The sequence below is a fragment of the Eptatretus burgeri genome, unplaced genomic scaffold, assembly GCF_056783735.1.
Source record: "Eptatretus burgeri isolate ZD-2024b unplaced genomic scaffold, Ebu_testis_v1 Ebu_testis_scaffold_317, whole genome shotgun sequence".
NCBI lineage: Eukaryota > Metazoa > Chordata > Myxini > Myxiniformes > Myxinidae > Eptatretus > Eptatretus burgeri.
In genome coordinates this window covers 1-51,159 of record NW_028222266.1, presented here as the reverse complement: position 1 = coordinate 51,159, position 51,159 = coordinate 1, and the positions used below count along the sequence as shown (strand labels likewise).

Sequence of the window (51,159 nt, the reverse complement as noted above, 5' to 3'; positions counted from 1 at the left end):
AGTATCCGTCGGAGGTAACCTCACATGGAACAATAACCACAGCGATGGGATATCACCCAAAGGACTTAGGCTTCATGGTTTATCGCCTGCAGGGGGCAGTGGTGGATTGCTCCGCAACTCTGTTAGGGCCCTGTCACACCTTGACGTTTTAGCCAGGAATGGCGTAAAACGTAAAACGTTGGCGTACGCTGAAGTTTTGAGGTTTTTTTTTTTAAGTTTTGGTCGTATTCATAACGTGTTGGTCGTATGCATAACGCATTAGTAATGGACACAGAACGTTTCGTTGTGTTAAAGATAACTTCTACCAACGAATGCTTAGCATGTTGTCGGCGTTCACAACCTATGCCCAAAGATAGTTTAACTTAGTCATAGCGCGCTGCACGTATCGCCGACTAACTCGTGGCGTTCTCTGTTAAAAACCTGCCGCACGCCGATTTAAATCATAACCGCCTGAAAATTGGAAGTGTCAACATCGCAGTCACACCTTGATGATTTAGCCAGCGTATGCTGACCTATGAAAAATGTGTCTAAAACACTGGGACACGTCGAATACGGTATGGGTAAGTTGTGTATACGTTAGGAGCACGCTGAAAAACAATGAAGTACGCTGGCATATTACGTGGTACGTCTAGTACGTCGTGAAATTTCAAGCAGGCTGAAAATTTTACGACATACTCGACGTATGGCTCACAAGTTCTGCATACGCTGGCATAAGTTCTCAGCACGCTCCGCGATCGTTTACACACGTCGGCCACACGTTACTTGTGAGTTACTCATAAGTCGAAACACGTCGAGGAAATGCTTAGCATACCCGAAACTTAATTTTTAACCTGCGATTAACATGCTTTGAACCTATTAGTAGCGTGCTTTGAACCTATGTGTAACGTATCTCAAACGCACATTGGCGTATGTAGACAAATTAGATTGACGTCTTCCGGACGACCACAGAACTTACTGAACGTGTTTCTAACTTACAGCTACCGTATAATGGCGTATTGGCATATACAAATGGGCTTCACAAGAGGAACCCGTCAGTGTTCCAGACTCCATGTTGAGTAGATGTCAATGTCAGTAGCAGTAGCAGTAGCAGTAGCAGTTCGAGAGAATTTAGTGATGTCGATGTTAGTAGTAGTAGTAGTAGTTTGAGAGAATTTAGTGATGTCGATGTTGGTAGTAGTAGTAGTAGTAGTAGTAGTTCGAGAGAATTTAGTGATGTCGATGTTAGTAGTAGTAGTAGTAGTAGCAGCAGTAGTTCGAGAGAATTTAGTGACGTCGATGTTAGTAGTAGTATTAGTTGTAGTAGTAGCAGTAGTAGTAGTTCGAGAGAATTTAGTGATGTCGATGTTGGTAGTAGTAGTACGAGAGAATTTAGTGATGTTGATGTTCGTAGTAGTAGTAGTAGTAGTAGTAGTTCGAGAGAATTTAGTGATGTCGATGTTGGTAGTAGTAGTAGTAGTGGTGGTAGTAGTAGTAGTTGTAGTAGTAGTAGTACTTTCAAGTAACGTGTTGCAAAGTGTGAATAACGTTCGTGTAGCGTGCTTACAAAACGTTACTCATCGGTTAGAAATAAGTTTCGGGTACGCTAAACATTACCTCGACGTGTTTCGACTTATGAGTAACTTACAAGTAACGTGTTTCGACGTGTGTCAACGATCGCATAACGTGCCCACAACTTATTGCCAGCGTAGCGGAACGTGTGAGTCATACGCCGGCATACGTCGTAAAATTTCAAGCATGAAAAAATTTGAGGAAAACCTAAAAGTACAACGTTTAAAGCCAGCGTACTACGACGTATGGCAGTGTTTTTCAGTGTGCTCTTAACGTATACAAAACGTACCCATAACGTATTCGACGTGTACCAGCGTTTTAGACAAATTTTTCATAAATCGGCATACGCTGGCTAAATCGTCAAGGTGTGACAGGGCCTTTACATTGGCAAGTGCACAAATATACATGGACAGTCCTGACAGTCCTCCAATATACATGGACGGTCCTGCCACAGGGTTTTGCAGACAGCACTACCTTGTTTTCATCCTACCTAAAGCGGTAGCTGTCATAAAGTGCCGCGCACACCAGAAACTAACAATGGGCGTGGATAAGGGAAATGATAGAGCAGCCAAAGCCGCAAAAGCGGCTGCGGAACACTCCATTCCCTTGGTAATGTTGGCACGTGTAGCAAATGAGCATGTTAAGCTACATCAATATAGCTTGCCAGACATCATTGCCATCCAAGCCGCAGCACCAATTAATGACCACGACAAATGGCAGGCAAAAGGAGGAATAATGGATGGAGATGGACTGTGGACAAACAATGGGAAAATTCTAGCGCCAGTAGAGATCCTACCGTGGCTTGCACGCTTGGACCATTTGAATGGACATGTGTGCAAAAGGGGGACTGTTAGACAGGTGCAAGAATCATGGTATGCACCAGAAATTGGGAAAGCAGCCGAAGAAGTCAACAAGAGTTGCCTGGTCTGTCAACAGCACAATCAACAGATTACAGGTAAAACACGCGAGTTAGGGGCTCATCTCCGTCCTTGGGGTCCTTTTGTACACCTGCAAATAGATTTCATCAATATGCCTCTGTCATGTGGCTTCAAAAATGTTTGGTCATGGGAGACATGTTTACCAAATGGGTAGAAGCATACTCATGTGCAAAGGCAGACACCGTCACTGTGGTGAAGCACTTGATGAAAATCTTTTTCTGCCGATTTGGCATCCCCCATAAGTTATCACATGATCTAGGGGGGACACATTACAGGGGAAGTGATGCAAGCAGCATGTAAGGTGTTGGGAATTAAGAAAGCATTTCACTGTGTTTCTCACCCGCAATCAGTCGGCGCTGCAGAAAGGCAGAACAGAATTGTAATATTTGCCAACTTATTCTTCACAACAGAAACAGGATTAAAATGGCCGGACACATTACCTTTGGCATTAATGAGCATGCGGTTGACCACAAACCAAAAATCAGAGTAATCCCCTCACAAAGTATTGATGGGAAGGCCGATGGGGTTGCCTGTAACCGCCCCAACCGATACGAATAAGCTGGACATTGAAATGATGGACGAAAATGTGCTGACATTTTGCAAACAGCTTTCCAGGATTGCTCGAGTGAGACATACGCGGGTGAAAGATGCGCTGCCAGAACCAGTGGAGGGGCCGTACCACACCTTCCAGCCGGGAGACTACATGCTGGTGAAACGCGTCACAAGGAAAACAGCCTTGGAACCTCGGTGGAAAGAACCATTCCAGGTATTGCTGACCACCCCAACTGCCCGTGAAGTGTGAAGGTAAGTCAGCTTGGATACACTCCTCATACTGCAAACTTTCCTTCCTGACAGAATAGAAGGGTGCGCTGGGATGAACATGCCACAGCAAATTTTAGTTGCTATCGTCACCCTTTGGATAGAAAGTTGGGAAGTGGAAGGGAGAATCGACTGTTGGCCAATCGAACAGAGAGAAAAAAAAGAGCAACTGAGAACCCTGCAGAACATTTGCACGAGTTGGGAATACAAGGAATTCATATGTTCTTTCTCCTGTTACATAGAAATGCAACGCTGAACAATAAGACGAAGTGTTGGGTATGTGCCTACCTCCCGCACTCCTCAAAAACAGGTTTGTGATTATCTGTGATCCAATTTGAGGAAATAGATTATTGCGGAGCTGCTTGGTACCACAACTGTAATTTGAAAAAAAACAGTACTGAGTGATGCACGGACTTTACAGGTGCGTGGTACCCCTTGTCAGGTCAGGCCAGATTGGATCTGTGACTTGCTACAGGTATCATGTAAACCTATAGTAACCTGTTCCATGGTCGGGTTGTCGGCGACTAAACCGTCTCCCCCACCACGTTTTTTTGGTGAGGAGGGTGTTTGGATATGGACACCCAGAGGATGAAAAACAAAACCTGTCAAAGGGCAGAGGAGCTCCTTGTGAGCCAACGGCCATCCATATCTAGTGCCCAACTGTGTCTGCGGACGTCCTCCTGCAGTTGGGTTACTTTTTATTTGGAGGTTGGTGGCAGGATTTGCACTCCAGCCACCATAAAACCCTTCATTCTGCAAAACACAAAAACGCAAAGAAATCTGAAAACCCAAGCTGTAGGAGTACCTCCTGTGCAGCTTCCCTTCGCAGGGCAGCTCACCAGATGACGGGATTGGGGCAAAGCCTTCGGGACCCCCAATCGTTAACGATATGAGGGAAACCAGAAGGGAACATTCCCGGGTCAGATTGCGGGAGAGCGAGTCAGAGTGATGCTGAGGTGTCGTCCACCAGATGGCGGTCTCCTTGGGTTAACCTGAGGCGGTCCCTTCGGGTGGGTGCCTGGAATGTCCTATCCCGAAGAGAGGATGATCACCTGTCTCTGTTATCATCTGAGCTCAAGCGTTTGGACATCAGTATTGCAGCACTCTCTGAGGTTCGGACACCGGATTGTGGAGAGATCATGGTGGGTGGTTACACCTACTATTGGTCTGGTCGCTCTGATGGTTACCATGCCCAAGGAGACACTGTAGCTGGGTCCAATAAGCTGACTCCAATGATAATTGAGGTAACACTGGTCAACGAGCGTATTATGAGATTAAGGATTCGTCACTCTTGAGGTGTCATTTCCCTGGTCTCTGTCTATGCTCTGACTGAGGCGAGTGATCTCACTGTGAAGGATGCATTCTACGCCACACTCGAGTCTGTGGTCGATCAATGCCCCAGACGAGATACACTTCTAGTCTTGGAGGATTTCAATGCATCGACTGGAACTGATAGGGATGGTTATGAGATGTGTGTTGGTCCCCATGGGTCAGGAGCTATGAACCAGAATAGCACTAAGTTTCTTGACTTTGCAAGAAGTCATTGACTTAGGGTGGCCGGTTCATGGTTTCAGCGCCCGCAAGCTCATCGCTGGACTTGGTATTCCAATGCTGGCAGTGTGGCAAAGGAGATTGACCATGTCCTCGTTGATGGTCGCTGGAGGATGATCCAGAACTGCAGGGTCTACCGGAGTGCTCAGTTCCTCAATACTGACCACTGGCTTGTTGTAGCAACTCTGAAGCTGCACCTTAAATCCACGAGAATTGTACCATCCCAGCCTAGGCTGGATGTTGGCAAGCTCAAGTATGAGAGGGTAGCTGATGAGTTTGTGAACAAGGTGAGTGGAGATTGAGGAGTCTGGGTGCTTTGGGAGGTCCTGAAGAGTTGTGGAGTGCCTTCAAGACCACCGTCCTTGATGTTGCTAGTGGATGTCTTGAAACTCACCGTAGGGCAAAGAAGAATTTTATCTCTCAAGGGACACTGGATACCATTGACCAGAGTCGCAGGGCCAGGCTGCATGGCAGAGCTGAGCTGTTCAGGGAGCTGAGGCGTAAAACTGTATGTGCTAAGGGTGGACAAGGAGGCCTATGTGTGAGGAATCTGATGGGGTCGAGCATCACCTGTGGTCAAATGATTCTCGTCTTGCTTACAGGGGAACTTGCGTGTTGTGTTCATCCAAGCCCATCCCTCGGTGCACTGCAGTTAGAGCAGAGGGTGGTAGGCTCTTGACAGAGGAGTCCGAAGTGAAGGTCCGCTTACTTTGAGCGGTTGTACCAGGCTGATCCACCAGCTGTCAAGTTGGATGTCAGGGGTGTTACAATCCCTGTTGCTAACCATCCAATCAACTGTGGTCCACCTTCGCTTGTGGAAACACAGGCTGCGGTGAACCGGTTAAAATGGGGTAAGCTCCAGGGATATGTGGCATCCATGCTGAACTTCTCAAGGCTGGTGGAAATGCTGCACTTGTGTAATTGCATGCAGTTCTGTGCTCTGCCTGGAACACAGGCATCATCCCAACTGACTGGAAGAGGGGCCTTGTTGTCCCTCTCTGGAAAGGGAAGGGTGATCGCCAACACTGAAACAACTCCCGAGGGGTGACGCTGCTCTCAGTGCCGGGCAAGGTCTTTGCTCAGATAATTCTTGATCAGGTTCGCCACCATCTGCTTGAACACCAGCGCCCAGAGCACTCAGGCTTTGCACCAAAGAGGTCAACGATTGACCGTATCCTTGCTCTTCGGGTCCTCACCGAACGAAGATGAGAATTTCGGCAGGGGCTGCTTGTTGATCTCTGTAAAGCGTTCGATTCAGTGAATCGGGATGCCCTCTGGAGGATTATTGGTCTTTGTGGTGTGCCACCAAAACTGATCGATCTGATGTCTGAATTATACTCTGGTATTGAGAGTGCTGTGAGATGTGGTGGTACCATCTCTGACTTATTTCCAGTTGTTACTAGAGTTCGTCAGGGGTGTGCACTGGCCCCCATACTTTTCAGCACTTGTATTGACTGGATTCTAGGGAGGATGTCCGAGAGATCAGGCTGCGGTGCATCATTTGGGAATGTCAAGATCTCTGACCTTGATTTCGCAGATGATGCAGTCATCTTTGCGGAGACTTCAAATATTCTTTTGGGGGCCCTCGAGGTAAGGAAAGCATGAGGTTAGTTGAGGGGAAAGGAGATTTGCGGTGGAGCATAAACTACGATTCACACTGTCCCATCAAAATGATTCTGCATGGAATAACAGTGAAGATGGAAACAAAATAATGTCTGAAATACATTTTCTACCGGTGATACTGTAAACACCTCCCAGAGATAAACACCGCCCGGACACGTCTGGAGACAAACACCGCCCGGACACATCTGGAGATAACCATCGTCCGGACACAACTCTGGACGTTTATATGTATTACAGCTGAAATGCAATAAGTTCTAGAATCTGTGAACATGAAACAAATTTCAAAATTTAAGATGCGAAATTCACCTCAGTCACAGTTCCGACAGTGAAAAAAAGTGTTCATTTGTCCAATTCGCACATTGTTTGACACTCCGATCGTCTCTGGAAACTAAATAAAGCCACAGGCACTCAGATAAGGAAGCGTGAGGTCGAAAATGCTGCAAAGGTCAATTCCACAATTCAAATTTTGAAATTCCGCTCAGGTTAACAGATTCCAGAGCATATTGCATACACAGAAATGAAATAAAGCCATGAACACTGATGTCCCCAGGAGTTTATAAGCATTGCAATGCATCCAGCGATTCATAGGTAAGAGGATGAGGCATTCGATGATATGAGTGAGGAAAGTAAAAAATATAATTTTGAGTGCTTTATCGTGAAGAAACCATTGCAGTCTGTTCCAACTCAAGGTGTTGGTGAGCTGGCTGAACAAAATGGCGAAGTAAGAACCCAGCAAGCTGACAGAGGGCTGAAACAGTGGCTGATTAAGGATGATGCCTTGATAAAGGATAATTAAATAAGGTTGTTAAATATCTTCAAAAGGGGTGTTTAAATTAACCCAAACACCCATTTTTCATTCATGCACAACCTTGGGGTTCCCCTATTATGCATGTAAAGTTTGGGGCTGCACTAATTTTGATGGTTTTTCAGTTATGGAAGAGATACACATTGGCATCTCAAGGAGATGGCCTGGGGGACAGAGGTGCCTGGAGTTTCAAAGAAATATGGCAAAGGCAGTTGGATGAAATGCTCAGAATGTGCCCGAGCAATGATCATCGAGAATCAACAATTTGCAGGGGCTTGCCCGGTCATCATTATTGGCTCCGCAATTTGCACCAGTCCCTCGACCACCACCCCATCGTCCGGACACAACTCTGGACGTTCATATGTATTACAGCTGAAATGCAATTAGTTCTAGAATCTGTGAACATGAAACAAATTTCAAAATTTAAGATGCGAAATTCACCTCAGTCACAGTTCCGACAGTGAAAAAAAGTGTTCATTTGTCCAATTCGCACATTGTTTAACACTCCGATCGTCTCTGGAAACTAAATAAAGCCACAGGCACTCAGATAAGGAAGCGTGAGGTCGAAAATGCTGCAAAGGTCAATTCCACAATTCAAATTTTGAAATTCCGCTCAGGTTAACAGATTCCAGAGCATATTGCATACACAGAAATGAAATAAAGCCATGAACACTGATGTCCCCAGGAGTTTATAAGCATTGCAATGCATCCAGCGATTCATAGGTATGAGGATGAGGCATTCGATGATATGAGTGAGGAAAGTAAAAAATATAATTTTGAGTGCTTTATCGTGAAGAAACCATTGCAGTCTGTTCCAACTCAAGGTGTTGGTGAGCTGGCTGAACAAAATGGCGAAGTAAGAACCCAGCAAGCTGACAGAGGGCTGAAACAGTGGCTGATTAAGGATGATGCCTTGATAAAAGGATAATTAAATAAGGTTGTTAAATATCTTCAAAAGGGGTGTTTAAATTAACCCAAACACCCATTTTTCATTCATGCACAACCTTGGGGTTCCCCTATTATGCATGTAAAGTTTGGGGCTGCACTAATTTTCATGGTTTTTCAGTTATGGAAGAGATACACATTGGCATCTCAAGGAGATGGTCTGGGGGACGGAGGTGCCTGGAGTACCGGCAGAAAGTGGACGTCGCAACGTGCTGCCTCAGGCATGCTCCCATACCTGACCTGACATACACATACACATGCTGGCATTTATAATAATCGACTAGCCGAAACCCCGTCACAGACGGATTCCGTTCTTTCAACCACCCTCACCAGCTCACCCACACTCGAGGGACATGGACTGGACAGGGCATGCTTGCCCCCGCCTACTCATCCGCCGCCCCTGCCCCATTCCCCCTGCCTTCCACCCCCCGCCTTCAATTTGCTTACCCCAACCAAAAAATTTAATTACCCTGGCCCCGCCCCTGCGTCTCTCGATTCTCCACCCCACTTGCCCCCGGGCCCCCGCCCCTTGATTCCCCGCCCCACTTGCCCCCGCCCCCCTCACACTCAACCCCGCCTAATTCACCCCAGCCCTCGCCCAATTTCCCCCCGTCTCCCACTTTCAATTTGCTTACCCCCGCCCAAAAATTTGCTTATCTTGCCCCCCGCCACTTCACTCCTCGCCCCGTCTCAACGAAAAGTATTTATTCTGCTTCAGACTTGAAAGTTGACTGTTGCCACTATGTGTGATGCACTCTTACAGGTACGAAGTTTCTTTCAGTCCAGGTCACAGTACCGAGATAAATGTGACGTGACTGCTAGGAGGAGCACAAATTGGTCCTTCAGTATTAATATATAGATTATTTCAAAGAAATATGGCAAAGGCGGTTGGATGAAATGCTCAGAATGTGCCCGAGCAATGATCATCGAGAATCAACAATTTGCAGGGGCTTGCCCGGTCATCATTATTGGCTCCGCAATTTGCACCAGTCCCTCGACCACCCCCCCCCCCCTGGCTTCATTGGCCAATTTTTAAGTTGCGATCGACAGCAATGGTACGGTGACTGGTAAGGGTGAAATTAAACGTAAGAAACGAAGGAAAGCTATTTTGTTAAAGGTGAAATATCACTGCTCACATCATCTTTCCATCTCAACCACGATGTACCGCTTTATAAACAAAAAAAAGTAGTAAATAAAAAAAATAAAAAATAGTCAGACAATAATAGAACTTCGACTTCAACCAAACTGGAAGATCTCCCGAAACGAGGGATCATCAATCTTTCCAATCATTCCCTCGGTGAGGCTGAAAGAAGCTCGCTATCAAAGGGTCTAAAATTCTGCCCAATCGCTCCACAAATGGACCAATTACAACTGAAAGAATATGTAAAAGATTTCTGTCGGCGAATGAAATTGAAAGCACACTTTGTGAGAGTACTAACAGACAGTACGTACCATCAGCCCCACAACAGATACTCAAACAATCAACGACACCGATACACCACAACTCACTTTACCTCAACCAAAAAACACCTGGACACGTGTCGACAATCCTCATCTACACGTCAAAATGGAGCAAGTGAGGAATGAAATTTAAAATACGGTCCAAAAATAATTATTGAAGACACAAGGACAATGCTACAAACGCAGAGCGACGAGCACTCCACAATCTCCAACGTAATAAAGACAGCAGTTAAAGGTTCTGCCGTTGGCATTATGTCGACCATCGATAGCACTGCAGAAGGTAATTGCAAGCGACATGATGATACCTACAAAGGTCTTCCATCGAACCCGACCCTTCGACATCTCGAAGAGGTGAAAAAGGGAAGTACATTCTATTCAGGCAGATGAAGCCATTAAATCACGCTTGGTTCCTGACGTCCTAATCTTTATTTTCTTCCAAAGATACACAATCCAGGAAGGCCAATTGTATCTGGCTGCACATGTCCAACTGTTCTGACATCAAAAAAGTTTCCAATGTTATGGACGGCATTTCATTCAAACTCAAAGTCATTCCCATGAAGATGTTAGTGTCCCATGACACTTTGAGCCCATGGCAGTGCATCTTCAAAGCACTGCATTGGGCTCAAAGTGCCATCGGACACTAACAACTTCATGGGAATGACAGAGGCTAAAATCTATGCATAACCCCATCACGGCAACTTAGGAAAATCCTGGGTACGTAATATTGATGATATCCTGTTTATCTGGTCAAAATCCTCCCGCAGTCTCACACAGTTCAAAATGAATTAAATTTGATGCATCCAACCATCAAATTTACATTCACCAGTTCACAGTCCGAAGTTCACTTTCTCGACACAAAACTCACTTCAAAACAACAGACTTGAAAGAGAACTGCACACCAAACCAACAGACACACACACTTATCTTCGCCCATCTTCATCTCACCCCAAGCATGCCATGCAGTCAAGCAATCACAGCAAGACACCTCTGCTCAACAAAAGCGACAGAAGAAACTTCTCTCCCCCAAAAAGAAACACTTCATTGCGAGACACGATAACACTCACACTGTGAAAGTTGCCATAAACCGAGCAAAACCCATACCTCACCCAGACCTTCTGACTTACAAACCCAAATCTGTCATTAACCGTGTCCCACTGGTCCTGACGGCATCTCAATTATCAACTATTTTGAAATAGGCCCTCCTATCCTCCATCGATCAGAAACACTCTCCACCAAATTTCATGAACTTCCACCAACATCATTTTGACGTGGTCGAACACTCAAGGACCTTTTAGTAAAAGCAAAACACCCACAACCCCACAGCAAAGAAACTACGGTTTCTGGCTTCCACAAATGCATCACACACAAACATATATGAGAAGGAAACAAATTCCACACTTCTACCACCAGACACAAGTGCCAAATCACATCCAGTATGGACTGTAAGTCCACAAAGGTCATATACCTGAATCACTTGTCAAAGATGTTTAAACAATACGCTGGAAAAACTGAGAACATTCTCGATACATCATAATATAATGGGCGAAAGCCTCGAACTTCGAACACACTTTCTCCGAACATGTTGTGTTCATATTTCCAAAATCTTCACATTATGTGTTCCATGTGTTTACGCAGGTGATAGCGGATTCAAAACATTGAATATGGATAGAATAGCCATAAATAAGGAATTTGTGGAGTTAGTTTCACGTCCGCTAAGATTTCTGGCGACCGTCGCGACATCTATACACCACTGGCGCGTCCGCTGGGATTTTCTGGTGACCGTCGCGACATCTATACCCCATTGGCGCGTCCGCTGGGATTTTCTGGTGACCGTCGCGACATCTATACACCACTGGCGCGTCCGCTGGGATTTTCTGGTGACCGTCGCGACATCTATACACCACTGACGCATCCGCTGAGATTTTCTGGTGACCGTAGCGACATCTATACCCCATTGGCGAAACGACAGTTTTTGCACCCAAAATTCATCTTCACCCTGATACCTCTTGTAAATATATAACAGCAAACATATAAAAAAATAAAATATGACTCGATAGACACAACTTTTCTTTTGTCTCCATAGTGACAGAGATGTCTGAAAAATGCCGCCACCCAAACAAAGCAGAGCATCGATGGTAGCGGTGTCCAATCATGCATGGCGAGATAGGAAACGGAGGCGTCTTGCATCGCGAAGTGCCACGCAGTTTCTCGCTCTTGATACAGCAAGTATTCCTCATAAGGAACACCCCGCTGTGCGAACTGTTTTCGAAGAGGGCAAGATTCCACCCCATAATTGTGGTTCGCTGTATGACGTCTCATGTCCCCATTGTTTGGCGTATCGATGGTCTGATGAACTTGAAGGGCAATGCTGCCAGCAAGGAAAACTGAGGTTTCAATCCACAGGGAACCACACAGTGAAATTTGTTCACTTTGGACTTCGCAGCACTTCATGCACAATTTGCGGGCATACAACAATGTACGAGCACTGGCAAAGTCCAGGGTAAATTGTATCATACCCTTGGGTCACTCTTCCCTGATAATGGAGAACCACCACCTAAATTTGCACAGTTGTTCTTTCATGATACCGCGAATGAAGTTCAGAACCGCTTATCACATGTTCATGATATTAATCATGATGTAGTTCCTGGCAGGAGGATCGTTTTGCCAACGACGATCACAGGGTCACCCGGATTCTACAATGAGGCATTCCACAATGCAAAGACCATTGTGCGAGTTCGAGCTAAGCCGGACCACTTCATTACATTCACAACGAATCCAAAATGGCCCGAGATACAGACGTCAATATTTCCTCGTGAGTGACCTCATGACAGACCGGACATCACATGTCGTGTTTTCAAATTGAAACTGGATGCATTGATGACAGATCTGCTCAAGAAAGATGTGCTTGGAAAAGTGATAGCACACACCTTGACGATCGAATGGCAGAAGCATGGGTTGACCCACACCCACATTTAACAAATCATGGCCAAAGAAGCCAAACCATCGTGTCCAGAATATATCGATCAGGTGGTACGAGCCGAGATTCCTGACAAGGTCACAAACCCAAGCCTTTATAATGTGATAACGTCTCATAACATCCATGGACCATGTGGAAACATCAACCGAAACAGCCCGTGTATGGAAGGAGACTGTGTACAACGGCACTGCACAAAGGACTTCCCTAAACCATATCGCTTGACAACAACAATGCTCGATGATGGTTATTCACAATACAAGATACGTCATGCTGGGGGTGGGGGAGCTACACACTGTATCAAAGTGAACTCAAAAGATTTTGTGGTTGATAACTCATTCGTCGTTCCTTGCAATCTATACCTGTCAGTGTGTTACAACGCCCACATCAATGTAGAGGTCATTCATTCGGTTTAGGCTGTCAACTACCAGTACAAGTACGCCACGAAGAGTCAGGATCGAATAATTTTCAGGGTGAATCAGTCCGGACAGGAGATTGTAACTTTGAACGAGGTCGAGAATTTTGTCAATGCCTGGTGCATTTCAGCAAGTGAAGCATTGTGGAAACTCGGTGCCAACCAATCAACTATAAGACCTGGTCTCCTTCGTGTTCGATTCACTCACTCAAAGATTCGCAGATCGGGAGTGCCTGTGTTCAAGAGCGATCATAGCCCCAACGAATGATGCGGTTGAAATAATCAATAACCACGTCATAAATAAATTTCCAGGCAAAGCCATGGAGTACCGAAGCGCAAATTCAATCGAAGAGGACAGTCATCAGTTCCCCATCGAGTTCATATATACCTTAACACCGTCAGGCATGCCTCAACACAAAAGTGTGCTAAAAAAACAATGCTGCGTTATGTTACTGCGGAATTTCGACCCTACGAATGGACACTGCAATGGAACCCGGGACATTGTCACAGAACTGCATAAATACGTCATAGAAGCTGAAATAGCCGTTGGTCTGCACAGGGAAAAGACTGTTCATTCCACGCATCCCACTCATTCCCAGTGACAATACTTACACCTTCCAAATGAAACGCCGGCAATTCCCCATAAAGCAGGCATTCGGCATCACCGCATACGAGGCCCAAGGTCAGACCAGACAGAGAGTTGGGATTTACTTACCAACTGACATGTTCTCTCATGGTCAGGTGCATGTTGCGATGAGTCGCGCTCCCGCTAGTTGCAAATTTAAAATTTCAGCAAATGAACCAAAGAAGACAAAAAATTTTTTATAAAGAAGTCCTGCAGCATGTCAAACAACAGTGATCAACATTTACAAATACAGAATACAGAATTTTATTGCATGAATTAATACAAGGAATAATATTAGTTCGTCAGACGATATGTACAGGAGCCGTATTCTCAAGTATTCCGACTGGGACACGGCCGTTATAGGCTCCCGCATACATTTTCAAAGAGAGAATCGATGACGTCACAATCAGCAGCGTTCGGCGGCAAACCAACGGCCGAGTCCCAGATGACGTGCTTCACTTAAGTCCATGAGTTCAGGACGTTTGTTCAACTCAGAATTTACGACTTTTATCCTGCCATGTTGTTAATCTGTTGATGGAGGTAATATAGAAACGATGAATATGTCAAATCGTTCGTGTTACTCATCCGGCACGATGTGTCAAGGCCAACCATCTCAAGCACCCCCTCTCAAACGCCACCATGGGCATCCAGACACGCCACGAATATGAACTGAGCTGTTGAATGCGGCACAAAACATCCAAAGAAACTACCGTAACCAAGTATTGTGATCCGTCCTGTCCCCCATAACCGTTGTAGGCAGGTACATCTGCGAGTACTTTAATAACATGGTCAGAGATTAGAAATTTTCACACCAATCAGGGCTTCCTTATGTCTGTCTTCCTTACAATAATGTCTTCCTTACATCACATTTCAATCTACCAGATCACTCAACAGATGATATTCAAATCACTGCCATCAAATCGATTACAAACCAATCGCACATCACGATCCTGAGACACGAGTCTTTCTGGATAAACAAGCTGCAAACAAAGTCCCCTCATGGTATAAATGTTGACGATCAATGCACGTTTCAACTCATTCATTCTAAAGTACCTCAACTCATTCAGTTCGTTACATCTCAGATTGAAAATATAGGCGGTGTGTGTATGTGCTTGAATATAAACAAAATATGAATGCGAGTATGTGTTTGTGCTCGTCTCTCTGGGAATAGTCAATCAGGAAAGATACATCCCTGCAGAGCACATCGCAAAAGCACAACAAAAAATTATGTCAGTGCCTTCCAGCCTCACACTCACTGATGGGGTGTGACACTGCGAGTGCATTTTACAAGAATGGAAATAAGATGGTCTTCAACTTAAGGACAACATTTTGACCCCAGGTGATTTGTCTGAACTCGCGAGAAGCAATACTGACCTCGACGAGAACAATTTTCCTCTTACTCCAACAACATGTGCAAACTAGAACGGGTACTCAGTAGAGCGCATACCTTCGCCAACGCCACATTTTGCCCCCCCCCCCCACAGAAACCGTTGATTGCGAGGGTATTTAATCCCACACCACATCTGCCATATCATATGTGTTATGATGGCTTAAAAACATGAAATTTCCTGTGTCATATGGTATATCACAAGATTGGGCATTGAATTCACAACATTTTGGCATTGGTGCATGAAAATTGGATTTAAAAAAAAAATAAAATAAAATAAAATAAAATCGACCACACTATGGCAAAATGACGATTTTGACCTTTTCATGACCTCGACCTTGACCTTTGTACTCTTAATTTTGCAATTGGTATTAGAGTGTGGGGAACACAACAGTCAACATTTTGGTGTTGGTTTCATGCAAATCGGATAAGAATTGACCGTGTTATGACTAAAACCGCACATTCTGCAATGTCGTGACCCCCCTGACCTTTGACTCCCAACCGCTCATAAGGGTTATTACGTCATTGTGTCATGTCACATCACAAGATGGGGCATTGAATTCTGAACATTTTGGCATTAGTTGCATGCAAATTGGATACAAATTGACCGCGCTGTGGTAAAAAGACGATTTTGACCTTTTCATGACCTCGACCTTGACCTTGACCTTTGACCCGATCGCTCCCAAAATCTAATCAAATGTTCCTCGGATAATAACCAATCATCCCACCAAATTTGCTGCGATTCAGTTCAATACTTTTGGAGTTATGCGAATAACAAACAAACAAACACACATATTCACGAATAAATAAGTACACAGCGATCAAAACATAACCTTGGCAACAAAGTTTGCGAAGGTAACAATGCCACACAAGTGGTGATCTAAAAACTTGGTGTTGGCTTGGAATTCGAGGGTCCCGAGTTAAAATCCTCGTTGGCTTTTGAATGAATACCAGATGGAGTTGACTCGGGCTGTCATCCTTCCGAGGTCGGCAAATACGAGTACCAGCTTGCTGGTGTCCTGTGTCGGAGTGGCGATCCATCCAGGATTATGCCCAATAGCCAAGTAGACTGCTTAGGCAGCACCAACACTCTGCACAGAGTATGGTCCCAATGGATGGATGGATGGCGATCTCTGTAGTCATGGCTTCAAACTGAAAAACTAGCAGCCATGCTTCCACCAACTGAAGATGCTTTCAAGCAATACATTCTGAGAGCCATGCTTCAGTTGGTGACAAAGCCATATTCCAAACCCTCGATGGAAGGATCCAGTTGGACGTGGCCAGAGGAGGCAAGACAATGGAAGCCTTGAACATCGGGTGTACGAGGAGCCGTATGCACCTGTCCAAGTCAGAGAAATCACCCATCTAATCTGCAATGACAAACTGTCGTACCTCTTGCCTGGTCTTCCCTGCACTGAACAATGCACATGTTCCAGCTCTCAAACTGCCTCATTGCAGAACCCGGAAGACTCTGATGCCCAAGTGAAAGAGCAGTGCTACAAGCTTCGAGGAAACATCATGATGAGAAAAGTGAAAAAAAAAAACATTACACAAGAGATCTATGTTTTGTGAGGACATTGTTCCCCAATACGTGAACTGCTTTGACTGAGTGCCATAAAGAGGAGTGATGTGCATGAAACATGAGTGATAGCAATATGAAGTTTACGAGAGTCGTAATGTGGTGTGCAGTGTTTGAACGGTGAAAGATTTCATTCTGTCAAATTGAATTTTCCTTTAAAATATTTCCCTTTTATACGGACAATGTACGAGTATCACTGTTTTTGTCCAATGGAATCCGTCATCCTTTTCCTGGAAGATTAGGAATAATTTTGACAAATTTCCTTTTAATGTACCATACTTTTAACAAAGCGATGGTGCTGCCAAAGCAGTTTATGATGAATGGTTATACAAGGTGGTTTCCCTTTGCCGTTGCTACGTTGTTTGTCCGTGTTCTATCCTTTTAGATGCTGAGCGTTAAGAGAGGAAGCAGGTCAGGTCAGGTGTGGGAGCATGTGCCGGAGCAGCGTCACCATGATGTCCCTAAGTTTGTTCACGACAATAAAAACATCAGGGTCCAACAGGTTACCCGGGGGTGTGAGTGACTGACTGTTGTGAATCCAGGTGTGAACTCCGGACACGCAGTCCTATTTTTACATTTGATGACAAGTGACAGACACAAGTGATGGCAAATATTTAAAATGAAGCCAATGTTTACAATTTTGAAAATATTACACAAACAAGCTCGAATGAGCCAAGATCCTCGTCCTCTTAATGATGACGTCATAAAAACGAATATGACGTCATTGTGATGTATCAGGTTTGCGATAAATTATCTGTGCTAATGCCCGGCTCGATTCCCGTAAACAACATTCAAACAGCTTGCCTAGTTTCGGAGATAATGGTATTGGCGATTTCCATTAGGGGCGATTTTATGAGGTCAACTTTTTTTCTCAGAAGAATTTTCAAATTCAGAGATGGTTACTGTCTGCACAGGGTATTTTTACATATATATGCCAAGTTTCAGGAAGTTTCGATGAAAACTGTCAGCTGTGAAACAAATAAGTCCACAAGAACAACAACATGACGAAGACTGAGAGATCCTCCACGAGGATCTAAAAAAAAGAAAGAGACTTTCCCTTATTACCTTCGCAAACTTTGTTGCGAAGGTTATGTTTTCATCACTGTATTTATTTATTAATTTGTGAATATGTGTTTGTTTGTTTGTTTGTTTGTTATTCACATAACTCCAAAAGTATTGAACTGAATCGCAGAAAATTTGGTGGGATGGTTGGTTATTATCCGAGGGCCATTTGATTAAAATTTGGAGGCGATCGGGTCAAAGGTCAAGGTCATGAAAAGGTCAAAATTGTCTTTTTACCACAGCGCAGTCAATTTGCATCCAATTTACATGCAACTAATGGCAAAATGTTCAGAATTCAATGCCCCATCTTGTGATGTGACATGACACAATGACGTAATAACCCTTATTAGCGGTTGGGAGTCAAAGGTCAGGGGGGTCACGACATTGCAAAATGTGCGGTTTTAGTCACAACACGGTCAATTCTTATCCGATTTGCATGAAACTAACACCAAAATGTTGACTGTTCTGTTCCCCACACTCAAATATCAATTACAAAATTAAGAGTACAAAGGTCAAGGTCGAGGTCATGAAAAGGTCAAAATCGTCATTTTGCCATAGTGCGGTTGATTTTTATCCAATTTGCATGCAACCAATGCCAAAATGTTGTGAATTCAATGCCCAATCTTGTGATATACGATATGACACAGGAAATTTCATGTTTTTAAGCCATCATAACACATATGAGATGGCAGATGTGATATGGGATTAAATACCCTCACAATCAACGGTTTCTGGAGGGGAGGGGGGGGGGAATGTAGCGTTGGCGAAGGTATGCGCTCTACTGAGTGCCCGTTCTAGTTTTGAGAATAGTGGTGACAACGAACTTTGAGATTACGCACAAAACAAGCATTATATTATACATGCAGAAAAATCAAACAGTGGTATTTTAAATATTCATCAAATGGGATTAAAAAAAATTTCAAGATCATATTGTGACACACCATCCTGAAATCAAAATTTCAAAACAAACCACAACCATCTTCGAGTCATCTTTTGAAGAAAAATGCGGCTCAACATTGTTCCACCAGGGAGACGAGTAACTCATCAAAGTACCCCCTGGCTGGGGTGGCTGCTGGCTTACATCTCATGCCATCACGTGGGACACCCTGGTGAACGTCCATCCGAGGGACGGTGCACCCTGTGATGAAACGTCACACCGGGTCCAGAATCGAACCTGGACTGGACAGCTCACAGGTGAGTAGGGCGACCTACACAGCACCTTGTCGCATCCCGGTTCAAAACACAATCTCTCACCCCAACAATATCGTGTGATTTACACCAATGTCCTTATTAGTACAAGTAGAGGGCAACCCGCGTTACCAACCTCCTTCATTGTGAGGTTCTTGTCTGGGACAACCAGGTATACAGTGAAGCACGCTCGGATGGCCGTGTCGAACAGAAGAAGCCGTAATCACACACAATGATGGTGGGGTACTTCCACCTGGATCGCCACTCGGCCAAAGACGTGGTGGCATCGGCAGGAAGGTCACGTTCTGAGAGGTGTGGTCAAAGTACACCGTGAGGAATAACAATCACAAAAACACAGAAAGACCATCATTGACATCAACAACTGTTTGAAGCGACAGCAGCAAACAAGAGAAAAGGAGACTAAAGAGGAAAGGACTTAACAGCCGACACGGCCTGTACCTCCACACGTGGAACCGCAGGAAGAACCCGTCGCTGGTCGGGCGATGACACTTACAACTTATTCACGACGTCGTGATGTTCTGTGGATAGTTTATCATTACAACTTGTTATTCTTCTTCTTCTTCTTCCTCCTCTTTCTGGCGAAGTCAGAGCCACGAGGCTTCACAAACACCACGCACCCGAACTCAAGGTTTCAGCCAAAAAGGTAAAATAAATGAATAAAAAGGAAGTAAAGAACAGAAAGTAGAAAATAATAATAATAATAATAACTCTATACTGCCAACCCATTTCCATTTTGAATTTTCAGACAAATTTAGAGAATCGAGGGGACATTTGGCTCAGTTAACAAAGTGTGTCCAGTACCCTTATTGAGAGAGAACATTGAAGGATGTAACTGGTTATCTTAAATCGATTGGGGCTTTTAAACCAGGTTTATTAAATAACGAATGGATAATATCCAGTGTGGATGTAAGATCGCTGATGAATTTAGTAAGTTCCGACACATGAGTGTTTCACTTCGTGTTAATCATTGGAAGATTCACATGAATCAACATGAGAATCCTGGGACTGCCTGGAGTCCGGCCCTCTGTGTTTATGGGTCGATTGGTTGAATATTTTGTTGATCGTCTTGAAAGTAAACTCCTCCCAGCCCAGATGTTTGAAGGCTGCAGTGGAGATGGTATAGATTTTTTTCAGATCTTCTCCCTCCTTGAGATGTACAATTGACGACTTCAGTGATGAAGCCAATGAATCCCTCTTTAGTAGAGTTCGTGACCACGTCGGTGGTTACTCTCTCGGTTTGGCGTTCTGCGTCTTTCATCTCAGTCTGGACTCCCACCAATTTGGTGAAGACTTTAACTGGTCCTTCAGTTTTGGATATGCTCTCGACAGCTTTTACTGGAGTCGTAGTTTTCCTAATTTTGGGGACCATCTGGACAAACTCATCATACGACAGTTTCGTCTGGGTCTTCACCTGTTGGATCCGGGCAGGTCTCCTGAATTCAGGACATCCTCTGAAGGCTGCACTGTGGTCACCACCACAATTGACACAAAACATTTCTTCACGAGTGGTCCTGCTGTCCATTACATTTGCTGCAGCGTTGTTTGCCTCCGCAGGCTGGAGCAGTTTGACCAAACTTTTGGCATTTGTGGCATCTTCGGGGAGATGGAATGTATTCCCGTACAGTGAAGGCTTGATAGTCCAAGAACACTTTCGGGGGAAGGATTGGAGTGTCAAAATACAGAACCACCGAGGTGGTATGGACTCTGACCCCATCCCTGACCGTGGTGAGACAGCGGGCGTCAACAACTCCAACCTCCACTAAATGACTCGTGATATCAATTTCAATGGAGGGATCAATCCGGTAAATGACTCCTCGACTCTCCCTCAGACTCCTCGGAATATGACACAAAACACGGACCCCGTCAAAATACTGGGTTTTCATCACCTTGTCCCATTGATCGACTGATTTACACTTCATGAAGAGATCTCCAGATCTGAGATTTCTGGTACGAGACACATCTCCGAATTCTTTGTTCATCACTGGAGCCATTTTTATGGGGTTGTCAGGGTTTAGGGGTGTGATACCGTCAAAAACCCAAACCATAACAACAAGTTCGTGAATGTTCTCTTCAGGGGTAGAGGGGCCTGGACCACTTTGGTGGTTCCGACCCCTCGGACCTCTCCCACCGTGATCCGTCCCTCTTCCTCGTTCGATTAACCCTCCATGATGAACCCTCGTCATCATCACCAGAAGTGTTGATCATCCCTCATCACCATCTCCCAGCACCCACACGGTTAGATTGACCAATTTAGTAAAGACCTGATCGTATTATAACCTTCATGGACACAGAATACCAGAAAAAATCCGATTCACCCTCAACACTCAAACCCTCCTGAAACATCGTCTGACCGAACTCCAGCCGCCATCTTGACTCGTTAACCCCACCTGAGGTACAAGAGAAAAAAAGGAAATCATCACAACTGATAACGTAATAACCAATTAAAACCTCGTTAAACGATACACGAATTCACAAAGTTAACAACTGACGATCTCACAGCAATCGATAACTATTAACGAACGGAACAAGCTTCCGGTTACTCATCCGCCGTTGTTGTTGTTGTTGTGGTTGTTGTTGTTGTTGTTGGTAAAATCCCCCAAAAACATCGGGAAACAACCAACGAACCTTGATACTGATTTTCACATCATTTCTGATAAACTCGACTGGAGAGACCAAGACAGGACGAGCACACAATTCATCAGCTGACCTGGAATGGGCTTTTGTCATGACGTCATCAGCGCGGTCAAGATGCTTCCTCGACGGTGGTTTGAATTTGGCCGTGGTGCCGGCGATAGCTCACCCACTCTTCCCGAAGGGCATCGTGGGATGTTAAAAGTTCCCCACCTCGTGCTGGTAGACGGGACGCCCAATTTAACGTGTATCCGAGGGATGACACTCACACTGATGTTAAACTCTGCCTGTGAGACACCAGGATGATGTTTATATCTGGGTCGGAATTCGAACCAAGACGAGACAGCTTCAGGGTGAATGTTCCTCCCTCAAAAACCTCCTCCCAACTCAAAAACTCAAGAAAATAAACTTTATGTTCTGTTCTTAATCCTGGAAAACTACTTTATTTTATGTTTTCTTCATAACTCTTTTATTCATGAAAAACGATGCACAAACATGTTAATTAGGGGTACAGTTTGGACAAATTTTAAAGTTGAAGTCCCGAACCCCTATTTTCCCCATTTACCCCCTTAGTTTGTGTGTTTACGGTTTACAGGGATTTTCAAGAACATCAACCCCATGAACAGGAAGGCTCTCCTGGATGGACCTGAACACTGTGCAGGGAATCAGGTTCTCTGACATCGAGTTTAATTTGAGGTTGCTGTTTGCAGGTCTTCTTCTTCTTCTTCTTCTTCCACACAACAGCTTGGCTGCTGGATCACCATCATTTTGTTGGGGCCTGACTATGCCACTGATAATGGGCCCCTGCACCAATACACTGGAACTCATTTCGCCGACCTCGGAAAGATAACAGGCTGATTCAACCCCACCTGCTGTAAATTCAGTGGCCAACGGGGATAAAACTCAGGACCCTTGGATCCGAAGCCATCCAACCGAACCACAAAGCCAACAGCAGACTTTCTCAAAAGTGAAGAATCACTTATAGACAGCAAAGAAGACTTGCTGTCTTTGCACAATAGACAGCATTAAAGACAAATATGAAGTTTCACATCGAGTGATTAAGCAGTTCCCGAAAAAACATTATTTAATATTTTTCTTCAATCCAATATTGCTGCCAAGATGCCCCTTAAAATTTTCACACTCAGCAGATGTGGCGTTCTGCATATGCAATTATGACATCATAACAAAGGCACCTATGATGTCACAAAAATCACACTATCTCTCATGAGGAGTACATGCCGTGTGCCAAGACCAATTTTTTTGGATTTGTTGTGGTTTCAGAGATAAAGAGGTCCAAACTTTTTCAGTTTTTCCAGCATGCCTGCGACACCATGTGATCTACGACGTCATAATTATGATTAAAACAATCTTCATGAGTAGTCGCACCGATGGTGAAAATTGTCTCAATCTGACAAGCGGTTGCGGAGAAAACCTACGATAGCTCTGTGCGGACAAACAAAGAAACAAGAAGACGTCGTGCAGAGCACGACACTTGCAAAATCCATAAAACAGATTTGACCTCAAAAATAAATGGTGGTTGAAGTCAATGACCAAATATACAAATCCTCTTCAAATCACAAGTGAATCGGATGAAAATTGACAATTTTAGAAATTCGGCCTTTGTTGACTTTTTGTCCGATTTTGACTTCCAAAGTAATTGGTGGTTGAATTCTGTGACCTGAAATATAAATTCTCCACAAATTTGAAATCAATCGCATGCAAATTGAGGATTTTAGAAATACCACCTTAGTTGTTGACCTTTGGCCTATTTTGACCTTTTGGTGCATGTTGACCTCAAAAATAATTGGTGGATGAATTCAGTGATCGGAAATATAAATCCTCTTTAAATTTGTAGGCAATAAACAGACACGCAGACAGACAGACAGACAGACAGACAGACAGACAGAATAACAAAATGGACGAACCAATATACTTGAAAAATCTTCGATTTTGCAAATGACAAAGACAAACAAACAAACAAACTAACAAACCCAAATGCAACACCCTCTCTTTCGGCAAGGGTCATAAAAAGGACCCCGGGCACATTGAGAGATGAGTGTCCATCACACTTAAGTGTCCATCACACATCTCATTAAGAAACGTGTGGTTTGTTATGTTTACACAAATTACCGTTTCGCCTGGAAAAAAACTGGAAAACTTCCTATTATTTTGTAAGCAGCACAAGTCTGCTGGGTGGCATCGTCGGATGAGGGTGCGGCTGTGCCGCTGATGTGGTGCCCTCTGTTGTGGGTGAAGGTAACAGTTTGGAATTTGTTCATGGTGCTGGCGATAGCTCACCTCCTCTTCGCGAAGGACACCATAGGATCTTTAATGTCCACCAAATACTGGCAGATGGGACGTCCGGTTTAACGTCCATCCGAGGGACATCGCTCACGTTGATGAATAACCTGACCTGTGAAACACCGATGACAGTTTATTGCTGTGTTGGGATTCGAACCCAGGCAAGACAGCTTTGAGGCGAGTGTGCATACTTCTCGGGCCATCCTGCCAGCCTCAGTTGGGAGATAATTAGTCGAGGTGGTGAAATCCAAACAGAATTTCAACAGTGCAGGAAAGTCATCGAGAAACAACAAGGAAAACTGTTTCCTCAATCATTGTTTAATTTTCACAAATTTCGTTGAATTTCAGGCAATCTACAATAGTTTTGAAGGTATATTGTGAAATTCAACTCGCCTGGTGTTGGCGTAGTGATCAGGGTCGTGGTTTGGGATCCAAAAGGTCCCGAGTTCAAGCCCCGTCGGCCGCTTGAATTAATACACACCAGGAGGTTGACTCAGCCTGCCATCCTTCCGAGGTCGGCGAAGTGAGTTCCAGTGCACTGGGCCCGGTGTATGCCCCGGTTAGAATAGGTGTACCATATCCCTGTGTCGAAAGAGGCGACCAGGGTTGTGTCAGGAAGGGCAACCGGCGTAAAACCTGAGCCAAATCATAATGCGGATCATACGGATGATGTGCTGTGGCGACCCCTAACGGGAGCAGCCGAAAGAAGAAGAAAAGGAGTTGGGAAATTCAACTGTTTAAAAACAAATAAATAAATGACAGACTCTGATTTATCTTCCAACGAACTGCACATCTTGTTTACCTCGTCAAATGCGTAGTCATGACGACCGTCAACACACTGGTGTCCATGGCAACGTTTGTTCTTTGCTCCAAACGTGTTCTGTTTGTCGTGCTGAACACTCCTGTTGTGCGCGGTCTTGTTGATGGTGATATCCAAAGATGAAGAAGTTCGTGCAATGTGTGAATCATTTGTGGTTCATTGTGAACCTCATTTGTATTTGTGTGGCAACAACAACTGCAATGCAAGGTGAGGAGGTTTGGTCTTCACTTGCACTACAAACGATTAATCTCTGGAGCCTTTGTGATTACTTCGGACTGTTGAAAACGATGTTGGAGTTACATGAAGGTTTTCAGAGACAATCTATAAGGTTTTCTTGAGTTGAATGTTGAACAATTACGGGGTTTGAAAAAGAAACTTGAATGTGGATTTGTTTCGCCGAGACATCTTCACGGATTTATCTCACTTGGATGTAACATTGCATTTCACTGTTCAAGTCCATGATTACCTGTTTACCTGATTATTACCTGTCCATTATTATTTTATTTTTTTTCCTCTCTCAGACCAGGTTACAGAACTACCCAAATTCATGTTGGAAGAACCTGTACAACTGGAGATCGAAAACCTGACTTCGGCCATAGTTAACGACATTACTCTCCCAAATGATGAAAACACCCTTCACTTGGAAAAGGCAACAAATACTCAAGGAGAACCTCGAACCAAAACAACACACATCGTCTCAACTCTCAAACATCTCCTGGATAACATGGAAATGGGATTGAAACGTTTTCACTTCCTTCAAAATGCTCGAGAGAAGGAGTTGGAGAAACACCCTCCAGAGAATCCAGGGAACTCTCACAATGAACAGGACTTCCATCTTCTAAAAGGTAATTTGTGCAAATACTGATGAAAGGGATTTTGTGGTTGTGCAGGTTGTTGTTCACATCCATTTCCAGATTTCAATGTGAAACACATTTCGACATTCAAAAACTTCATCGTTTGTTCCTCATTAATCGTTTCTGAACAAAACTGTGACATCGATGGACATGTTTTGTTTTGATTTGTGTAACCATGGTGATACTGTGTAACCATGGTAATGGACGATGGAAGGCTTCCAATGGGCGATTGACCAAGAGGTTTGTACGTGATACTTGTGGAACTGTCAAGGAAGAAAGGGGGAGCAGGGAAGGGAGAGGAGAGTGGTTGGGGGGGAGGGGAGGGAGCGAGGGTTGGAGGATATACAAGGTGTCCCATAAATAGGTACTCATTTTCTTTGATTAAATACAACAAGCAGACACAATTTTCCAGGTCCGACTTCGATGGAACAATTGGAGCAATGTTTGAAGGATTATTCAACACTCAACCTGTCCATCTTCTCTTTCAAATCATGCTCATCACCTCCACCACCAAAGGTTAACGGAGGTCGTTTTCACGTTTGTCTGTCTGTGAGCAGAATATCTCAAAAAGTTATCAACAGATTCGGAAGAAATTTGAGGGAACAGTTTGGTATCTGACAAGGACAAATTGAGTCGATTTTGGTGAAGATCCAGCTCCTGATACTAGAATTTTTAAAGTGATTCTTCACCATTCAGAGATGGGATAAAAAGCGATACATAGCACGATATCTCAAAAAGTTGCGGACAGATTCGGACGAAACTTTGTGGATGAGTTGGGAAAGTGACAAGGACAAGTAAATTAGATTTTGGTGTGGGACGGGGGGACGAATGGTTCGGTTGCAGATCCAGCATATCAGTGGGATGGATAAAAAACATAAACCGTACGGCCTGGCGGAGGTACTACACTCCACCAAGTGCCGTGCTCGTTGTACACCACTCCTTCCCTATTCCATATTCAAGTGATGCATGATGTCATCGATGGGGGACAAGGAAGGGAGTACTCAGTTTTTACTCTGTTTGTTTGTTTTCTTCGTTGATTGTTTTCTTATTTGGACAGGCAATATCTCAGCCATCCTTTGAGCTGGGAAGCTGAAATTTGGGGACAAAAGTGAAGATGTGCTTTGGCAAAAACGCTATTTTTTATGAATCAATTAATCGATTAATTACGATCAATTTATTAATGACTTATTTATGTTATTTCTCATCTGGGCATTATCTCAGGCACCTTTTGAGCTCGGAAGCTGATATTTGGACATGACCGTGACCAAGTGATTCATCTCAAAAGGGTATTTTTAATTTATTGATTAATCAATTAATTATTCATTTTTTGAGAATGACTTAATTTTCAAAAAATTACAGATGCAGATGAAACAGTGACCTTTTGGTATACCATGAATTGTGAAATTAATTATTATTATTTTATTATTTCATCATCACATCATTTTGAAGGCTTTTTCCCTGAGCAGGGGTCAGCTTTTGACGGGCTCCCATCATGGTACCCTTTCTTGTGGCAATGTTTTTACGGCCGGGTGCCCTTCCTGACGCCAACCCTTGAGTCGCCTTCGACACACAGGGTTAATTACCAGTATACTGGTGCTCATTTCGCCGACCTCAGAAGGATGACAGGCTGAGTCAAGCCCCCGATGCTAATTCAGCGGTCAGCGGGGCTCAAACTCAGGACCCCGAGGATCCCAAGCCACCACCCTAACCACGAAGCCAACAACAGGCTCCCAATTATTTTATTTATTTTAATCATACATTTAATCAATCAATTATTTCTCTCCGCTCCTTCCCAATTCCGACTCCATGTGCTGCGTGCTGGAGGATTTATGATTTATTTATTTGTCATGGGGCGGTGTACTTTGAATGAAAAGCTACTTTTCTTTTTATTGTGTGCGAGCTGTTCATGAACTCCGTGAGAAGAACTTAGTCCTAAAAAAAACTCAGCAAAACACATACGGTGCTTTTGTCTTTCATTTCAACTCCTGATCCCCAGCCCACAAACATAAGAGAACAATAAAAATGATTTTGAATTCTGCATTTTGAAGGTCCAGGTGTGCCACTCTCTGAAGGTTATTTCTGTGACACCGCCACATCAGTCAAAAATGTGTTGTTTGTATTTTTAGTTTTTCTCATTGATCACTGCAAATAATGAACATTTTTCTGTTGTAGTGTCTGACAGGAAAGAAAACAACAGAAACACTCCAGCAGCGAGTAAATTTTCCTGGATTGCTGTCGAGGTGATAATAGCTTTAAGCGCTATTATTTTCTTCTTCATATTGCTCTTCATTTACCTCTTCGCGAAGTTCAGGTCTCTCAAGGAGTAAGTATGACGACTTTATTTGGTTGCACTTGGTGACCACTTCACTTAAAATCCTCATTAATTCACTCAGCATGTACACAGTTGTAAGATGATTTCAGAGCTATCAACATACATTCCTTTCTCGAAGCAGGTTCAGCACACAAACTACTTTTAGAATTAGATCTGTTTGTGCTGCATGTTAGGATGAGGACAAGAACCACCCGTAACCGCAACGAGATCACTGTGCAGTTGAAGTTCAGACGAACCTCGCCAGTTAATCAAGACCACAGACGACTGAGATTTAAAGGGGAATCAAGCCAAACGCTTATCAATTTGTTCTTGTATTCTGAACAGGATAACAAGGAATACCAGGAATAGTAGATGCAGGAGAAGGCCATTCGCTGCCAACAAACACCAGATGAAATAGATCCATCAGAATGACCTCATCGGGGGAAGAGTTGGGATGAGAAAATGTGGCAGGCTCTTGGATATCAAAAGGGTGTCAAAAATGAGGGGGAGGGAAATGTTTTTTGGGGGGGAGGAGGGTGCAAAGACGGTTTTAAGGTATAAAAAAAATACAACACTGGCCACAAACAATCCTTTGACGAGACCCTCTGACAGACATCACGATCAGCACAGGTTGACAATCACCCATCCGCACTCAAGCTCCTGACCAGTCCTGCCAATAACCCTGCACACCTCTATCTCCAATGTTTCTTGTTGCCTATCCAATTCCAATTTCAACCTATCCACTGTTTCTGCTGCCACTCACTACCTTTACAGGGTAATGTTCTATGAAATAACTGGAACGGCACATATGGTACAACAACACATATGGTAGAACGTCACATAAACAAGAACGGCACATCAAACAGAACGGCACATTAAACAGTACGGCACATGGTCACGTCACGTCAGGTATGGGAGAATGCACCGGAGCAGCGCGTTGCTGCATCCACTTTCCACCGGTACTCCAGGGGCCACGGTCTGGCCATCGCCCAGGCAGATGCCTGGCCCCTCCCCATCTCCTTGAGATGCTGCACTCACGAGGAACGTGGTCGGCCCATTGGACTCCTCCACTCCTGCTATTCTCTCCTTCCTGTCACACTGATATACCTTGAAGCCTTCAAATCCTTGTCCAATTAAAAGGTTACATCCCGTTGCTTCAGATCAAACACCCCGTTTGTTGTCACAGATTTGGACAACTCAATTTATTCACTCACAAACTTGCGTGCTCTCAGCTAATTATCAGCCAGCCCACCACAAAGGCTCTGCCCTTCCTGCAAGAGTCTTCCACGTAGATAAAATAGCCGCTCCCAGCACATCTTACCTGGACCTCACTGGTTTCAAAAAATTTGAGGACCTCAAAATACAACTTATCTGAATGATTCACGAATTATGGATGGTGCTGACACTCCATCAACACAGCAACTGACAACTCAACCCCAACCTCAAACTCTGAATGGATGCAATGGAGTTTAAAATCTTCGTGTTTTCTCACGGTGGTTGAGGCCTTAAAATTATCACCGACCACGGTACATTAAACACGGTACATGACACCATCGTCGTTCCCACCCCCCTTACAAATGGGATACAGCCATCTTCCCTGGACCTTAATTTCCCTTGAAGGTAATCTCAGAGGCCGGCCTTAACTTATTCATCTTCCAATGATCTCATCCAATACATCAATGAAAACTGTCGAAGATGAACAAGGCCGTACCAGTCTCACCTTATCGAATGTTAACATTCATACCCAAAATTTTCTCATATTTGCAAAGTAAATTACCCGCCTTCTTCGGGTCTTCCTCGGTGTTTTCCGGGTGGGAGGAGATTTGCATATGCAATGAATACCTGGCCATCTTTGAACAGTTGTGCACAAAACAAGGCAGTAAATTGTTCCATTGCTTGATCCATGATGTTGTACATGTAGAATGAAGGTTGACAATATCTAAATCTGTTGGTGCTTCGCAGGGCCAGCAAAGGCAGGAAGTGCAATGCAAGAAAACCAAGCAAGATCATTAAGAGACAACCGAGCCAGTCGATCAAATACCAGAAAATGGAGACTTCAGAAAACCCTCAGCACAGAAATGAAGTACCACCTAAACCACAAGCATGCTCTGTTCTTGAAGCAGATGCTCATGGACTCACAGATAAACTTTTGAGTGTGAGTCCACAGAAAACGAACGCAGTACCAACACCACCATCACCCACCTGCTGTATTCAGGTGCTCGGTGTATACGAGCTCTCAGATGAGCATTCAAGCATGAGCCCTCAGGTAAACACGGATGGATCGACGCAGAACACCACAAGTGTTGAATCGTCTTGTGTTTTCACCATTCCACAATCTTCCTCGGATGTTTCAACGGAATCAAGCAAGGCCGAGGCACAGTTTGAATCAGACAGGAACCGCCACATTGTGATAGATTTCGTAAATGCCTTTGATGAGGACGATTCTTATTCTGACGACGACGATGAAACTTCTACATCATGTTTTGTCAAGTGAAGACTGAGGAATCAAACAGGAAAGTTCCAACAACAAAAAGAAATGGTTTACCATATTATACCTTCCACAACTCTTCCAGTGTACTCAATGTATCGCTGTTTGCAATAAAAATTACACTTGAAATTCCACAGATCTTGATCAAATTCCATCACAACGATGGTGAGAGAACTGGCTTTAAAAAGTTGTGATGATGATGGTGAAAATAATGATGACAGTCCATTCAATGTTTCCCATTTTAATGTGCAAACAGGAAACCATGACAATAAATGATTACACCAAATATTTTGCCTGTATCATTATTATTATTATTATTATTATTATTATTATTATTATTATTATAATGTTTATTTAAAATTACGACACAAATGTTTCACTGTGTGATAAAATTAATTGCTGTGTGCACAACACACATTTTTAAAGAAAGGGATGATGTTGAATGACGAGCCAGCAGAAACCTGTGGGAAAAAAAACCATGGGATAAAAAACACTGGAAAACAAGGAAACTAAAAAAAAAAAAAATTAGATATTTCAGAACAGCAAAGAAAAAAAAATTTCGGGAGCGATTGAGGCAGCGTTCTGTTGCTGAGACATCGAGTGCCAAGACTCAATTTTTGGGCTGATTGAAAAAAAATTATCATTTTCCTGGAGGTTTGAATTAATTTGAAGCAACTTTTGTTCACTTTCTTTTTTTCTCTCTGAGGAGCATTTCTGTGTTTCAGGGTATGACGCACAGATCTCATCTATCTATAATTCCAGCAGTGTGTGTGTGTGTGTGTGTGTGTGTGTGTGTGTGTGTGTGTGTGTGTGTGTGTGTGTGTGTGTGTGTGTGTGTGTGTGTGTGTGTGTGTGTGTGTATTTGTTACTGTTTTAAAGCTTTTTGTTTCTTGCCAACCAAATCCACTCGCTTGCAGTTAAATAAAATATATTTCTGCTTACCTGTTCCACAGGAACATTTTTGTCTCGAGATCAGAAGTGTGGTCAACCTTGAATGATCCAAGGAACATTGTGTAGCAGGATCAGGGAGGTAAATCATTATACATTGCAGAGGAGCGACTCTACAGTGGATAAACACGCTTCACCGTTCGTACGATCCGCTCCACTACATCCTGCTTTTCCTGAATGGAGAAGATGGATGGCAGCTGAATTTGAAGAAGGAAGGTGGATGTACTCTCACTGCTCTGGACGATTACCATCATCGCCTGCAGGTCAGGAAAGACTCACAAAACATCATCATGAAAAGTTGTTGACTGCTGCAACAATATGCGGTCGATCAGAGGGCGAAAATCGAAAAATCTTCATTGCAGTGGGTTGAAATGAATCAGAAATCGATACGTGCAGAAAATACAGCGGACTACACGACGCAGTGCACGCTGGTGACGATGCAGTTCATGGCAGGAGGATAATTTTGCCACCTACGATCACAGGGTCACCCCGAATCTACAAGGAGGCATTCCAAAATGCAATGATCATTGTGCAAGTGCAAGGTAAGCCGGATGACTTAGTTGCATTCACAACTAATCCGAAATGGCCCAGGATACAGTCATCCATATTTCCTGGTGAGCGACCACATGACAGACCGAACATCACATGTCGTGTTTTCAAATTTAAACTGGATGCATTGATGACAGATCTGCTCAAGAAAGATTTGCTTGGAAAAGTGATAGCACACACCTTGACTATCGAATGGCAGAAGCATGGGTTGACCCACGCCCACATTTTGCTAATCATGGCCAAAGAAGCCAAGCCATCGTGTCCAGAACATGTCCATCAGGTGGTACGAGCCGATATTCCTGATAGGGTCACAAATCCGAGTCTTTATAATGTGATAACGTCTCATAACATCCATGGACCGTGTGGAAACATCAACCGAAACAGTCCGTGTATGGAAGGAGACTGTGTACAACGGCACTGCATAAAGGTCTTCGCTAAACCATATCGTTTGACAATAACAATGCTCGATGATGATTATTCGCAATACAAGAGACGTCATGCAAGGGATGGGGGAGCTACACACTGTATCAAAGTGAACTCATAAGATTTCCTGGTTGACAACTCATTCGTCGTATCCTACAATCCTTACCTGTCAGTGCGGAACAACGCCCACATCAATGTAAAGGTCGTTCCTTCTGTTCAGGGTGTCAAGTACCGATACACGTCCGTCACGAAGGGTCAGGAACGAATAATTTTCAGCGTGAATCAGTCTGGACAGGAGATTGCAACTTTGAAGGTCAAGAATTTCGTCAATGCCCGGTACATTTCCGCAAGTGAAGCATTGTGGAAACTCTATGGATTTTACATTCATCAAATATCGCCGCTGTTCAAAAGTTACCGTGCCATCTGCCTGATGAAGAAATGGTATTGTTTGAAGAATACGAATCCGCAAACGTTGCCGAGACAGGACCACCAACAACGAAGCTGACGGCTTTCTTTATGACTAATCAAACTGATCCATCGGCCAGGAACATCCCGTACGCAGAATTCCCTCAATATTGTTGTGGTTGACGAAATTCGCAAACCACCATTCAGGTCCCTTAGGTGAGATATCTCGGTAAGTATATGTGTAGTTAGGCCCAAACCCGTTGTTTTGAGGGAATAAATGTCATTCATTCGGGCTGCGACCCTTCTAGATAGCCGTTTTTCTTTTACTATCTTTATTTTGGACCAGCCGCCATTACTATCATTACTACCACCACCAACCACGTCTCAACAGCCATCACACAACAACCACCAACCGCAACGCCGCTTCACAACCACAGCCACGACCCTTGCCGTCACATCTCGCTCTCGCAACCATCGCATCACCGCCATTCCCGCGCCGCTTGTGGGCGCCGATCCTGGACTCGTGCAGGGCACGCACCGAGCAGCGGGTGCAAAAACACCAGCCTTTCCGAAGCAATCGGATCAAAAACGACTCACGCCCACTTCTGTTCCGTCCTATCGGCGAGCGTGGGGCGATTTGGCCCCGCCTCCAGGTGCATCGGAGTATAATCGCTATATGCAGATTCATGGATCAAAAAGCATTCACGCCCACTTTTCCTCTGTCCAATGGGGAGCCAGCCAGAGGTAAAGGGTCGAAGGTGAAGGAGCGAGGCCCCGGGGGCTATAAAGGGCCACGTTCGCTCGCCGGCAGTAGAGTTGAGTTGGGAAGAGTCGGAGGAGTTGGGTTGGAAAGAGTCAGTCGGAGTTGAGTTGGGAAGTCAGTGAAGAGAAGAGTCGGAGAAAGCAGTTGGACGGAGCTGTGGAGAGTTGGAGAGGTGGCGGCGGCGAAGGCAGTCGAGGGGGCGCCCGTGTCAGAGTCGGGGAGCTGCGGAGAGGAGAGGGGTGAGCTGGTGGACTGGGTGGAGGCCCGGTGCGAGCAGCTGGATGGCCTCCTCCAGGAACGAGGGGAGGGAGTATTCCCCCTTGAGGCGAGTCACGACCAGGTGAGTTCGGTCGTGTCGAGCGAGGTCGAGGGGAGGAGTGCTGCGAACGGGTGCACGTAAAGCTTGGGGGGTATAGAGGCCCCGGAGACTCTTGTGGGGACACGAATCCCCAGTGTGGTTGTCCCTGTGTGTGTGGTGCAAGGTGTGAGTGCGTCCCCGTGTGTGGAAGCGACCCCGTGTGTGAGTGGTGTGGTGGCGACTGTGCCGGAGTACGTGCTTCCCAGCACGCCGTGTGTAAAAGGGGCACCGCAAGTGGAAGAGGCCGTGTGTGTGGATGAAACGGCCAGTATGGATGAAACACCGCGGTTGAGTGCCCCTGCGTGTGTGAGTGAGGCACGGTGTACGAGTGAGGCACCGTGGATGAGTGCCCCCGCGTGTGTGAGTGAGGCACGGTGTATGAGTGAGGCACCGCGGATGAGTGCCCCCGCGTGTGTGAGTGAGGCACGGTGTATGAGTGAGGCACCGCGGGTGAGTGCCCCCGCGTGTGTGAGTGAGGGACGGTGTGTGGATGAAACACCGCGGGCGAGTGCCCCCGCATGTGTGAGTGGTGTGGTTTGTGTGAGGGAAATGGCATGCGTGAGTGAGCGGCCGAGTGTGAGAGAGACAGCGTGTGCAAGGTCGCTGTGTGTAAGGGAGATGTCGGTCGGCATGTGTGAACATGCAGCCGCGTCTCCCGGTGTGAGTTTAATGGTGAGGTGTGTTAGCGTCGTAACACGCGGGAGTGCGTGTGTCGAATGGCGACGACGGCGACATGTGAGGAAAGAAAGCCGAGTAGCGGCTGTAGTTGTTTCGGGGACCGTGCCGGGTTCACCCAGCAGTGAGCACGAGGTCCGTGCTGTGCAACGCACGAGGCCCCGACGTGCTCGCTTGCGAGAGTGAAGTCCCGGTCCGGAAACGCACGCGGTGGATTTGCCGATCCCGCGGACGGACAAAGTTTAGGCAGGATTACGGATTTGGACCGGACGGGCTCTCAGGGAGGAAATGGACTTCGACACGAATGCCCAGGCAAGAACAGTGGATCTTCTGTATCCAACGCTCAATAATGCACAGAAACATGCCTTGGATGTTGTTCTGTCTTCCGTCCGTGACGACGAAGGGAGACTTTACTGTCTGAATGCAAGTGGAGGGACAGAAAAGACCTATCTCCTCAATGTCATAATTGATGCAGTCCCAGCGCAGCACAAGAATGTACTTGCGACAGTGTTATCTGGGATTGCGGGCACGCTGCTGCACAATGTGCATATGCTACATTCGCGTTGTAAGATCCCTCAGAACTTGAACGAATATTTCATGTGCCAAATTTCGAACAATGCCTCCACCGCTAAGCTCCTTCGACTTTCTCAGATGCTCATCATCGATGAGGAAAGTATGGGCCACAGGTACCTGTTTGAATACCTGAACAGGTCTCTTCAAAACAAACGAAAACAATTCTCATTTGTTTGGTGTCATCACAGTGCTGTTTGCTGGGGACTGGAAACACGTACTTCCTGTTGTACCACACGGCAGCCGACCCCAAGTTGTGGAAGCCTCCCTGAAAGCGTCATACATCTGGAAGAGCGTCCACACGTTGTGCCTCACAGACAACATGCGGACTAAAAACGATGATGACAGCAACTTTGTTGAGTACCTCAATACTGTTGGAACTGGTTCTGTGCCACCCTTTTCCCCAATGGAACCAGAGGTCATCGAAATTGAAGAACAGTTCCACTTGTCAACCTGTCAACTGTCAGACCTGGTCTCCTTCATGTTCGATTCACTCACTCAAAGATTTGCAGGTCGGGAGTGCCTGTGTTCAAGAGCTATCATTGCCCCAACGAATGATGCGGTTGAAATAATCAATAACCACGTCAAATTACATTTCCGGGCAAAGCCATGGAGTACCGAAGTGTAGATTCAATCGAAGAGGAGAGTCATCAGTTCCCCATGGAGTTCATAAATATCTTTTCACTGTCAGGCATGCCTCAACACAAAATTGTGCTAAAAAAACATTGCTGCGTTACGTTACTGCGGAATTTTGACCTGATGAATGGACACTGCAATGGAACCCGGTACATTGTCACAGAACTGCATCAACACGTCATAGAAGCTGAGATAGCCGTTGGTCTGCACGCAGGGAAAAGGCTGTTCATTCCACGCATCCCACTCATTCCCACTGACAATACTTACACTTTCCAAATGAAACGCCGGCAATTCCCTATGAAGCTCGCATTCGGCATAACTGCAAACAAGGCCCAAAGTCAAACCCTCCAGAGAGTTGGGATTTACCTACCAACTGACATATTCTCTCATGGTCAGCTGAATGTTGTGATGAGTCGCGCTACCGTCAGTTGCCAACTTAAAATTTCAGCAAATGCACCAAACAGACAAAAAATATTGTTTATAAAGAAGTCCTGCAGCATGTCAAACTACAGTGATCAACATTTACGAATACAGGATACAGAATTTTATTTCAAGAATTCAGACAAGGAATATTATTGGTACCAAAGGCGATACGTACAGGGGCCGTATTCTCAACCTCTCCGACTGGGACACGGCCGTCCATTCGGCCGTTATTGGCTCCCGCATACATTTTCACACAGGGAATTGATGACGTCACAATCAGCAGCGTTCGGCCAAACCGACGGTCGGGTCCCAGATGACTTGCTTCACTTAAGTAAGTCCATGAGTTCAGGACGTTTGTTCAACTCAGAATTTACGACTTTTATCCTGCCATGTTGTTAATCTGTTGATGGAGGTAATATAGAAACGATGAATATGTCAAATCGTTCGTGTTACTCATCCAGCACGATGTGTCAAGGTCAACAATCCAAAGCGTCCCCTCTCAACCGCCACCATTGGCACCCAGACACGCCACCAATATGAACTGAGCTGTGGAATGCGGCACAAAACATCCAAAGAAACTCCCGTAACCGAGTATTGTGATCCGTCCTGTCCCCCATACCCGTCGTACATGGGGACATTTGTGAGTACTTCAATAACATGGTCAAAGATTAGAAATTTTCACACCAATCTGGGTAAATGTCTTCCTTACGTAACATCTTAATCTGCCAGAGCACTCAATATATGATATTCAAATCACTCAATAGATGAAATCGAATCGATTACAAACCAATCACACATCACATCCGAAGATTCGAGTCGTTCTGGATAAACAAGCTTCAAACAAAGTCCCCTCATGGTATAAATGTTGACGATCAAGCACATTTCAACTCATTCAATCTAAAGTACCTCAACTCATTCAGTTCTTTCCATCTGATATTGAAAATATAGGCGGTGTGTGCACGTGCTTGAATATAAATAGTAAATGAATGCGAGAATGTGTTTGTGCTTGTCACTCTGGGAAAACAGTATATCAGGAAAGATACATCCCTGCAGATCACATCGCAAAAGCACAACAAAAAATGTCAGTGCCGACCAGCCTCACACTCACCGACGTGGTGTGACACTACGAGTGTATTTTACAAGAATGGAAACAAGATGGTCTTCAACTTTACAACAACATTTTGACTCCAAGTGATTTGTCTGAACTCGCGAGAAGCAATACTGACCTCGACGAGAACATTTGTCCTCTTACTCCAACAACATGTCCAAACAAAGCCGCACTCGTGGTGATCGATATGCTTGGTGGTGAGTTAATGGCTCGAGTGATGGGCTTGGGATCCGAGGGTCCAGAGTTCAAATCCTGCTTGACTGTTGAATTAATTCAAGGTGGGGTTGACTCTGCCTCTGTTCCTTCCGAGTTCGGCAAAAATGAGTACCAGCTTGCTGGTATCCTGTGTTGGAGTGGCGATCCGTCCAGGATTATGCCCAATAGCCAAGGAGACTGCTGAGGCAGCACCAACGCTCTGCACATAGTATGGTCCCAATGGAAGGATGGATGGTGATCCCTGCAGTCATGGCTTCAAACTGAAAAAAATCGCAACATGCTTCCACCAACTGAAGATGCTTTCAAGCAATACATTCTGAGCCATGCTTCAGTTGGTGACAAAGCCATATTCCAAACCCTCAATAGAAGGATCCAGTAGGACGTGGCCAGAGGAGGCAAGACAATGAAAGCCTTGAACACCGGTGTACGAGGAGCCGGATGCACCTGTCCAAGTCAGAGATATCACCCATCTCATCTGCAGTGACAAACTATCGTACTTCTTGCCTGGATTTCTCTGTATTAAATAATGTACATGTTCCGGCTATCAAAATACCTCATTGCAGAACCCGGAAGACTCTGATGCCCAAGTGAAAGAGCAGTGCTCCAAGCTTCGAGGAAACATCATGATGAGAAAAGTGAGAAAAAAAAAACATTACACAAGAGGTCCATGTTTTGTGAGGACATTGTTCCCAAATACGTGAACTGATTTGACTGAGTGCCATAAGGAGGAGTGATGTGCATGAAACATGACCGATCGCAATATGAAGTTGACAAGAGTCGTAATGTCTCGTGCAGTATTTGAACGGTGAAAGATTTCATTCTGTCAAATTGAAGTTTCCTTGAAAATGTTTCCCTTTTATATGGACAATGTACGAGTATCACTGTTTTTGTCCAATGGAATCCGTCATCCTTTTCCTGAATGATTCGGAATAATTTTGACAAATTTCCTTTTGATGAACCATACTTTTCACAGAGCGATGGTGCTGCCAAAGCAGTTTATGATCAATGGTTATACAAGGTGGTATCCCTTTGCCTTTGCTATGTTGTTTGTCCGTGTTCCATCCTTTTACATGCTGAGCGTTAAGCGAGGAAGCAGGTCAGGTCAGGTGTGGGAGCATGCGCGGAGCAGCTTGTCATTGCGTCCACTTTCCGTTGGTACACCAGGGGACTCTGTCTGTCCATCCCCCAGGCAGATGCCTGGAGCCAATCTCCATCTTCTGGAGATGCTGATCAACCTGCTGCAACCACCACACACGTGGTTGGCCCACTGGCCTCCTCCGCTCAAGAGGCCCCCTTGCTGAGAGAATCTGGTGGGCAGGAACAGTGTCAGGAAAACGAGCAACACGTCCATTCAGCCGCAGCGGACGCTCACGGACAATGAGGAAGCAGCACATACCATTTTAAAGTCTTTGGTATGACCCTGCTGTGGTTTTACCACTGACCTCTCAGATTCAGAAGGAACACTCCAACCATGATGCCCCCGAGTCTGGTGAATACAATAATCTAATCACAAGCTCACCTGGACTTTAGTCAGGTGAGCTTATGTGATCGAGCAGTGTCTGAAGGTGAGTGAGTGAGTGAGTCAGTCAGTCCATGAACACTTTCGTCATCACTTGAACCAAACACTCGATTTTGATGAAACTTGACCCCAACCTTCATCACCATGACGAACCAAAGTTTGTTCATGACAATAACAACATCAGGGTCGAACAGGTCAGCCGGGAGTGAGTGACTGACTGTTTTTCCAGATCCAGGTGTGAACTCCGGACACGCAGTCCTATTTTTACATTTGATGATGACAAGACACAAGTGATGGCAAATATTAAAAATGAAGCCAATGTTATAATTTTGAAAATATTATACAAAAAAAAAAGACTTTCCCTTATTATGAGAATAGTGGTGACAATGAACTTTGAGATTATGCACAAAATAAGCATTGTATTAAACATGCAGAAAATCAGGAGTATTTTAAATATTCATCAAATGGAATAAAAAAACATTTACCATCATATTGTGACACACCCTTTCAATCAAAATTTCAAAACAAACCACAACCATCTTCGAGTCGTCTTTTGAAGAAAAATGCGGCTGAACGTTGTTCTACCAGGGAGACGATTTACTCATCAAAGTACCCTCTGGCCGGGGTGGCTGCTGGCTTACATCTCATGACATCACGTGGGTCACCTAGGTGAACGTCCATCCGAGGGACGGTGCATCCTGTGATGAAACGTCACACCGGGTCCGGAATCGAACCTGGACTGGACAGATCACAGGTGAGTCGGACGACCTACACAGCACCTTGTCACATTCCGGTTCAAAACACAATCTCTCACCCCAACAATATCGTGTGATTTACACCAATGTCCTTGGTAGTACAAGTAGAGGGCAACCCGCGTTACCAACCTCATTCATTCTGAGGTGCTTGTCCGGGACGACCAGGTATGAAGTCAAGCACGGCTCGGATGGCCATGTTGAACAGAAGCTGCAGTAAACACTCACAATGACGGTGGGGTACTTCCAGCTGGATCGCCACTCGGCCAAAGACGTGGTGGCATCGGCAGGAAGGTCACGTTCTGAGAGGTGTGGTCACAGTACACCGTGGGGAATGACAATCACAAAAACACAGAAAGACCATCATTGACATCAATAACCGTTTGAAGCGACAGCAGCAAACAAGAGAAAAGTAGAATAACGAGGAAAGGACTTCACAGCCGACACGGCCTGTACCTGCACACGTGGAACCGCAGGAAGAACCTGTCGCTGGTCGGGTGAAGACACTTACAACTTATTCATGACGTCGTGACGTTCTGTGGATAGTTTATCATTGCAACTTGTTCTTCTTCTTCTTCTTCTTCTTCTTCTTCTTCTTCTTCTTCTTCTTCTTCTTCTTCTTCTTCTTCTTCTTCTTCTTCTTCTTCTTCTTCTTCTTCTTCTTCTTCTTCTTCTTCTTCTTCTTCTTCTTCTTCTTCTTCTTCTTCTTCTTCTTCCTCTCCTTGGTGAAGTCAGAGCCACGAGGCTCCACAAACACCACTCACCTGAACTCAAGGTTCCAGCCAAAACAGAAAATATATTAATAAAAATGAAGTAAAGAACAGAAAGTAAAAAATAATAATAATAATAATAACTCAACACTGCCAACCCCATTTCCATTTTGAATTTTCAGACAAATTTAGAGAATTGAGGGGACATTTGGCTCAGTTAACAAAGTGTGTCCACTCCGCTTATTCAGAGAGAACATTGAAGGATGTAACCGGTAATATTAAATCGATTATGGCTTTTAAACCAGGTTTATTAAATAACGAATGGATAATATCCAGTGTGGATGTAAGATCGCTGATGAATTTAGTAAGTTCCTACACATGAGTGTTTTACTTCGTGTTAATCATTGGAAGATTTACATGAATCAACATGAGAATCCTGGGACTGCCTGGAGTCCGGCCCTCTGTGTTTATGGGTCGATTGGTTGAATATTTTGTTGATCGTCTTGAAAGTAAACTCCTCCCAGCCCAGATGTTTGAAGGCTGCAGTGGAGATGGTATTGATTTTTTCGGATCTTCTCCCTCCTTGAGATGTACAATTGACGACTTCAGTGATGAAGCCAATGAATCCCTCTTTAGTAGAGTTCGTGACCACGTCGGTGGTTGCTCTCTTGGTTTGGCGTTCTGCATCTTTCATCTCAGTCTAGACTCCCACCGATTTGTTGAAGACGTCAACTGGTCCCTCAGTTATGGACGTGCTCTCAACAGCTTTTACTGGAGTCGTAGTTTTCCTAATTTTGGGGACCATCAGGACAATCTCATCGTATGACAGTTTCTCCTGGGGTCTTCACCTGTTGGATCCGGGCAGGTCTCCTGAATTCAGGAGATCCCCTGAAAGCTGCACTGTGGTCACGACCACGATTGACACAAATCATTTTATTCACGAGTGAAGCTTCCATAGTCCTGCTCTCCATTACATTTGCTGCAGCGTTGTTTGCCTCCGCAGGCTGGAGCAGTTTGACCAAACTTTTGGCTTTTGTGGCATCTTCGGGGAGATGGAATGTATTCCCGTACAGTGAAGGCTTGATAGTCCAAGAACACTTTCGGGGGAAGGACTGGAGTGTCAAAATACAGAAACACTGAGGTGGTATGGACTCTGACCCCATCCATGACCGTGGTGAGACAGCGGGCGTCAACAACTCCCACCTCCTCCAAATGACTCGTGATATCAATTTCAATGGAGGGATCAATCCCGTAAATGACTCCTCGACTCTCCCTCAGACTCCTCGGAATATGACACAAAACACGGACCCCGTCAAAATACTGGGTTTTCATCACCTTGTCCCATTGATCGACTGATTTACACTTCATGAAGAGATCTCCAGATCTGAGATTTCTGGTACGAGACACATCTCCGAATTCTTTGTTCATCACTGGAGCCATTTTTATGGGGTTGTCAGGGTTTAGGGGTGTGATACCGTCAAAAACCCAAACGATAACAACAAGTTTGTGAATGTTCTCTTCAGGGGTAGAGGGGCTTTGACCACTTTGGGGGGTTCCGACCCCTCGGACCTCTCCCACCGTGATCTGTCCCTCTTCCTCGTTCGATTAATCCTCCATGATGAACCCTCGTCATCATCACCAGAAGTGTTGATCATCCCTCATCACCATCTCCCAGCACCCACAGGGTTAGATTGACCAATTTAGTAAAGACCCGATCGTATTATAACCTTCATGGACACAGAATACCAGAAAAAATCCGATTCACCCTCAACACTCAAACCCTCCTGTCACATCGTCTGACCGAACTCCAGCCGCCATCTTGACTCGTTAACCCCACCTGAGGTACAAGAGAAAAAAAGGAAATCATCACAACTGATAACATAATAACCAATTAAACCTCGTTAAACGATACATGAGTTAACAGGTGACGATATCACAGCAATCGATAGTTATTAACGAACAGAACACACAACCGGTGACTCTTTTGTTGTTTTTGTAGTTGTTCATGTTGTTGTTGGTAAAATCCCCCAAAAACATCTGGAAACAACCAACGAACCTTGATACTGATTTTCACATCATTTCTGATAAACTTGACTGGAGAGACCAAGACAGGACGAGCACACAATTCATCAGCTGACCCCGAATGGGCTTTTGTCATGACGTCATCAGCGTGGTCAAGATGCTTCCTCGACGGTGGTTTGAATTTGGCCGTGGTGCCGGCGATAGCTCACCCACTCTTCCCGAAGGACATCGTGGGATGTTAAAAGTCCCCCACCTCGTGCTGGTAGACGGGACGCCCAATTTAACGTGTATCCGAGGGATGACACTCACACTGATGTTAAACTCTGCCTGTGAGACACCAGGATGATGTTTATATCTGGGTCGGAATTCGAACCAAGACGAGACAGCTTCAGGGTGAATGTTCCTCCCTCTAAAACCTCCTCCCAGCTCAAAAACTCAACAAAATAAACTTTATGTTCTCTTCTTAATCCAGGAATATAATACGTTATTTTATGTTTTCTTCATAACTCTTTTACTCATGAAAAACGATGCACAAACATGTTAATTAGGGGTACAGTTTGGACAAATTTCAAAGTTGAAGTCCTGAACCCATATTTCCCCCATTCACCCCCTTAGTTTGTGTGTTTACGGTTTACAGGGATTTTCAAGAACATCAACCCCATGAACAGGAAGGCTCTCCTGGATGGACCTGAACACTGTGCAGGGAATCAGGTTCTCTGACATCGAGTTTAATTAGCTGTTGTGAAGGCCTTCTTCTTCTCCTTCTTCTTCTTCTTCTCCTTCTTCTTCCAGACAACAGCTTGGCTGCTGGGTTGTCATCATTTTGTTGGGGCCTGACTGTGCCACTGATAATGGGCCCCTGTACCAATACGCTGGTACTCATTTCGCCGACCTCGAAAAGATAACAGGCTGAGTCAACCCCACCTGCTGTTAATTCAGTGGCCAACGGGGCTCAAACTCAGAACCCTTGTATCCGAAGCCATCCACCCGAACCACAAGCCAACAGCAGACTTTCTCAACGATGAAGAATCACTTATAGACAGCATAGAAGACTTGCTGTCTTTGCACAATCGACAGCATTGAAGACAAATATGAAGTTTCACATCGAGTGATTAAGCGGTTCCCGAGAAAACATTATTTAATATTTTTCTTCAATCCAATGTGGCTGCTGAGATGCCCCTTAAAATTTCACACTCAGCAGATGTGGCATTCTACAGATGCAATTATGACATCAAAACAAATGGACCTATGATGTCACAAAAATCACACTTATTTCCCATGAGGAGTACTTGCCGTGTGCCAAGGATCAATTTTTATCTTTCCAAAACGAAGTTTTTGCAAGATATGTTAGTCAGCTTGTATGTTTTTTATTTATTTATTTTTTGTTTGTCTGTAATCACGTATCAATCACTCTGTAGAGCACAGTTATCATTGGAAATTTTTATAACTTCGCATATCAGAGGCCTATAGGAGGTCCCTTTCAGCGCATAAAATTTTGAAGGTCAAGGTCAAAGTCAAGGTCACTGTCGCAAATCAGGGGATTCGACGAAACACTGATTTTTTGAGTAATTTTGATCGGATCGTCTTCAAACTTCATGGGAATATAGTTCATGGTCTGGCGCTCAGCTGATTAATTTTTGGTGGCGATTGGCCTTGACCTTCATGGTTAGCGCCTGAGGTCAAACATATTTGACCCCAAGGTCAAATTTTCAAGTTTTAGGAACCATATCGTGTAGTACCTCAAATTGAACAACTCGATGAGTGCTTTCCAGATATGTCAAGCTTGAGACATTATGACGTCATTTGGTGACGTTATGAGGCAAACGCATATTTTTCATGGTTTCTCTGGAGAACGATTCTCATCGGAATCTCTCGCAGGCAGATATTCCTCGAGGAGTCGCTCCTGGTGGATAGCAGCTCTGTTCACCTCAGTGTGATCTTAAAGAAGTCACACGTGGTCACCTTTTCGCAAGATACGCGTCACCCTGCGGGTGACATTGGTTTCTTTTTTTATTTGTTGTGGTTTCAGAGATAAAGAGGTCCAAAATTTTTCAGTTTTTCCAGCATGCCTGCTGCACCATGTGATCTACGACGTCATAATTATGAATAAAACAATCTGCATGAGTAGTCGCACCGATGGTGAATAGGGTCTCAATCTGACAAGCGGTTGCGGAGGAAACCTCCGAAAGCTCTGTGCGGACAAACAAAGAAACAAGAAGAAGTATCTCTTCTATCATCAAGAATCTCTTCTATCAAGTATCAAGAAGAAGAAGAAGTTTTCTCCCAAGTATCTCTCCCTGGTTACTCCCTCTTACGGTATGACAGACCTGAGCCTCGTCCTGGTGGAGGTGTTGCTCTCTTCATCAAAGACTCTATTCCTCACTCTCCCTGCACTGCTCTCACTCCCCCACACCCCCAGGAATACCTCTGGCTTCGGCTTCCCCTCCACTCCCACCTCATGTTTATATGTGTACTGTACCGTCCACCGAACAGTGATGACTCCATCTACACCTCACTATCCGAAAACATGGACCATCTTCTATCTTCTCATCCAAACTCTCTCTTCCTCTTGTGTGGTGACTTCAATTGTCATCACGCCAGTTGGCTAGGTGTGGGTACCTCTCTCACCTGCCATGGCACCTCAGCAAAAGCTTTCTGCGACTCATTGGGACTGACTCAATCGGTCAACTTCCCGACCCGGATCTCAACCAATGGTACTCCATCTCTTCTGGATCTGATTTTGACAAATTTCCCTGACAATATCTGCTGCTCTTCCTTCGCTCCAATTGGTTCTTCTGACCACGTCCTTGTCAAAGTGGACATCTCTCTGGCTGTTATCAGAGAACCACCTCACCGCCATCGAGTCTGGCATTTCACTCAAGCCGACTGGCAGGGTCTCCGAGCAGCCATCAAACTTACAGACTGGTCTCCTATCACTACTTTCTCAAACATCAACTCATCCTGGGAATTCTTTCAAAGAAACTTGCTCTCCCTCATGCACAGATTTATCCCCTCTCGTGTTCAGTTGTCTTACCCTTCCTCCCGCCCTTGGTTTACTGAAGCTTGTGGCGAGGCAGTTGTCCTGAAACAACTTGCCTTTGCCTCATGGAAAGCAAACCCAACTGAGGGCAATCTCAGTTCTTTCCACAAAGCTCGGAACAAGTGTGTATCTACCCTCAGGAGAGCCAGAAAACAACATCTTTCTCATCTCAAGTCTGAACTCTCAAACCTCTCTCCCTCCTCAAAATCCTGGTGGCGTTTAATCAAATCTGTTTCTGGTGTATGTTCCCCCTCCATCCCTTCCCTTACCTCAAATGGCCGCACTGCTGATTCCACACGTGATAAAGCTGAATGTCTAAACTCGGTGTTTGCAGCTAAATCTTGTGTCCTAAACCCATCACTATCTCTACCCACTTTACCCAGTCGCACCCAACTGTCCCTGGACTCTGTATCCTTTTCTCCTGACAAGGTGGAGAGCTTGCTTTCAAACCTCGAGTCAGATTCTGCAACCGGTCCAGACGGCATCAGCCCACGTGTCCTCAAAGCCTGCTCTTCTGCTCTTGCTCACCCTCTCTCTGTTCTATTCACCCTCTCATTTGCCCAAGGTCATCTGCCATCTGCTTGGAAATCTGCTAACATCACTGCCCTGCAAAAAAAAGGTGCAAAACCAGATCCCTGTAACTACAGACCAATCAGCCTTCTCCCAATCATCAGAAAGGTGATGGAATCCATCATCGCCTCAGATATGAAATCCTTCCTCTTCTCCAATGGCTTGATTTCCAATCATCAATTTGGTTTCAGACCAGGTCACTCTACCCTGGATATGCTGCTTCTGCTCTCCCATCAATGGATGGAGGTTCTCAATGCCAGACAGGAAATCCGAGCCGTATCCCTGGACATATCACGTGCTTTTGACACAGTCTGGCACCCTGCCCTACTCACCAAACTCTCTTCCCATGGTATTCAAGGCCATCTCCACTCATGGCTCGCAGACTTCCTCTCCTGTCGCAGTCAACGTGTGGCCCTAAATGGAGTTCTTTCATCCCCTCTTCCTGTGCAGGCTGGAGTTCCTCAAGGTAGCGTTCTGGGCCCTGTTCTTTTTCTGGTTTTCATCAATGATCTCTCGGACTCTCTGGAAAATCCTCTATTTCTCTTTGCCGACGACTCCACCCTCTGCCGTACCATCTGTCATCCCTCAGACCGGCAAGCAGCAGCTTCTTCACTCACTGCAGATCTGGATAAAATCACAAACTGGTCCAACACGTGGAACATGTCTTTCAATCCAGACAAATCTCACACTCTCACTATGTCTCTTCGAAAGGACCGTTTACAAACCCCCCCCCCCATCCACTTTCTCAACAATCCTCTGGAAGAAGTCTTTTCCTTCAAGCTTCTAGGTCTCACTATCTGCCATGACCTTTCCTGGGAAAGTCACATTTCCAACCTCGCCTCAAAAGCCAGTCGCCGACTGGGAATCCTCCGTCGTGCTAAGTCCTTCCTGGGCCCTCTTGAGCTCCTGACCACTTACAAAGCTTTTGTCCGTAGCCTGAAGGAGTACTGCTCTCCCCTCTGGGCTGGTGCTCCTGCCTCTCACCTTTCTCGGCTTCACGCTGTCGAAACCAAGGCATTTAAGATCATCGGCATCTCCTGCAATGAAGCTGAGTCTTTGGGCCTCTCACTCAATCACCGCAGGTTGGTCGGTGGTCTTTCTGTCTTCTACCGACTCCTCTCCAGCCTTGCCCCCCCTGCTCTCTCTGCGATTTGTCCCCACCACATTTCCACAGGGCGCTCAAGGTCCGCCAACAACCCCCTTCTGGTAAAACTACCAAAATCACGAATCACTGCTCATCTTCACTCTTTCATTCCTCTTTTTTCCCGCCTTTGGAATAAACTTCCTCACTCTATTCTTTCCCATTCTTCCCTGCAGGCTTTCAAAACAGCTGTTCACTACCACTTCTTATCTTCCCCCATCCAAATCCTCGATCTTTTCTACCCCCAATAATCCACCCAAGCCCACTTCCTTCATTTCTCCTGCTTTCCTTCCTGAAAGTCCCTGAAATGTCCATCTTCTCTTCGCCATGTTCCCCGTCCCATCCCCATCCCTCTCCCTTCCACAGTTCACCTAATGTGTCTGTTCCCCACTGTTTTGTCCCTTCCACTCCCGCCCCTCTTGTCTCATGCCTCCTTGCTGTGAGTTGTGTGTTAGGTCTCATACGAGCCTCGACCAAGGTATACAAAAAAAAAAAAAAAAAAAGAAGACGTCGTGCAGAGCACGACACTTGCAAAATCCATATTACAGATTTGACCTCAAAAATAATTGGTGGTTGAAATCAATGACCAAATATGCAACTCCTTTTCAAATCACAAGTGAATCGGATGAAAATTGACAATTTCAGAAATTCGGCCTTTGTTGATTTTGTGGCCGATTTGGACTGACAAAGTAATTTGTGGTTGAATTCTGTGACGTGAAATATAAATCCTCCATAAATTTGAAGTCAATCGCATGCAAATTGAGGTTGTTCTTGTCCAAACAAAACCTTAGTTGTTGACCTTTGGCCTCTTTTGACCTTTTGGTGCATGCTGACCTCAAAAATAATTGGTCGATGAATTCAGTGATCGGAAATATAAATCCTCTTTAAATTTCAGGTCAATCGGATGAAAATTGAGGATTTTAGAAATCTCACCGAAGTTGTTGACCTTTGGCCAATGTTGGCCTTTTGACTTTTTGACTGAAAAACAAAAGGCTTCTTCTTTATGACAAACTCTACCATGTGGTGAAGTTTTGTGAAGATCGGTTTAAAATTGTGATATGTAGGCGATAAACAGACACACAGACAGACAGACAGACAGACAGACAGACAGACAGAATAACAAAATCGACGAACCAATAGACTTGAAAAATCTTCGATTTTGCAAATAACAAAGACAGACAGACAGACAAACAAACAAACAAACAAACAAACAAACAGACCCAAATGAAACACCCTCTCTTTTGGCAAGGGTAATAAAAAGGACCCCGGGCACATTGAGAGATGAGTGTCCATCACACTTCATCGTCTGGATGACTTTATACTTTGTGCGGATTATGAAACGTGTGGTTTGTAATGTTTACACAAATTACCGTTTCGCCTGGAAAAAAACTGGAAAGCTTCTTATTATTTTGTAAGCAGCACAAGCCTGCTGGGTGGCATCGTCGGATGAGGGTGTGGCTGTGCCACTGATGTGGTGCCCTCTGTTGTGGGTTAAGGTAGCATTGTGGAATTTGTTCATGGTGCTGGCGATAGCTCACCTCCTCTTCGCGAAGGACACCATAGGATCTTTAACGTCCACCAACTACTGGCAGATGGGACGTCCGGTTTAACGTCCATCCGAGGAACATCGCTCACGTTGATGAATAACCTGACCTGTGAAACACCGATGACAGTTTATTGCTGTGTTGGGATTCGAACCCAGGCAAGACAGCTTTGAGGTGAGTGTGCATACTTCTCGGGCCATCCTGCCAGCCTCAGTTGGTAGATAATGAGTCGAGCTGGTGAAATCCAAACAGAATTTCAACAGTGCAGGAAAGTCATCGAGAAACAACAAGGAAAACTGTTTCCTCAATCATTGTTTAATCTTCACAAATTTCGTTGAATTTCCAGCTATCTACAATTGTTTTGAAGGTATGTTGGGAAATTCAAACGTTTAAAAATAAATAAATAAATAACGGACTCTGATTTATCTTCCAACGAACTGCACATCTTGTTTGCCTCGTCAAATGCGTTGTCATGACAACCGTCAACACACTGGTGTCCATGGCAACGTTTGTTCTTTGCTCCAAACGTGTTCTGTTTGTCGTGCTGAACACTCCTGTTGTGCGCGTGTCTTGTTGATGGTGATATCCAAAGATGAAGAAGCTCGTGCAATGTGCGAATCATTTGTGGTTCATTGTGAACCTCATTTCTATTTGTGTGGCAACAACAACTGCAATGCAAGGTGAGGAGGTTTGGGCTTCACTTTCAGAACAAACGATTACTCTCTGGAGCCTTTGTGATGACTTCGGACTGTTGAAAACGATTTTGGAGTTACATGATGATTTTCAGAGACAATCTAGAAGGTTTTCCTGAGTTGAATGTTGAACAATTTCGGGGTTTGAAAAGGAACCTTGAATGTGGATTTGTTTCACCGAGACATCTTCACGGATTTATCTCACTTGGATGTAACATTACATTTCACTGTTCAAGTCCATGATTACCTGTTTACCTGATTATTACCTGTCCATGATTATTATTTTTTTTCAATGTGAAACACATTTCGACATTCAAAAACTTCATCGTTTGTTCCTCATTAATCGTTTCTGAACAAAACTGTGAGATGGATGGACATGTTTTGTTTTGATTTGTGTAACCATGGTGATACTGTGTAACCATGGTAATAGACGATGGAAGGCTTCCAACGGGCGATTGACCAAGAGGTTTGGATGTGATACTTGTGGAACTGTCAAGGAAGAAAGGGGGAGCAGGGAAGGTGGAGGATGATTTAGGGAGAGTGGGGGGGGGGGGAGAGGAGGGAGAGGAGGATGATTTAGGGAGAGTGGGGAGGGGGGTTGGAGGATATACAAGGTGTCCCATGAATAGGTACTCATTTTCTTTGATTAAATACAAGCAGACACAATTTTCCAGGTCCGACTTCGATGGAACAATTGGAGCAATGTTTGAAAGATTATTCAACACTCAACCTGTCCATCTTCTCTTTCAAATCATGCTCATCCCCTCCACCACCAAAGGTTAACGGAGGTCGTTTTCACGTTTGTCTGTCTGTCTGTGAGCAGAATATCTCAAAAAGTTATCGACAGATTCGGAAGAAATTTGAGGGAACAGTTTGGTATCTGACAAGGACAAATTGAGGAGATTTTGGTGAAGATCCAATTCCAGATAAAAGAATTTTTAAAGTGATTCTTCACCATTGAGAGATGGGACCAAAAGCGATACAGAGCACGATATCTTAAAAAGTTGTGGACAGATTCGGACGAAACTTTGTGGACGAGTTGGGAAAGTGACAAGGACAAGTAAATTCGATTTTGGTGTTGGATCGGGAGACGAATGACCGGTTGCAGATCCGGCATATCAGTGGGATGGATAAAAAACGTAAACCGTACAGTCTGGCAGAGGGACTACGCTCCACCGAGTGCCGTTCTTGTTGTACACCACTCCTTCCCAATTCCTATATACAGGCGATGTATGATGTCATCGCCGGTGGACAAGGAAGGGAGAACTCAGTTTTTACTCCGCTTGTTTGTTTGCTTATTTGTCCAGTCAATATATCAGCCATCCTTTGAGCTGGGAAGCTGAAATTTGGGGACAAAAGCCTCAGTTGGTAGATAATTAGTTTAGGTAGTGAAATCCAAACAGAATTTAAACAGTGCAGGAAAATCATCGAGAAACAACAAGAAAAACTGTTTCCTCAAAACTTCTTTAATTTTAACGAATTGTATTGAATTTCCAGCTATTTACAATCATTTAAGGTGTTTTGGAAAATTCAAACGTTTAAAAACAAATAAAAAAATAACGGACACTGATTCATCTTCCAACCAACTGCACATCTTGATTACCTTGTCATATGCGTCGTCATGACTCCCGTCAACACGCTGGTGTCCATGGCAACGTTTGTTCTTTGCTCCAAACGTGTTCTGTTTGTCGTGCTGAACACTCCTGTTGTGCGCGGTCTTGTTGAAGGTGATATCCAAAGATGAAGAAG

General features: G+C 44.7%; 1 protein-coding gene and 2 long non-coding RNA genes across 4 annotated transcripts; 1 reads left to right on the top strand and 2 right to left on the bottom strand.

Moving 5' to 3' along the window:
• Window positions 1–14,103: 14,103 nt before the first annotated feature.
• On the bottom strand, window positions 14,104–22,500 carry LOC147007317 (uncharacterized). 2 transcript variants are annotated; one of them, XR_015054269.1, is made up of 3 exons: window positions 21,439–22,496; window positions 19,380–21,328; window positions 14,104–19,225 (listed from the first exon to the last, which is right to left on the bottom strand). It is a non-coding gene; the product is annotated as an uncharacterized LOC147007317 (long non-coding RNA). The 2 variants fall into 2 exon arrangements; XR_015054268.1 differs by having other exon boundaries at window positions 19,380–22,500.
• A 1,767-nt stretch (window positions 22,501–24,267) lies between these two features.
• LOC147007316 (uncharacterized) lies at window positions 24,268–30,632 on the top strand. Its single transcript, XM_085867366.1, has 3 exons — window positions 24,268–25,538; window positions 27,720–27,870; window positions 29,821–30,632. The coding sequence occupies exons 1-3, from the start codon at window positions 25,241–25,243 to the stop codon at window positions 30,350–30,352; spliced, it is 981 nt and encodes a 326-aa protein (XP_085723492.1). The 5' UTR covers window positions 24,268–25,240; the 3' UTR covers window positions 30,353–30,632.
• A 54-nt stretch (window positions 30,633–30,686) lies between these two features.
• Window positions 30,687–42,955, bottom strand: LOC147007315 (uncharacterized). Its single transcript, XR_015054270.1, has 3 exons — window positions 40,148–42,955; window positions 39,824–39,993; window positions 30,687–30,807 (listed from the first exon to the last, which is right to left on the bottom strand). It is a non-coding gene; the product is annotated as an uncharacterized LOC147007315 (long non-coding RNA).
• Between the last annotated feature and the right edge of the window lie 8,204 nt (window positions 42,956–51,159).

Bases quoted from the DNA above. Each gene is read 5' to 3' on its own strand.
- LOC147007316 (XM_085867366.1), top strand. From the start codon at position 25,241: ATGTTGGAAGAACCTGTACAACTGGAGATCGAAAACCTGACTTCGGCC. The intron at 25,539-27,719 runs GTAATTTGTGCA...TTTCTGTTGTAG, and splicing joins GGACTTCCATCTTCTAAAAG to TGTCTGACAGGAAAGAAAAC. The intron at 27,871-29,820 runs GTAAGTATGACG...GGTGCTTCGCAG, and splicing joins AAGTTCAGGTCTCTCAAGGA to GGCCAGCAAAGGCAGGAAGT.